Source organism: Somniosus microcephalus, unplaced genomic scaffold, assembly GCF_052327205.1.
Source record: "Somniosus microcephalus isolate GS21.2 unplaced genomic scaffold, FLI_Smic_1.0 unresolved_chr6, whole genome shotgun sequence".
Lineage (NCBI taxonomy): Eukaryota > Metazoa > Chordata > Chondrichthyes > Squaliformes > Somniosidae > Somniosus > Somniosus microcephalus.
In genome coordinates this window covers 30,009,378-30,074,747 of record NW_028225184.1, presented here as the reverse complement: position 1 = coordinate 30,074,747, position 65,370 = coordinate 30,009,378, and the positions used below count along the sequence as shown (strand labels likewise).

The 65,370-nt window shown below is 42.5% G+C and overlaps 1 protein-coding gene, 1 long non-coding RNA gene and 1 pseudogene across 2 annotated transcripts; 2 read left to right on the top strand and 1 right to left on the bottom strand.

Annotated features, from left to right (window-relative positions):
* Window positions 1-12,102: 12,102 nt before the first annotated feature.
* On the top strand, window positions 12,103-25,187 carry LOC147087153 (Fc receptor-like protein 5; annotated as a pseudogene).
* A 1,744-nt stretch (window positions 25,188-26,931) lies between these two features.
* Window positions 26,932-30,248, top strand: LOC147087152 (uncharacterized). Its single transcript, XR_015075593.1, has 3 exons — window positions 26,932-27,093; window positions 28,865-28,905; window positions 29,962-30,248. It is a non-coding gene; the product is annotated as an uncharacterized LOC147087152 (long non-coding RNA).
* Window positions 30,249-49,696: 19,448 nt separating this feature from the next.
* Window positions 49,697-51,219, bottom strand: LOC147087151 (putative G protein-coupled receptor 139). The gene is made up of 2 exons (XM_085978065.1): window positions 51,149-51,219; window positions 49,697-50,779 (listed from the first exon to the last, which is right to left on the bottom strand). Exons 1-2 carry the CDS (start codon window positions 51,217-51,219, stop codon window positions 49,846-49,848), a joined length of 1,005 nt encoding a protein of 334 aa, XP_085834191.1. The 3' UTR covers window positions 49,697-49,845.
* Between the last annotated feature and the right edge of the window lie 14,151 nt (window positions 51,220-65,370).

Below are 65,370 nucleotides of genomic sequence, written 5' to 3'. Positions count from 1 at the left end.
ACCTACACCTGCCCCCTCTTCTATGTTTCTATATTTCTATACTGTTCTAGGAAACCATCCCAGATACACGCTATGAACTCCTCCTCAAGGCTACCTTGGCGAATTTGATTTGTCCAATCAATAGACTACCGAATAAGGTCAGAGTATGCGGAGTCAGGAGATAAGTAGCAGAATAGGTTGCTAGCTGGCTTCAAGACAGAAAGCAGAGAGTGGGAGTAAATGTTAGCTATTCACAGTGGCAGAAGGTGCGTTGTGGTGTTCCACAACGATCAGTGCTGAGATCACTGCTGTTCACAATTTACATTAACGATTTAAACTATTCAATCAAAACACAATTTCTGAATTTGCAGATGATAACAAATTGGGGCAATAGTCAATAATCTGGAGGAGTGCAATCCATTATAGGGGGATGTTAATAAACTCGAAGAATGAGCAAATAATTGGCAAATTAAGTTCAACATAGATAAATACGAGGTAATACCTTTAGGTAGGAAGAATAGGGAGGTCACTTATCACTTGGTAGGTTCGAATCTAGGTGGGGTAGAGGAACAACATTTCCAATGATTTCAAATACATACATTCACTTAAATTTGCGACATAGGTTAGCAAGGCCACTTAGAAACAAATCAAGCACTAGGGTTTATTCTAGAAGGACACAACAGAAAAGTAGGGAAGTTATGCTGAGCCTGCATCGAACCTTTGTTGGACTGCATTTAGAGTACTGCTTGCAGTTCTGGTCGCCATATGTTAAAAAGGATTTAGATTCAAGGGAGAAAGGGCAGATGAGATTTACAAGAATGATACAAAAATGTGATGGTATACATATAGGAAAAGATTAAATTGCTGGGTCTCATTCCTCTTGAAAAAGGAAGGATGAGGAGTGACCTTATAGGGGTCTTTAATATTATGAAAGGTTTTAATAGATTGGATAAGGAGAGAATGTTTCCACTTGTGGGGAGGAGCATAACTGGAGGCCATCACTAGAAGAGTGACACCAAGAAATCCAATAGATAATTGAGAAGAAACTTATTTTCCCAAACAGTTGTGAGAATTTGGAACTCGCTTCCAAAGTGAGTGGTTGAACCGAATAGTATAGATGCATTTCAGGGAGGCAGGACATGAAGATGAGGGAGAAGGGAACAGAGTGTTACGCTGACAGATTTAGATTTAGACAGGAGGAGGCTCGAGTGTAGCATAAACGCCGGTATGGACTGATTGGGCCGAATGGCCTGTTCCTGTGCTGTATATCTGATGAAATCCTATGTAATCCTATCGAGTCATCATCTTCCAAAAGTCTCTCGATTGAAGAATTGAACGATTGGATTGGAAAATAGCAAGACGCAGAGCATTATTTAAGAGGGAACGAGAGATCAACTAGGAAATTATGGGCTCATTAGACTGCTCTCAGTTGTGGGGAATGTACAACAATCTATTATTAGGACAGAGTGACAGAGCATTCGGAAATAAATGAGCTGATCAGAGAGATCCAGCATGAATTTGTAAAGGTTAAGTCATCTCTGTCGAAACTAGTTCATCGTTTTGAGGAGATACCTAAAGTGGTAGGTAAGGGACTGTCTATGGATGTTATTCAAATGGAATCTCAGAAGGCATTCGACTAGCTTGTGCATGGAATTGGAGGAAACTTATAGACTTCAAGGACAGGAAATTTACTATATTGCTGGAGACAGATAGTAGGAATAATGGCTCTGTAATCACACTGGCAGGATGTGATTAGTGGTGTCCACCGGGGATCTGAACTGAATCTCAGGTTTTCAGTAAATTTAACAATGACTTGAAAGAAGGAATAGGGAGTCGTATATTTAAGTGTGCTGGTGAAATTAATTTAACTGACGCAGTAAATAATGCACTCTTGAGCAGAAAGCTTTAAAGGGACATTGATGGATTGGGTGAGTGGGAAAAATGTAGCAGATGGAATGTAAAGTGAAAAAGTGTGAGATCTTCCAATTTGGACGTAAAACAAGATTCCTGTATTTCTTATTTGGTGAAAAACTGGGGAAAATGGAGGATCGGAAAGATTTAGGAATCAAAGTACAGAAATTAGTAAAATCTAGTGGAAAGATAGGAACATCATTACAAAGACTAGTGGAATGTTAGCCTTTATCTCAAGATGTGGAGATGCCGGAGTTGGACTGGGGTGGACAAATGTAAGAAGTCACACATCAACAGGTTATAGTCCAACAGTTTTATTTGAAATCACAAGCTTTCGGAGCGCTGCTCCTTCGTCAGGTGAAGTAGAGGAATGCATAAAGACACAGCTTATATCTCAATATATAGTTTTATCTCAAGATATAGTTTTATCTCAAGATAGCTGGAATTCGAAGTGGAGGAAGAAAGTTGTAGCTGTACAGAGCACTTGATTACGGAGACATGGTTGCAGCGTGACCAAGACTGGGTGCTGAATATCCAGGGGTATTTGATATTCAGGAAGGAAAGTCAAGAAGGAAAAGGAGGTGGGGTGGCACTGTTAGTAAAGGATGACATCAGAGCAATAGTGAGCAAGGATATTTGCTCAGAAAATCAAGATGTAGAATCAGTTTGGGTGGAGCTAAGAAGCACCAAGGGGCAGACAACATTGGTGGGAGTTGTCTGTAGGCCTCCAAACAATAGTGGATCTGTAGGGGATGGCATCAAACCGAAAAATAGAGATGAGTGCAACAAGGGTTGTACAGTAATCATGGGTGGTTTTAATCTACAAATAGGCTGGCCAAACCAAATTAGCATTATTAGAGTGGAGGATGAATTACTGGAGCGTGCACAAGATTGTGATTTAGGCCAGTACGTTAAGGAGCCAACCAGGGAACATGCTATCCTAGGTTGGGTATTGTGCAATGAGAAGGGGTTAATTAATAATTTAGTTGTTATGGATACTTTTGGAAGAGTTACCATAATATGATGCAATTCTTCATTACGATGGAAAGTGAACAATTCCAATCAACCAAATTTTTAACATTACTGTGGAGTAGGAATTCCTGGAGTGTTTACAAGATGGTTTCCTGGACCAATATGTCGAGGAACCAAACAGAGATCAGGCCATCTTAGAATGGGTATTTTGTAACGAGAAAGGATTAATTAGCAATCTTGTTGTACGAGGCCCCTTGAGTCAGACGATCATAATATGATCGAATTCATCATTCAGATGGAGAATGACGTTGTCGACTCACAGGCTTGGTACCTAAATTTAAATAAAGGAAACTACGACAGTCTGAGGCGCAAGTTGGGTAGGTTTGCTTGGGGAATGTCACTCAAAGGGTTGATGGTGGATATGCAATGGCAAACATTCAAAGACCGCATGGATCAACTACAGTATTTGTTCATCCCAGTTTGGCATAAATATAAAACGAAAAATGTGACTCAACCGTGGCTACCAAGGGAAATTAGGGATAGCATAAGATCCAAGGAGAGGACATATAAATTGGCCAGAAAAAGCAGTAAACGTGAGGATTGAGAACAGTTTAGGATTCAACAAAGCAGCACAAAGGGATTAATTATGAAAGGGAATATAGAAATAAGAGTAAGCTTGTAGGGAACATAAAAACCGACTGTGAAAGCTGTTATAGATATGCGAAGAGAAAAACATAGGTGAAGTCAATCGTAGGTCCCTTGCAGTCAGAATCAGGGGAATTTATAATGGGGAACAAAGAAATGGACGACCAATTAAATACATTTTTTGGTTCTGTCTCCACAAAGGAGGACACAAATTACCTCCCAGAGATGTCGGGGAACATAGGGTCTGATGAAAGGGAGGAACTGGAAGAAATCACTATTTGTACGGAAATGGTGTTCGGGAAATTGATGGGATTGAAGGCGGATAAATCCCCAGGGCCTGATAATCTACATCCTAGTGTACTTAAGGAAGTGGCCCTAGAAAAAGTAGATGCATTGCTGATCATCTTCCAAAATTCGATGGAACCTGGAACAGTAACCATGGTTTCGAGTGTAGCTAATATTACCCCACTATTGAAAAAAGGTGGTAGAGAGAAAATGTGGAATTGCAGACGGGTAAGCCTGACATCGGTAATGGGGGAAATGCTAGAGTCCATTATAAATGATGTAATAGCAGAGCACTTGGAAAACAGTGACAGGATCGGAAAAATCAACATGGATTTACAAAATGTAAATCGTGCTTGACTAAACTACTGGAATTTTTTGAGGATGTAACTGGTAAAATAGATAAGGGAGAACCAGTGGTTTTGTTGTATTAGGAGTTTCAGAAGGCTTTCGACAAGGTCCCGCTTAAGAGACTAGCGTGTTAATTTAAGCAACATGGGATTGTGGGCAAGGTATTGAATTGGATAGAGAACTGATTGGCAGAGAGAAAGCAAAGAGTTGGAATAAGCGGGTCTTTTTCCGAGTGGCAGGCAGTGACTAGTGAGGTACCGCAGGGATCGGTCCTTGGACCCCAGCTATTCACAATATATAATAATGATCTAGACAAGGCAACTAGATGTCATATCTCCAAATTTGCAGATGACACAAAGCTGGGTGGTCGTGTGTGCTGTGAGGATAATGCTGAGAAACTCCAGGATGATTTGGACAGGTTGGCTCATTGGGCAAATGCATAGCAGATGCAATATAATGTGGATATATTTGAGGTTATCCATTTTGGTGGCAAAAACAGGAAGGCAGATTATTATCTGAATGGCAATAGATTGGGAGAAGGGGAAGTGCAACCAGACCTGGGTGCCCTTGTGCACCAGTCGCTGACGGTAAGCCTGCAGATGCAGCAGGCATTTAAGAAGGCAAATGGTATGTTGGCCTTCTAAGTGAGAGGGTTTGTGTTCAGGAAGAGTGATGTCTTGCTGCAGTTATACAGGGCCTTGCTAAGACCACATCTTTAGTAGTGTGTGCAGTTTTGGTCGCCTTATCTGAGGAAGGATGTTCTTGCAATGGAAGGAGTTCAGGGAAGATTCACCAGGCTGATACTTGGGATGGCAAGAATGACGGATGAGGAAAGATTGGGTCGATTGTGCTTGTACTCGCTGGAGTTTAGAAAAATGAAAGTGTATCTAATTGAAAGTTATAAATTTCTGACAGGTCTGGACAGACTAGATGCAGGGAGGATGTTCCCGATGGTCTGGGAGTCAATAACCAGGGGTCACAGTCTAAGGGTAAGGGGTAGGCCATTTACGACAGAAATTAGGAGGAATTTCTTCACCCAGAGAGTGGTGAACCTGTGGAATTCTCTATCACAGAAGGCAGTAGAGGACAATACATTAAATATATTCAAGAAGGAGTTGGATATATTTCTTAAGGCTAAAGGGATCAAGGAGTATGGGGAGAAAGCAGGGGCCGGGTTCTGAATTTGGATGATCAGCCATGATCGCATTGGATGGCAAAGCAGGCTCGAGGGGCCGAATGGCCTACTCCTGCTCCTATCTACTATGTTTCTATGTTTCTATGTTTCTAATCCGAAAGTAGGGTCCTTAATCTAAACAAAGCAAAGTACGAAATATGAGGAGGGAGTTGGATATAATAGATTTGGGAGCTTAATTTAAATGCATGACAGTGGATTGCAATGATTAACGTTTAAGTAATGAAAGCAAGAATTGCAAAAGTTATAAATTCCTTTCTGGTGCAAAAACCGAAAAGAAAAAGCGGCCCAACAATGGATAAGCAAATAAATTTAGGATAGAATTAGCTCCAAAGAGAATCCATATAGAGTTGCCAGAAGTAGCAAGCCTGAGGATTGGGAGCAGCTTAGATTTCAGTAGAAAAGGACCAAGAGTTTGATAAAGAGGGGAAAATAGAGTATGAGAGTAAACTTGGAAGGAACATAAAAGCGGATTGCAAAAGCTTCCACAAGTATCTAAAAAGAAAACGATTAGTGTAGAAAAATGTAGGTCCCTTACAGCCAGAAACGGGCGAGTTTATAATGGGGAACAAAGAAATGGCTGGGCAATCAAACAATACCTTTTTCTGTCTTCACGTAAGAGCACATTAATAACATCCCAGAAATTGTAGGGTACCTGAGGTCTAGGCAGAACGAGGAATTAAATAATTTAGTATTAGTAAAAAAATAATGCTGGAGAAATTAAAGGGACTGAAAGCCGATAAATCCCTAGCATCTGATAATCTGCATCCCAGAGTACCATAATAGGTAGCCATGGAAATTGTGGATGCATCGGTTGTCATCTTCCATAATTCTATAGATTATAGAACAATTTCTGCAGATTGAAGGGTGGCAAATGTAACCCCACTATTTAAAAATAGAGGGAGAGAGAAAACCGGGAACTACAGACCGGTTAGCCTAACATCAGCAGTAGGTAAAATACTGGAGTCTATTATAAAGGATGTGGTAATCGGACACTTAGAAAATATGAACGGGATTAGAAAATGTCAACATGGATTTATGAAAGGGAAATTGTGTTTGACAAACCTACTGGAGTTTTTTAAGGATGTAATTGGTAGAATAGATAAGGGAAACCTAGTGGATGTGTCGCATTTGGCTTTTCTGGTGGCCTTTGATAAAGTCTCATATAACAGTTTTGTGTGCAAAAGTAAGTATATGTGATTGGGGGTAATATACTGGCATGGATTGTTAATTGGTTATAGACAGGAAACAGAGAGTAGGAATAAATGGGTCTTTTTCGGGGTGGCAGGCAGAGACTATTGGGCTACCGCAGAGATCAGTGCTGCGGCCCCAACAATTCATAAAATATACCAATGATTTGGATGAGGGACAAAATGTATTATTGTGAAGTTTTCTGATGACACAAAGCCAGGTTGGATTGTGATTTGTCAGGAGAATGCAAAGAGGCTTCAAGGCGATTTAGAAAAGTTGAGTGAGTGGGCAAATATATGGCAGATGCAGTATAACGTGGATAAATGTGAAGTTATCCACTTAGGTATGAAAAACAGAACGGCAGAGTACTACTTTAAAGGTAATAGATTGGAAAATGTTGATGTACAAAGGGACCTGGGTGTCCTTGTACACCAGTCGCTGAAAGTAAACATGCAGGTCCAGCAACGGTTAGGAAGGAAAATGGCATGTTGGCCTTCATTGCAAGAGGTTTGAGCACAGGATCAAGGATGTCTTACTACAGTTATACAGGGCCGTGGTGCGACCTCACCTTGAGTACTGTGTGCAGTTTTTGTCTCCTTACCTAAGAAAGGATTTATTTGCCCTAGTGGGAGTGCAGCGAAGGTTCACCAGACAGGTTCCTGTGATGGTAGAACTGCCGTATGAGGAGAGATTGGGTCGACTAGGCCTGTAGTCGCTAGAGTTTAGAAGAATGAGAGGGAATCTCACTGAAACGTATAAAATTCTGACAGGGTTTGACTGGGTGCAGGGAGGATGTTTCCCCTGACTGTGGGGACTTGAACGAGGGGTCGCAGTCTGAGTATACGGGGTAGGACATTTAGAACTGAGATGAGGAAAAACTTCTTCATCAGAGGGTGTTGAACCTCTGGAAATCTCCACCAGAGAAGGCTGTGGAGGCCATAGCACAGAATATATATAAGAAGGAGAGAGATAGATTTCTAGACACAAAAGGCACCAAGGGATATGACGAGAGAGTGGGAATATGGTATTGAGATAGAGGAACAGCCATGATCATATTGAATGGTGGAGCAGGCTCGATGGAACGAATGGCCTACTCCTGCTTATATTCTCTATGATAGACCCCGTCTGGTGGAACTGCATTCAGTTCTGGGCAGTGGACCATATGAATGATATGAAGGCCCAAAAATTGCGGTCAGTCTCGATGGAGCTGCAGAGAACTGAGACTTGCTCTTCGGCACTGCTTAGTTGTGGGCAGCATATGACATCACTAAGGCCAGGAGTGCAGCCTACAGCCAATGAGTAAGTGAAGACACGCCCACAAAAGCAGTGAAAACGAAGCCACGCCCACATTAACCTCTTTCAGTCTCTTCCATTTTAATTACATTTTAAAAAACTTTCCAAACTTCTAAGAACTTCTAAAAATATTTAACTAAGTGGTGCTTGTACTTTTTTATATATCCGCCGTTTGTTTTATTTGTTTTCATCAAAACCACAATCTATTGGTCCCTCTCTATACAACCTCTTGTTTTGACACCCAGAAAAGGTCTAACAATGTTTTATATCTCCTACAGGTAATGCTGTTGAACTTCAGAAATACATTCCCAACCATATTTTCAATGTTAATTTCCAGTATCAAAATATATTTTTCAGACATCATTTAGACTGTTAATAAATAAATCTGCTCTCCACGTTATAGAGGGGTTATGTTGTTTGTTATAGAAACATAGAAGATAGGAGCAGGCCATTCGGCCCTGCTCCGCCATTCAACGACATCATGGCTGATCATCCAAACCCTCGCACCCGGTCCCTACAGCGACAGCCATCCCACACAAGCTCTATCCCCGTAACCCCGCGTATTTAATCCCCCCTAACACTAAGGGCCACTTTTTTATCATGGCCAATCAACCTCACCCGCACATCTTTGGAATGTGGGAGGAAACCAGAGCACCCGGAGTAAAACCCACGCAAACACGGGGAGAAAGTGCAAACTCCACACAGGCAGTCACCCAAGGCCGGATTTGTACCTGGGTCCCTGGCATTGATGACGCAACAGTGCTAACCACTATGCCACCGTGCTTCCTTTATGTTGAAAGTACAGAATTGTTCACTGAAATCTGCTAGAAGTTAGAAGGAGTAAGGATACCGATCAGCAATGATTGAATTGAATGGCAGAAACAGGCTCGAGGGACTGAATGGCCTAGTTCGATTCCTATGTTCCTATATGCTAATTATGGTGTGGTTTGCTGAAGTGCTCACAGTATTCCAGGTGTAATATATATCTTGCTTAGGTCGAAATTGGTTGACCAAACAGCCCCCGACACTGAACTAAATTGCCCAGAGTTTTGCCCACTCATTAAGGTAGCAGTGTCCCATTGCAACGGTCTGCTGCTATCGCCAGAATATACAGCTTAGTGCCGTCAGTGGAGTTGGATATCTGGAACTTTATTCGTTCCTGTAACTCATAGATCAATGCAGTTAAAACACGAGGCCGCATTACAGAATCCTGGGGACACCACTTGTCACTTTTTGCCAGTTAGATTACAGACACATTATCGCTACTCTATGATTCGTAACTGCTAATCAATTCAGTACCAATGTCACTAATTTGTCTTCAATTCCATGCGCTTTACCGGACAAATGCTCGACTTAATATTACGATGACTTTTTTCATCTAACTTGTGTATAATTTTGTTAACAACTCAAGTCCCTTTTTAACCAGCTTCCCTGGCATTCCACTCTCCTTAATTTGCATGAATGATTTATTGGTGAACAATTCACAGCGGCATTCTATGCCTCTCCTGGCATTCTCTGAAAGGTCCATCGAGATTTCTGTCAATTTTTTCATACGAGCAGCAACGCCCACTCCCGCTCCTGCTCTGTTGCTGATCACGACACCCATCACTCTTGCTGAAGCCTAATCACACAATCTATTTATCCATCCCAGTCAAGTAATTCACCACTATCCCCTTGGGTTGTTCAATGTGTCAACCAGCACCGCTACCAATTTCCATCCGGATTAATTGTTCACTATTATTATATATATGTACAAAGTGTGAAGTGGAAGGATATACGTGGATCAACATATGTAAGTGAAATCAGGATAACACTTACTACGTAGAAACTAATTTCCAAAATGGGGTTGAAGAGCAGAGGAATCTGGGGGAACAGGGCACAAATCACTAAAATTTGAGACACAATTTAATTAACACATAACAAAACAAAGAACGCCCTGGGATTCATTTCTTAAGGCAGACCACATTGGAGCACTCTCAAAAGTTCTGGTCTTAATATTATAAACTGGATATAGAGGCACTGGAGAAGGTGCAATGTATATTTACTACGATGATACCAGACCTGAAATAATGTAACTATCAGAAGAGATTGAAAAGGCTCGGGCACTTTTCTCTAGGTATATAAAGACGAAGGGGTGATGTGAAAAAGCTCTTTAGGATTATGAACGGGTTTGATAGGGCAGTTGTAGAGAACATTTTTCCACTTCCGTGGGAGACCAGTTCTAAGGTCCATCAACATAAGATCGTCATTGATGAATCTAATAGGGAATCCAGGAAAAACCTCTTTACCCAGAGAGTAGTTAGAATATGGAACTCGCTAGTTGAGGAGAAGGATATGTTGATGGGGTCAGAAGGAGAGGGTGGGAGGAGGATCGTGTAGAGCATAACAGCAGACATGGAATTAATGGGTCGAATGACCTGTTTCTGTGCTGCCGTATAATGTAATGCAAACAAACAAGGCAGTTGCAATCCATGTGGGTGATTGCTGAATTGCTTTGATCTATTGGCTTTGCCTGAGACTTGACTCACAATGGCAACATCTTGAACCTCGCTGAAGCCTCCCGACGTGCTTCCGCATTCTAGCACCTGTGGTAGCACTGTGGCCCTAATCACCAAATCTCAGCGCAGACTCTACTCTTGCTCATCTGTTACCTACACTTACATTCACCCCCTCAACATGATCCACGCTCCTGGTCTCTCCGCAAGACATAGTTGCCTTAAAAACTCCAGTCCCATCCGAGTCTCTTACTAAGATATGCTTTCTCCCTTTCATCCCAGGACCTGTTCATTGAGCGACTCCTTGTCCTCAGTGTTTTCAGTTCCCATGTCAGTTTCTCTCCCCACCCCGTGTGTTCGGAGCTCGGCTGTGTTCCTAAACCTCTCCCTCCTCTAACACCCAAACCCACCATCACCTCCCCTAGAAATTTTCATCTCAGTACACTCCTCTATTCCTAAAGTCATCCACTCAGATGCCACTGATCCTTCAACTCCTTCCCTTGCCCTGCAAAAGAAACCATCCCCTTATCCCGCTCACCCTGCCCTGAACTTGAATTGCATTTTATTTCCTATTATCTCCCATCTCCCCATATGCCCTATCTGAACTCGTTCTGATCACGAACACCACCTCCTGCTCCATTGACACAAGAGAGCACAAGTACCTCCCTGCTCTGCAGAAAGTGCCAGGGAATATTTACCATTCACCTGTGAGGAAGGTAAGGACCTCGGGTTAAAGTTTCATCCAAGGTTTGGTATCTCCACAGTGCATCACTCCCTCAGTACTGCAGTGGGCGTGTCGGCCCAGATTATGAGCTCCAGTGTTTGGAATGGGGCTCGAACCCACAATCATCTGACTCAGAGACGAGAGAGTGATAAACACTTACTGCACTGAACTTCGCACATCACAAAGATGGAGAATTCTAAGATGTTTCTCCACTCGCTTTGATGGGTTATCCCACCATTTGCTTGCAACTTTAGATGCCCTGAAAAGTGCATTAGCGCCTTCTGTCGGCGAACAACGCCATCACAAAAGCAGGTCACTAACATCAATCCCTTTCTATTTCGGTAGAGCTTAAATTCATAGCATGATACCGTCTCTCAGGAACAGAAGTAATCCACTGCACCCATCATGTCTGTGAAAGCTGTGTGAAAGAGCTGTACAATTGTGTCCCACACCCCAGGTTTTAAATTAAAGCTGGACATTAGCGCCCTTCAATACATGTCCAATTGAATCATGAGTGTTCCGGTGGAATCTGTATCCAGCACCTTTTCACTTATTGCTTTACCAATCTTAAAATCATCGGAGTGAAGAAATTCTCCGCCGGTCCCTTCTTGTTCCTTTCTCATTTATTTTAAGTCACTGAGCTCTATTTATGGACCCAGTTTCCAGAGGATACAGATTCTCCCTATTTGCTCAAACTTACCCCTCTTAATTTAGAATACACCAATAAGGTTCTCCCTTAACCTTCTCTGCACAATCGCAGATTCTGCAATCTCTCCACGTAACTGAAGTCCCTCACCCCCGGATCATCCTGGTAAACCTTCACTTTACCCTATACAAGTCCTTGACATCGTTCTTAAAGTTTGGTGCCCAGAACACTACACTATACTCCAGCTGCCAGCAAGTCAATGCTTTATAAATGTTTAGCATGATTTTTACCGTAGAACTTCAGCTGAAACCTGAAATTACCCTGAATGAAGAATCTGGCGTGTATTTACCCGGAGAGAACATCACAATTACCTGCAATGGCGACATAAATTCCCCGGGTAGCGATTATACCTTTTATAAAGATGGGGGCAAACTTCCATTTCCCACTACCAGCAGAGTGTCTGACATTGCGTCAACCAGCAGATATCAGCAAGGAGATTACCAGTGCAAGTATGGATACCTTGTCAACGAGCAATGGACATGGTCCTCACTTAGTCCCTCGGTGTGAGTAACAGTAACAGGTGAGTGAGACGGGCAGCGTTTTTGCAATATCACAACTGGTAGGTTTTTTATTTATCTGGAGAGACTAGGTGAGATGTTTTTGTACCTTAAAGCTGAAAAGAATAAGGGGCGGCTCAATAGAGATGTTCAAAATTATAAGGGTTATCGACAGAGTAAATAAAATAGAAACTGAACCAAAGGCACAGATTTAAGACCATTGGCAAAAGATCCAGAGAGGAACTAAAGAGCACTGTGTTACACGGCGAGATGTTGTGATCTGGAATGCCAAGCCTGGAAGGGTGCTGGAGACATATTCAATAGCAACATTCAAGAGGGAATACATTTTTGATGCATAGTAATGACCTGGACTTGGTTATACAGATCATAAGTCTCAAAGTTGGCAGACGAGAGGAAACTCGGAAATATAGTGAGCAATGAGGAGGACAGTAATAGACCTCCGGAGGACAATTACACAATTCCAAACCAGCGACCTCCACCAACCAGAAGACAAGAGCTTCAGGTGTATGGGAACACCATCACCACCAGGCACCCCTCCCACTCTCAGACCATCCTGACTTGGAAATATATTGTAATTCCTTCATTTTTCATAGCATTAAACCGTGGAACTCCCTGCGGGAGCACTGTGTGAGCACCTTCCCCACACAGATTGCGTCGGATCAAGAAGAATACCCACCCCCATCTTCTCAAGGCCAACTTGATATAGGGAACAAATGACGGCCTTACCATCAGTGGCCTCATCTGGAATGATTCAAAAATATTTTGGGACCACCGAAATAAATCCATTATTTGAAATGCGAATCCGCAGAGTTAACGTGGAGGTTCAGTAATCTTACCACATGTTCATCTTCGCTAAATTAGCAGAAATAGCGATGCCCAATTAAGCATTTTCCTTGTTCCGCCTGTATTCCAGAGTAACTTTTCTGGCCTAATATCTGACTTTGGAAAGAGAATCGAAGCTGATTTATTTTCTTTGACTCTGCCATTTGATTTCCTACATTTCAGCTGTGACTTGAGCTCCAAAGTATTACATTGTCTGTGAAGCGATTTAGGAGTTGCTGAGTTCCTGAAAGGTGCTATATAAATGCAAGTTTTCTCTTGCTTTTAATCAGGTCCCGAACTCCACTTTTGTGGAATCTCAGTCCCCAATGAAAGGACTTCCCTCCAACGTAGCACAATCACTTTTGAGTGAACAAATGACATGAACAACCGCAGATCTATTTCTAATTGTGCTTTCCGTCAATTTTACCTCAGATCCGCTAACAAAGCCAGTGATGTCTCTTGAACAACCGAGTGGGGTGTATGTAGTAGGAGAGAGGGTCACCATTACCTGCACTGTGACCGGAGATTATCGCAATAAAGCCTTCTACTTTGACAGAGATGGCCCAATGCTGTCCTCTAGCCCAATCGTAACAAAGGCAACATTGCAACATTCCTGATTACACAGCGTAACCAAAGAGGGCGGTACCAATGCCAGTATGGAATCTCCTTCAAGGGAAGGCAATTATTTTCCCCGCTGAGTGAGGCTATTACGCTGACAATAGTAGGTGAGTAACAGGGGGCAGAGTTTATTAATATGTCTATGCAACATGCTTGGGATTTTCAAAAATCCATGTGTTATTCACAATACCAAAATGAAATGTTTAACGTTAGGAGAAAGGAATAAAAGCGAATGGCCTTTGATCTCATTGCTCAAAGCTTGACAGGATCCGTGTAACAATGGCCCTGAATACACCGCTGTGCATCTACTGTTATTAACAGCAATACTGAGATATTGCACCTGAAATTTGTCTCGGGTGGAGGAGCAAAAAAGACGAAAGTGAATCGGCTGCACGTTTTTACGCTATCCGATTCCATTGTGTGTGATATTAAACCTACTCGCTCAGCAGAAAACTGGCCGGTGGTCATTTACATTGTCCTGGCTATATCCAGCTCACAGCTTACAGCTCATGGTGGGCAATTGTGAGCAAATCCACCAAGCGGGAAAGAGCTTGTTTCGGGCCGGTTTCACGATATACACTCCGCCCGATTTTACCATTAATTTACTTCAGTACAACGTAAAATCGGGTCGGCTGATTGGGTCACAACCTTTCGGAAATTACTTTCATTTGACTTCAAGGAGAGTATAATAGTCTGGGGTGAAAAGCGGATTGCAGAACCGTTCACGCCCGGCGGGATATTGATTTCTTGTTATCCTCACAGCTCATCCTCACAAACCATTAATATCACTTAACCTTCTGGATCAAACATTTGTGAGAGGGGAGATGGTCAGAGTTACCTGTAGAGCCCGATCTCCATATTCAGGGAGCATGTTCTATTTGTACAGAGGAGGGCAAAATAATCCAATCAAAATGGTCAAAGCCAATTCATGGGAATCCGCGATCATCTTTGACATCACGGACAGCATGGGGACTGGGTCAGAAGATTACTCCTGTGTGTATAAGGGAACAATGTCAGAGCGGCAGATAACCTCAGACCGAAGTGATACCGTGGAGGTAACGGTAATGGGTAAGAATCAATTTTTTCACTGTAATACAATCGGATATCACTGCTTGTCTCTCACATAATGACAATATCGGAGAATGAAACATATGGCCTGCGGTAGCATTACATGGGCGATAGCGATTTGCCGCTCATTTTATGACCCGCCTGATTATGTTTTCCATTTAATTATGTGTACAAAATCAAATTGCGGCCGCCTGATTCAAGGATCCGCCTAAGAAAATGTTTATCACTAGAGGTTCGAACAATCAACGATTAGTGCTACAATGACAGCACGGCGCCAGGGATTTAACCCCACTGAGTGTACTGTCATCTCAAGAAGCTCTGCAAGCTGACAGGAGAATCTGCGTGCTGAGATTTTCAATAAGATCTTGATATGCACGATATTTTAATCTAATTATCTCGTGGGTTTCCATCTCTCTCCCTGCATTGCATTTCGATAGTATTTCAATTCCACGGGACCTTCACCAGCCAGAACGACAAGGGCAGCAGACTCATGGGAGCAACATCCGCTCCAAATTCACCTCCACATAAACACTGTGACTACTAGAGCTGGTCGGAGGCAGGGAATTCTGTGGCGAGTGTCTCACCTCCTGACTCCACAAAGCCTTTCCACCATCTCTTTGCACAAGTCAAGAGTGGGATTGAATACTCTCCACATCTCTGGATGAGAGCAGCTGCAACTCAGGAAGCGTGACACAATCCAAGACAAAGCAGGTCACTTGATTGGCAAATTATGCAGCACTTTAAACAGTCACTCTATCCACCACCGGCACAAAGTGGCTGCAGTGTTTACCATCTACAAGTTGCACTGCAGCAAGTCACCAAGACTTCTTCGGCAGCACCTCCCAAACCTGCAACCTCTCCCACCTAGAAGGATAAGTGCAGGAGGCGCATGGGAACACCACCACCTCCATGTTCACCTCCAAGTCACAAATCAGCCTAACTTGGATATATATCGCTGTTCTTTCATCGTCGGTAGGTAAAAAATTTGAACTCTGACATTGTTTTCCACTTTGACCACACCGGCCTCGCTAAGGTTCAATTAGAAAACCACCCACACCTTCTGAAGGGGAAACTAGGATTGACAGTAGTTGTTGGCCACGCCAGTGACAACCACAACGGTAAAGATAACAATAATTGCGTGCTCACAAAAACGGCTTAATTATTTGAAATGAGTGACTATCAAAGCCTCGCTGATTTTGGTTGCTCTCTGCCTTCCGTTGGTGGAGGTATCTTACTTCTACTGCTGCCGGTCGCTGTTAAGGGAATAATGGAGACTTTTACTCTCTCTGATCTCATCTTCACTTGGGCTAAATTAGCAGCAGTGGGCTTTTCAAAGGAACCTTTTTGTTTTTTCGCTTGTACCCCAGAGTAAAATCTCCGGCCTAAAACCGAACTTTGGAGAGTGAACTGAAGCTGATGTAGGTTCTTTCGCACCGCCATTTGATTTCCTACATTACAACAGCGAAAATACTTTAAAATTACTAAATTGGCTGTAAATTGCTTTGGGACGTTCCAAGATCATGAAAGGCGCTAGAAAAATGCAAGTCTTTTTTTCTTCATAATCGAATCCCCAACTCTCCTTTTGTGGAATCTCTGTATCCGATGTGAAACTGTGCTTCAGCACCGCACAATCATCATTGAGATCCCAACCTTGCACTTTACATGAAAATCCCCAGATGCATTTCTAATTGTACTTTCTGTTTATTTCACCACAGCTCCGCTAACAACACCAGTGATAACTCTTGATCAACCGAGTGGGGTGTATGTTGTAGGAGAGACGGTCACCGTTTCCTGCACCTTGACTGAAGATTAACGAGATAAATTTTTCTACTTTTACAAAGATAATCAATATCTGCAATCCTATCAAAATATCAGAAAGGACAACATTGGAAAAATCCCAGTTACCAGTAAAGGCCAGAGAGGGCGGTACCAGTGCCACTATAAAACCTCTGTCAAGGGAAGACGGTTAGAATCTCATCGTAGCGAGTCTGTGACGGTCACTGTAGCAGGTGAGTGACAGGGATCAATGGATTTTGTATGATTTTATCAAGCTCTTGGAATTTTTATAAAATCATGCTTTAATCATTGGAACAACATGAATGTTTTAATATTAGGATAGAGGAAGAAACCGAATGGGTTTTGAACCTATTGATCAATTCTCGAAAGTATTCATGTAATTCTGGACCTGTGTTCAATTGATGTGAATCCATTACCGACAAAGGGCATTACTGGAGATAAGGCGATGAAACTCGTCACGGGCGGTAGCTCAAAACGGGCGCTAGCGATTCGGCCGCCCGTTTTCAGCCCTGCCTGATAAAGCTTTCCATTTAATTATGTGTATAAAATCGAATCATAAATACTATGTTCAAGGATCCACCTCCAAAAAAATGTCCCACTTCATGTTTAAACTTTAAATTTTATTGCCACAATGAAAGCACAGCGTGTGGGATTTAACTCCACTGAGTGTAGTGTCAGCTCAAGAAGCTTTCCAGATGGGCTGGCCATAACAGATTACAGGTTTCTCTGTCCGAGAACAGAATCTGCGTGCCAAGACTTTCAAAATGATCCTATTATGTGTGATATTTTAATCGAATTACTTTGTGGGTTTCCATATCTCTTTCTTCATTGCATTTCGTCAGCATTTCACTTACACGGGACCTCCACCAGCCAGAAGGACAAGGGCAGCAGGTGCATGGGAACAACATCCACTCCAAATTCACCTTCAAATAAACACAGTGGCTACGAGAGCAGGTCTGAGGCAGGGAAATCTGCGGCGAGTGTCTCACCTCCTGACTCCACAAAGCCTTTCCACCATCTCCTTGCACAACTCCAGAGTGTGATTGAATACTCTCCACATCTCTGGGTGAGAGCAGCTGCAAATCAGGAAGCGTGACACATTCCAAGACAACGCAGCTTACTTGATTGGCAAATCATGCAGCACATTAAACATTCACTCTGTCCACCACCGGCGCAAAGTCGCTGCAGTGTTTCCCATCTACAATATGCACTGCAGCAAGTCACCAAGGCTTCTGCGGCTGCTCCTCCCAAACCAGCGTTCTATTCCTCCTAGAAGGACAAGGGCAGCAGGTACATGGGAACATCACCGCCTCAAAGTTCCCCTCCAAGTCACACACCATCCTGACTTGGACATAGATCGCTGTTCCTTCATCGTTGGTACGTCCAACCCTTACAATTCATTACATTGTTGTGCACTTTGACCACACTGGCCTCACTAAGGTTCAATTAGAAGGCCACCCACAGCTTCTGGAGGGGAAACTAGGGATTGACAGTAGTTGCTGGACATGCCAGCGACAACCACAATGTAATTATAAAAATAATTGTGTGCTCACAAAAACGGCTAAATTATTTCAAAAGTGTAACACTCAAAGCCTCGCTTAGATTGGTTGCTCACTGCCTTCTGTTGGCGGGGGTATCATACTTGCAGTGGTACCAGTCGCTGCTATGGGAATAATGAAGACTTTCACTCTCTCTGATCTCATCTTCACCTTGCTAAAGTAACAGCACTGGGCATTTCAAAGCAACCATTTCCTTGTTCCGCTCGCATCCCCGAGTAAAATCTCTGGCCTGAAACCGGACTTTGGACCGAGAACTTGAGCGGATTTTGGTTCTTTGGCACCACCATTTGATTTCCCACATAACAACAGCGAATACACTTCAAGATTACTAAATTGGCTGTAAACTGCTTTAGGACGTCCCATGGTTATGCATGGCGCTAGAGAAATGCAAGTCAATCTTTTTTTATAATCAATTCCCGAACTCCCCTATTGTGGAATCTCTGTATCCGATGGGAAACTGTGCTTCAACACCGCACAATCATCAATGAGTTCCCAACCTTGCACTGCACGTGGAAATCTGCAGATCCATTTCTAATTGTACTTTATATTTATTTTACCACAGATCCGCTAACTACACCAATGATATCACTTGATCAACCGAGTGGGGTGTATGTAGTAGGAGAGGCGATCACCATTACCTGCAATGTGACCGTAGATTATCGAGACAAATCGTTCTACTTATACAAAGATAATCAATACCTGCAATCTGATCAAATGGTCAGAAAGGACAACATTTTAACAATCCCGGTTAACAGTACTGACCAAGGAGGGCGGTACCAGTGCAAATATGGGACCCTCGTCAATGGAAGGTGGTTAGAAACTCAGTGCAGTGAGTCTGTGATGGTCACTGTAGCAGGTGAGTGACAGGGAGCAGAGGATTTTAGTATTTTTCCAGCACTCTTGGTATGTTTATAAAATCATGCTTCTATCACTGTAACTGAATTAATGGTTTAATATTTGGAGAGAGGAATAAAACAGAATTGGTTTTAAGAACATAAGGATATAAGACACAGGAGCAGGAAAGGCCATTTGGCCCTTCAAGCTTGCTCTGCCATTCAGTAGGGTCATTCGCAATCTTCTACAGCATCTCCACTGTCCTGCACTATCCACATATCCCTTGATTCCCTTAATATTCAAAAATCTATCTACCTCTGTCTTGAATATACTCAACGACTGAGCCTTCACAGCCCCATGGGGTACTGAATTCCAAAGATTTGTCATCCAGCCAGTGTAAAAATTTCTCCTCATCTCATTCCTAAATGGCCGAAACCTTAACCTGAGACTGTGGGCCTTGGATCTAGACTCATACTTCTCCACATTCTGTTCCATTTGCCCTGTCCCTGCCAACTCACTTTGCCTGTCTATATCACCTGGAAGCCTTCTTGCATTCTCCTCACACCTTAAGTTGCACCAGCTCTGTATCATCAGCAAACTTGAATATATTACAATTGGTCCCCTAATCCAAACCATTGATGTAGATTGTGAAAAGCTGAGGCCCAAGCAAAGATCCTTACATAACCCCACTTGTTACAGCCTGCCAACCCGAAAATGAATCTTTTATTGCAACTCTCTGTTTTCTGTCCGTTAACCAATCCTCAATACATGCAAATATATTATCCCCAATCCCATGAGCCCTAATTCTGTTTAGTAACCTCGTGTTTGGCACCTTATCGAATGCCTTCTGAAAATTCAAATGCACCACCTCCACTGATTCCCCCTTATCAATTCTGCCATTTACAACTTCAAAAAACTCCACCAGATTTGTCATACATGATTTCACTTTCATAAATCCGTGTTGACTCTGTCAATGATATTTGTATTTTCTGAGTGACCTATTACCATTTCCTCAATAACAGATTCGAACTATTTCCCTACTACTGATGTCAGGCTAACTGGCCTGTAGTTCCTCGTTTCCTCTCTCCCTCCTTTCATACATAGTGGGGCTAGGTTTTAATCTGATTCCTCAACTCTTGACAGGATTCATGTAACATGCCCTGCAATCACTCGCTGTGCACCTGCTCACCGCAAAGAGCATTACTGGAGATAGTGTGACATTCCTCACGGGAATTAGCGTAAAACAGGCGAAAGCGAAACAGCCGCCCGATTCACACCCGACAGATTTCTGATTCCATTGCAGGCAATTGAAATGGAAATCCGGCGATGTGTAAAACGTGCTGATGTTGAGCTATCGCCTGCTTTAGGCTACTGTACAAGACGAATTTATACTCCATTGCGTCTGAATGTTGTGCATTCAATCCCGACGAAATACATGAGCTCACAGTCCATGGCGACACTTGGAGGGTAACTTTAACCACATCCTCCAGGTGGAAAAGAGGCGGATAGGGATCGACCTTCCATTTTACTCTCCGCCCAATTATACCCTCCATTGACTTAAATGGAATCTAATATCGTGCTAGTTTACCATTGTCCCTGTGACTGAGTACTGAGGGAATGCTGTTTGATGGAGCTGAGAGATTGGATATTTAGCGATGTGAAGACAACACATTCTGACAGGGGGCGGCCGGCTATCTCTTAAAATCACGCAAAATCTGACCCTGATTTCCAATTTTACTCACTAAATGTCTGGAACTACCACAGTGGAATGTTTAACGTCAAATGGCTTCTTCCTGCCAAAGTTTTAACTCCACTGAATGTATGGTCACCTCACGAGGCACCGCCAGTGTGGGTGGCCTTGTCAGATTACAGATTCTCAGTCAGATAACCGAAACAGTGGAATGAGATTTACAAAAACATCCTGATACGCAAAATATTTTAACTTAAGTACATTTAAGGTTTCATATCACTCAATGGATTTCGTCTGCACCTCGAAATCCCTCGAATTCCATCATAAAAAAGGACGATGGCAGTCGTAGCATCTGAACAGCATAATCTCCTAGTTCCACCTCCAAGTCACACACCATCCTGACTTGGAAATATATTTGGCGTTCCTTCATCGTCGCTCGCTCAAAATCTTGGAAGTCCATACCGAACAGCATTGTGGGAGCATAAATGGGTTAAAGAAGAAGACTGACCATCATCTTCTCAAGGGCTACTGGGTTCGGGCACTAAATGCCAGCCTTGCCAGCGAAGCCCACATCCTACAGCCGAGCAACTCTGCACTGCCTGATGTGAAATGTAAATCCACACAGTTTATGGGAGTTGTTCACTATTTTTATTCAGGTTATGGCTCGACTAATTTAGCATAAATGTGAATTTCAAAGGAAAATATCTTCTCCTGGTATCAAAGATGGTAATTTCAGCGATAAGCCCAGATTTTGGAACAAGATCCCCAACTGATTTATTTTCTTTTTGAAACCATCAGTTCCCTTTTTGTCGAATCTCAATTGCCGATACGAACATTTCAATTAAACACGTCACAATCGTTATTGAGTTACCAGCCTTTCATGGCACAAGAACATGCAGAAATCCATTTCTGTTGTTCTTTACATTCATTTACCACAGATGCAGTAACAATACGAAATATATCAACGTGGAAGAGTGTGACATGATATATTTGGTACGAAGAACGAGGAGAGACAATAAAAACTAAAAGCTACAACGCTAAAGTGTATGTGTATCCAGAGAAATCTGGAGGTATTTGTGCACACATTGTTGAAGGTGGCAGGGCAGGTTGACAAAACGGTTATACAAGCATACGGGATCCTGAACTTCTTAAATAGCAGCATAAAGTACAAAAGCAAGGATGTCATAATAAACATTTATAAAACACTTGTTCGGCCTCAACTGGAGCATTGGGTCTAATTCTGGGCACCGCACTCTAGGAAGGGTTGGAAGGCCTTAGAGAAGGGCAGAGAAGGTTTACGAGGACGATTCCAGGGAGGACGAACCTCAGTTCCGTGGATAGAGTAGAGAAGCTGGGGTAGTTCTCCTTAGAGCAGAGAAGGTGGAGAGGAAGTTTGATTTGTACAATCAGACCTGCGTCCCCTGGTTACCTACCTTGCTGTTACTGGAAAAACGTTCTCCTTATTTAATCTATCTAAACGCTTCATGATTTTGATCACCTCTATTAAATCTCTACTCAACCTTCTCTGCTCTGACGAGTCAATCACAGCTTCTCCAGTCTCTCAATATAACTGAAATCCCTCTTCCCTGGAACCATTCTGGTAAATCTCCTCTACACCATCTGTAAGGCATTGACATCCTTCCTAAAGTGTAGTGCCCTATTCTGGGACACAGTATTCCTACATGGCGTCTAACCAGTGATTCCTACAGCTTTAGCATATCTTCTTTGACTTTGTAGTCTAAGCCTCTGTTTGATACAGCTTTTCTTTAAATGTAACCTCAGCCTATCCCGCCACATTCAAAGACTTGTGCATGTGCTCCCCAGGTCCCTCTGTTCCTGCACCACGTTTGAAATTGTACAATTTCGTTTAAACATTCCCTCTTAATTATTTCTACGAAATTGTGTCACTTCACACTTATCTGCATTAGATTTCATCTGCCATGTTTCTCTCAATTTCACCAGTCTCTCTATGTAATCCTGAAATAAAAACAGAACATGCTGTAAATACTCAGCAGGCCAGGCAGCCTCTGTAGAGAGAGAAACAGTGTTAACGTTTCACATCGATGATCTTTCCTCAGAACTGGAAAACTTAGAGTTATAAAACATTTTAAGCAAATGCAGAGGCAGTGAAATGGGGAAGGGAGGAAAGATCAAATGGGAAGGTCTGTGTTAGGTTGGAAGGCAGGAAAGATTAAATTACAGTAGGTCTGATTGTACAATGCAAAAGGAGATGGTATGGGACCAGTAAAGAAACAAAAGCTGGGTCTAGAGGAAGTGTAAATGGGAATAGCAGAATCATGTCCCCTTGATGTGTGTTGATATCATCCTCACTGCTCACTATATTTTCGACTGTCTTGTCTTCTCCAAACGTTTCAGTTATCCCCTGTGTACACAAGCCCAGCTCATTCATATTTTGGTTCTCAAGAATAAGTCTATATTGCATTTTGAATCGATGGTCACTACTTGTTCCTTTCGAATTACAGGTCTACCCAAACCAAATATATCAATGGATTCCAATGTTCTTGTGAAGGGTGGAGAAGTCACCTATAACTGTACAAGCTCACGGGAGCTTCCTGGCATCACATTTTACTTATACAGACATGGAGAAACGAATCACTCGGATGTCCAGCATGCTGCTGCAGGGTGTAATTCTCTCACCTTCACCATCAGGAATATAGGTCATTCCGATGGAGGAAGTTACACCTGCCTGTACAAAGCGGATGTGAGCGGAAGGCGGCTAACATCGGCTCTGAGTGACCCTGTACATATAACTGTAGGAGGTGAGTGAGATTCACAGAGTCACTGTATTTATCGGACCCCAGCACAAGGGGTGCTTGCATCATAGTTAGTGTGCATCAGTTGTTCTGTTTAAGGATTAAAGCTGGCATGTAAATGACATCAATATGTTAAAATTCTTATTGGATGTTGACTCATAGGCTGCCCACTTTACACCCCGTCATACAGGACTGAACAGGTGGGCGATGTGACATTGCCCACTTTTATGCCAGTGCTCGAATACCCCTTGACTCTTATTCCATTAAGTGTTTGCTACTTACTGCGTGACTGATGGCAGAACTAAAGCGCTAACCATTGGATGGTTTTACTTCTCCAACTCCGATTAAAAGTTTGATTCACTCGCTTTCTTCTGTAGTTCCTCATCGATTCTATAATAGTGCAAGATTAACCCTAGGGAAGCTGAGAAAAAAAAATATTCACGTCACCGACTTTAACAAAAGGTCATTTTAACCTGGTAAGCAATAAGCAAAACAAACAATCTGCTGTTTGAAATATACAACAGTTCAGTCGGCGTCTGTGGAGAGAGCAGGATGTTGTGACAAAGGTCCGCACCTAAAAAATTAGCTCAACTCATTCTTTCCTCGCATGCGCAGTTTTGACCCAATGACCAGAATGAAACTTACAGAATGAAACTGACTAATTTACGTGCAATCTGTTATATTTTTGCCGCCAGCTGGGAACAGTCACTTTGTCCCAGAACACGGTTAATATTAAATGAAAGAATCAAAGAATGAACGAGGCAACTAATCAATCGAACAATGAGAATCAGCTTCGTGCTGCGTCATGTTCTCCCAATGCATTGTGACGTCAACTGCATGCCAAACCCCCGCCGACTTTATTACTGATTCGCTGATTTTGCAGCACTGATTTAATGCGGGTCATTTATTATAAAAAACAGAGGAGGAGAGAACGACTTTGAACATCTGAGGCACGTTTTCGAAACAGTGAAAATCCAAGGAACCGCTAACATTAAGTATCGCGAGTGTTGGAAATGCTATGCCATTTTATGTGAAGAGACAAGGGAATCTGAGGTCGTTCTCCTTAGAGCAGAGAATGTTAAGGGGAGATGTAATAGAATGGTTCAAAATTATGAGGGTTTACGATAGAGCAGATAAGGAGAAACTGATTCTACTGGCAGTAGGGTCGATAACCATAGGGCACAGATTAAAGATCACTGGCAAAACACAGAGGTGAGATAAAATTATTAAATAAACAAGCGAGTTGTTGTAATCTGGAATGCACTGCCTGAAAGTGAGGTGGAAGCAGATTAAATAGTAACATTCCAAAGGGAATCGGATATATACTTGAAAGTGAGAACAAAATGCAGGGCTGTGGGGAATGAGCAGAGGTGTGATACTATTTGTATAGCTCTTTCACAGGCACGATGGGCCAAATGGACTCATTCTTTTCTGTGCAATTCTATGATATTATATCAACCTTTTAATTTCTTATGTATTTTTTCTGCTTTGGAATTCACTCCGGATCCACTGCCTATCGGTGGCTTCTGTTAAGCTGCAGACTATCTATTTTTTGTAGGAACTGTTGTTTAACTTGGTTACGCTGTGTCCCTTTACCTCACTTAGATAAATCCTTTGCGCTGGAGGCTGGTGTTGGCTCTGCTGTGGGTCTGATTCTCATCTTTGTTCTGTTGGGTGTGTGCTTCTGGAAGAAAGGTGGGTTAATCAACATGCATTATCCGTTCATTACAGACACGCAGACCATGCTTACAGCCGCCTCTCCATGAACACAGTACTGACAACCTCCTCCAACCATCTCCCACTTCACCCATAAGCTCGGACTGTAAATATTTGGAAATCGTAGACTGACAGGCGAAATAGCGAGGGTCGAAGCAGAAAGGGTCCTGGGTAGAAATGCGTCTTTGGTGGAAGCACATAACGGGAGTATTTTAAATAGCCGCCTGTTATTTGCTCCATCCGATATTTAGTATCATTGATTTCAATAGAATGTAGATTTTAACGTAGAATGGGCGGCTCAACGCTACTGCTAATTTTGAGCAACTGCATTACTGGGGTACAAATGTGTCTTACTTGATCGTGCAAGATGGATGATATCGCATTTGCCACCTATGGTGTTCCCCATGTATGGAACTGAATGTCCTGTGGGGTGTAGAACATGCAGAGTGAGCGATACCGCCCATTTTCCTTTACCAGTCAAGTGGAATTCCAACCCACAGTGTCACATTGTAACGAATGAATCGAAAAACTCGGTATTCTTAGTCTGGAAGGAGACGGCTGAGAGGTGATGTTGTGGAGGTGGTTAGGGTAGTACATGAGTATGGAGGAGGAAAATCTGCAACACAGCATGGAATGAAATTATAGTTTAGCGGAGCAGGAGATGGGCGCTGTGTACAATGGAGATCCTGCCTGAATTCGACCGTTTCCCACCGGTGGGTTAATTTAAAAGTACCCCCTTCGGGTTCCTTCATAAAACATTGGGTGGTTGTGTCGGGGCAGTTATGGTGCTGGGGCACAGGTTTCTGTGTCCAAAAGACCTTTTCAGCTCATTGGCTCTACTCTTATTCCTATTTTCTAAACCATTATTTGGCTCAGATTTCTAACACTTACATTTTCTTCTCAGGGAAGTGGAGAAGCAGCAGAGAAATGAGATGAGATCATTGACTGTTGAATTGTCAATTACAACCACACCTGGCCAAGATAAAACTCAGATGCAGATGTTCAGGAATAATTGTACCCTGTATACTTCACTTCCTTTTCATATTAGAAAGAAACTCCCCCACTCACACTCACGCACACACTCCAACAGGCAATTAGATGTATATACATACATACACTCACAAATTCATATACATATACACAGACTGGTATACATAATCACATATATTCACACACAAGGACACATATATTTTCTCATACGTTCAGTGAAAGACACAGATACACGCTCATAATAAAGCATACACTCAAACTCAAACACACACATATTAAAACACACATGCACACACTCAAACACACAATCATAATAAAACACACACACACTCAAACACACACACAATCACACAAACTCAACCATATTCAAACACTAATCCAGGCAGTTTTCACTTACTTCAGTAATTTTGTTTGCATCTGCACTACATCCCTTTAAATGTGTTTTTGTTCATTATCTCATTAAACTATAGCCTTTCTCATCTGGGGATCCCATATTAACAACAGCTCAATGAGAGATGAAATCCCTCTTTGTGCTCACTGAATCGATATCGCGAATCGGTTTGTGATGATTTCATCAAATTCTTATTTTTAGCCCAATGGAAATTCTGCTCGCCAAAAAGATTGTCCAACGGGAGGAAATATTCACAAACTATGTAATGGTGCCGCTCCACATGGTGAGAGCAGGAGATAGGTCCTCATTAATCACCCTAGATGTCAAACTAATCATTAGTTCCAGGGTAACAAGGAATAACCTGGCCTGGGAACAGTTGGATAAACACATGTTCCAGGACGTGGGCAGAGAGATACTTTTACATATAACATGGGATCCATGTCTGAAATCCAATCAATACCTGTATCAAGAATTTAATGATCTGTGCCATCGAAAATAAAATGATTAATTGACGATATATGTTGTTTTAAGGAACACAGCGCCTCCTGGTGACCAAAGCAGTGAGACCCTAACATGTAAGTTCAGTTTTGTATTCGTACATCCAAAATTCTCCTTTGCATTTAGCTTTTCTTGCAGTTAACGAAAAGGAATGAACACAATCTTATTGTTACATTTCTAGTAACCGTTTGTAGACATTTTATTGTATTAGCAAACCAACTGTGAATCACATATACTGTCAATCATTCTGAATCATTTAGTGAATCTGACCAAGAATCAAAATAAACTCTGAATATATATTTTCATCATTCAATGAAAGTGATTTTTCAGACAGGGAGTGATGAGGGAGTGTAGTCAACAGATGCAGAGAGGATAGTCGGAAAGAGGTCGCTGGACCCGGCACATAGATGTAAAACAAACCCCTTTTTTATTCCGACCCACTGTGCTAATTTGTTTCTAATAGGAAATCTGATCGTGCATTGTTTTAAATATTTATATATTTACAGTACAGTACTGTAATAGGTAGCAATTGCTGAAGCAAGTGGAGTCGGTAATAGCATCACAGGTTTTTGCAAACATGCTGAGAAGCTGCACCACACCACCACTGGTGGATAGATGTAATTACAGTATGCCAAATTTCTGTCGCAGATTTTGATTCTACAAGTGAATCAAGCAGAGGAATTTATCATGAGCAATGTGAAGCAACTAATTACAATCGGAAGTGCGATTTATAAAGAGCACAAAAGATTTGTATGGTATTGCTCATCGAATTCGCAGTGCAATAGGCATGTGGAGTCCGGGCTAAGTAGAGTCTTCAAGTGCAGCATTGCAGGGTCATCTTCTTAGGGTGTCAGTCGGAACCGAGGATGACTTGCTTCCACACTAAAAATTAGTTCTCAGGTGACTACACGCTCTGTCAAAGTTGGGGCAGACGGTGGTTGAAGGGGTGGGTTGGTGGGCTGCATGGGTTGACGTGCGCTCCTTCCACTTTTTGCTCTTGTAGGGTAGTGGATAACTGGACCGGGGTACACAGATGTAATTAAATTCCAATGTTGGCCGTCTTTCCCTTTTGTACAATACTTCACGTTTTATTGTTATTTAATGTTAAATAGCAAAACCCTTTCAAAGATGTGAAGCTAACACATTGGGTTAGGTGTAGCATCGAACTTCTTCTCCAGTAACGTTTAATGCGTTGTAGTGCCACCCGTGGTTAGATGGTGTAACAACAGTGTGAGACATTTACATATAAAGTTTCCAGAATAAAGGATCACATAGGTTATTATAATGAGCAAAGATTGAACAAAAAGGATGACAACATTTTAACAACAGCAAGTAAGATTTTGTAGAGAGGAAGCAACATGCCTGTATGATGTAAATATTTCGGAATCAAGTGTTTCCTTATTCAAATAGCTAAAGTTATTATCATGGATAAAAATGCATTAATATTCAACAATCGAGAGTTTAGCACTCATTGAGATCACAGGACAACTCTAGATTAGGCAAGCTATCGCTGCATCAGCGATAATCCGAGAAACATCAAGTCATACAGTGAAAATCTACTGCCCATTTCGAGAGAAACCTCAGCCAACCCATCCACTTCCTGGAGAAACCGAGGAATTGAGAAGGGAAGCTCAGCATAGGAGGTGCATTCACTTCCTAGTGGATAGTCAAATACCCATTGGTAGTTGTCAATGGCCAGCTAGTTCCCACTATTGAGTGTGGAGATGGTGTCCCATCCATATGATGATAAACAAAACCTCCATAGGAATAAAACTCTTTAATAAAAGAGGAAAATGCTATAAGTATTTAAACATCAATCCATTTGTTATTGTGTTTTGTTTTGTTTAGATGCTGTTCTTAACCTGCAAACATTGCCGAGAGTAAACGCTGTAAGTTAAAAATGCACTGGGATTTTATTTTTCCATTGATGTGGACTTTTATCTCGCTCATTCCATCTCCTGGAACGATGTGTCCAAATATTTGTTGCCTTCTCCAACAGAGTTCTTCTTCTTTTGAAATATCACAATTGCCTTGTCCAGTAATTAATATACATGAGGACAAAAATGTTTTTGATCACACTTCAATATGTCTTTAAACGGCGACAGAATGATGTCCAATGCAGAATAATGAACGGATCTCTATTTTTCTAAGCGGATTGAACAAATGTATTTGCAATAGAACAATAATATTTGAGGGGTGAGGTGTAGATTTGGGCCCGCTATAGGAACTGAAGGGAAATTACAGAGTTCAATTACCACGAATGCAGCTGCAAACACACTCCTGTACAAGCGAATCTAGGCAATGTACAGCATTTACAGTTTAACAATTGGTTAATGTCTGGAATATGCAGAGCATTTTGACATAAACAAGACCATTTTCTATTTCACCCACTGAACCAACATGCGGTTTCCACGTCTTACACACAACATCCTAGTATCCCACCTGGAAAGTTAAGTTGTCCCTTCATTTTCCGATGCTGTCAGAGATAGGCGCTGGAACTTTTGGCTTAGAGTGGGCCTAAAACAGTGATCTGGATTCAGCCGCCCATTTTACACCTTACTGATGTCCCTTTCCATCGATGTCAAAGTGATCGGTGGCCGAACCCTTATCGTCCCTTCAGCACCTCTGATCAAGTAGAAAATTCCTCCCGCTCTCTGTTTCCATCATGTCCTGTTGCCCTGCTGCTGCTCGAGTGTCCCTTCTTGTTTTAAACAAACAGCATTACCTGAGGTGAAAACTTCATCTGCAAATGTAACCGTTAGCAGACAGTTAATACCCTTTAGAGCAGTGCAATATTCCCAGTTTAATACTGCTCACTCCAACAACGCTGCTTTTGACATTTTTCGGCTTCTGCCTTGGAGCATCAGCTGATAGAATTTCGCTGAACTGTTACCAGAGTGTAGTTGTTCGATTGCATTTCTGACCATTTGCACCATTCCTTTCAGAGTCAGCGAGACACCGTCCAAAACCTCGGTGAGGACTCCGTCCTCTATGCAGCAGTGAAACTCTAGAAGACCAGGCACATCCATCTCAACAGTACCGGACAATGCCATGGTCATCAGCATTTCACCCATTAAAATATTATTCAGCGAGACTTTGTGTTTGCAAGAAGCCATCTATGGAAATGTAATCTGTGAGAAATGTCTGACCCCAGTCCAGGTATTTAGTTTACTTTGTGCGTAATTTAAACAAACATTTTAGAACATGGTAACCAGGAGCCGGCCATTCAGCCCCTCGAGCCTTCTCTATAGAATGAGATCATGGTTGGTCTGAACCTCAACTCGGTTTACCCGGATTGTGCCTAATCATTTGATACGCTGACCTAACAAAACTTTTCAATCCCTCTCTCGAAATCTCCTATTGTCCCCCAGCACAGAGCCTTTCTGCGGGTAAACTTCTAAATTTCTGCAAAACTTCGCGTGAAGATGTGCTTCCTGAATTTGCTTCTGAGCGGCCTACCTCTAATTTTATAATTACCTTGTTATAGATTTCATTACCAGAAGAAATAGATTACCTATAGCCAACCTATCAGATAGTGTAAACATTTTAAGAACCTTGATTAATTTACACAATAATCTCCTGTACTCAAGGGGAAACAATCCAAGTCAATGCAACCTATCCTCAGAATGTAACTCTCTAAGCCACGGTAGCATTCTGGTGAATCTGCGCTGCACCCCTTCCAAGGCCAATAGATCCTGCCTGAAGAGCGATGCCCAGAAATGACCGCAGTATTCCAGACCGGGTCTGACCAAGGATTTGTACAACTCAAGTTTAAATTCCATCCTTTTTGCCATGTTCCTTGAGATAATTGTGACTGAATCGCTGTTTCTGTGTAGTCGGGCACAAAATGCAAACTTGGCCCCCAGTCCATGAATTTGAATAATCGATTAACCACCGGATTGGGGGCTATCAATTTCGCCAATACTCTCGGCACCACCTTGCAGCAGGAGGGTAGAAGCGGTGTTTTAGTAAAGTAAAACTTCTTACTAAGCTTGCACATTACAGAACGGACCTCACTTTGGGGAAATTAGAATAGATCAGGAAACTTCATGAACATCTTTGCCCTCTCCACTACTGCTGGAGTTTCCTCCAGGAAGTCAATTCTGCTCTAAATAATTTGGTGTAAAATATGTTTTTGCTTTTACTGCCTGGGTGCTAAGTTTCACCATAGCAGAGCGCCGAATGTTAAATCTGGTGCAGAGTATCGCGCGCACCTTGAGGAATGGGATTGACTTTCCTTTCACTGATAAAAACGGGGTTTATTATGTTAAAACTGTGCGATTCCCCTCTGCCCTGCCAGAGATTCCTCTCTGCGCTCTGCCCGGGTGATGCTTTGTTGCAGGAAATAATTATAACTGTTAATGGCATGGAAGATGATTTAATAGCTTTATAATAGCATATGCATTTGAGCGTACAGCAATGTCATGCGTTCAGTATATGAATAAATGCATTACAATTTCGCAGAAGTCTAATAACACAGTAGTGGTGTTTGTTTGTTTACTACAAGGTCCCATGAGGTTGGAAAGTCCAATAAAAACAACTTGCATTTATATCCTTTCTTTAAACGGTCCAAGGTGTTTCACAGGAAGGTAATCAGAAAAAAATTGAGATCGAGGTATCTGAGAAGATATATATTCCTTGGCTCACCTAGAGTGCAAAAATCAATCAGTCTCAGCCTTGAATATGCTCAACGAATCAGCATCCACAGCCCTCTGGGGTAGAGAATTCCAATGATTCATAACCCTCTGAATGAAGTTATTCCTCCTGATCTCAGGAATGAATCTATTGAACCTTCGTTGCACCACTCCTAAGGCATGTATATCCTTGCTCCGATAAGGAGATCAAAATGGCTGAGACGTTAAACCGAGTCCCCGCTTACTTTCTCAAGTAGACATAAAGTATCCAATGGCACTATTCGATAATGCGCAGGGGAGTTCTCCCCTGTGTTCTGGACAATGTTTGTCTCTCAACCAACATCACTAAAACAGATCATCTCCACCTCATAACAACAGAAAATGCTGGAAAAACTCAGCAGTTCAGGCAACATCCGTGGAGAGAAATTTGAGTTGACGTTTCGGGTCGGAACCATTTTTCAAAATTGGAAAGAAATTAAATCGATCGAAGGCAGGACTGCGATCGACAAAAGGAGTAAAAGAGACAATAAAAGGTATTCGAAAGCAAACGAGATGGTTATAGGCCGGTGGAGACAAAAGACAGCTGAGATTAGGTGTGAAGTGAACTAGCAGGTAAGAGACAGCTGCCAGGTGAGAGGGAGAAACAGAAGGAAATGCGGGTGGGAAGGAAGACCCAAAACAAACGGGTGGAAAAAATTAAAGTAAAAAAGTGATAGGGGACGAGGTTATGATCTGAAATTGTTGAACTCGATATTGAGTCCGGAAGGCTGCAAAGTGCCTAATCGGAAGATGAGGTACTGTTCCTCGCATTGCACTTCGTGGGACATTGCTGTGCACAAATTGGATGCCGCATTTCTGACATTGCAACAGTGATTGTTCCTCAAACGTACTTCATTTGCTCTACAGTGTTTCCTGAGTTCGTGAAATGGAAGACTTTATTTTTTCTTTCGACTTTAACAGGGTGGAAATATCTTGCCATTATTAAAGCCCCCACAAAACATACTTTCCGCCCTCTTTCACGTCCACACATCTCCACTAACGGGTGTGTAAACCTATATCGCTCATGATACACTAGCTCCCAAAGATAAAATTACAAACGTTGTGTGGACCAGCGGTCAGCGCTTTGTAAAAGTGAGAACTGAAGATTGGGCTGAAATCTGAACTGTGATTCAGAAAGTGGGAGGACCAATCATCGGCAGCCAATGAGGAACAAGAGGGGCTGCTCGCTCACCGTGGACACCATCACATATTCAGGCACTACCCATTGAACTGAGCTGTTTCTGGGAGCCTGAGATTAACTCCTGCTCCGATATAATTAAATGTTTGGAGGTGATGAGTCTGTGGGAGAGGCGCTCAAAGATGCAAACAGCAGCCCTTAGACAGCAGCGCTCCTCTCTTTCCAAGGTTTGCGTGCTTAGCTGTCAGTGTGGATGTAGCTCAGTGGTAGAGCGCATGCTTTGAATGTATCAAGGTCACGTGTTATAGTTTTTAGTCTCTCCAAGCACATTATGACTGTAATTATGAAAATATAATCTCTATTTTCTCTGACAGAGAGCCAGCTGCCCAGCGATACTGATGGCTCACAGCTTTTAAATACTTTTCTGTTCTCAAGGTTTCTGCTCCTCTTTGAACATTTCAAAAACAGGTCTGTGGCATAAATGCAATGACCAAGGTTTAGTTTCCAAGCTGACATCCGATCTTTGAATCAGCAAGTGAGATGGAAGAACCACAGGGCGTCAAACAGGAACTAGAGCTGTGGCTGCTCGCTCAGCATTGTGACGTCACACAATCTGGCCAGTCTGTGACTGTGGGTGAAGAGCAGCTCCGGCCCACTGAATGTTTCTGGAGCCTCAGCTGTTGTAACCTGCTGCCCTCATAAAGCAACATTCAGCAACTGTAGTTAAAGAAAATGCTTGGAGATGCAACTTAGGCTCGCATACCACTGAGCTACATGTCCGGGGCACCAAGCTGATGACATCAAGGATAGAAGGACTGAGTTCCTTCCTTTCTCAATACCAACATTCATTTGCTGGACTTAAAATAAGCTCCTTTTTTGCTCCAAGTATGTACTGAATATGTGCACCTAATACAACTGTGGGTGAAGAGAAGAAACCAGGGCTCAGCACAGAAGTGTGAAAGGGGCATTGAGCAGGAAGACATGGGGACTCCTTGGGCTCCTCCCTCAGGGAAAAAGGAGACTAAGAGGAGACCTCAGAGAGGCCTTTATCATTATAAAGAGATAACAACATATAATCATAGAATCTTACATCACAACAGGGGCATTTGGCTCCGTTGTGAGAGTGTCGTCTCTTTGAAAGAACAATCCAATTTAATCCCACAGCCCACTATTTGTCCCATAACTATCCTTCTAAGAACATATAAGAAATAGGAGCAGGAGTAGGCCATTTGGGCCCTCGAGCCTGCTCCTCCATTGAATAAGATCATGGTTCATCTTCTACCCCAACTCCACTTTCCTGCACTATCCCAATTCCATCAATTCCTTTAATATCCAAAATTCTATCGATCTCTGTCTTGAATTTACTCAAGGATTGAGCATCCACAGTCCCCTGGGGTGATTAATTGCAAAGATACACCACCATCTGAGTGAAGAAATTTCTCCTCTTCCCAGTCTTAAATGGCCGTCCCCTTATTCTCAAACTGTGACCGCTGGTTCTATACACTGCAGCCAAATGAAACATTCTCGCTGCATCTAGCCTGTCGAGCCCTGTAAGAATTGTATATGTTTCGAGAGAATATAGGCCTAGTCTACTCAACATATATTAATAGTACAATCCCCCTATCCGAGCAATCAGTCTGGTGAACCTGTGTTTGCACTCCCTCTAAGGCACGTGTATTTTCCCTTAGGTAAGGAGAGCAAAAGTTTTCACTGACAGTCTGAATGCTTATCCTCACATGTAGCATGTACATTGCACTTGTTGACTAGGATCAGTTTCTGAGGATCCTCGTTCTCTATCTCACATCAGTTCCCTTTAGTCAGTCCACTATCAATCAGACTAATCCCGTTGTAACCCTGTAGCTCCCTACGAGGTGTTACCGAGATCTGGAGCAAACTGTTCAGATGCTGCTGCCGACTTCCTTTCATTAAGTTTCTGGTCATCTGCCCTGTAAACATTAAAAGAAACTGCAGCATAGCAGCAATTGTGAAGGTTTTGTGACCAGACCAAAATCCGATGTCCGAAACAGAAAGTGAGGTGGAAGAACGACAGGGAGTCAAACAGGAACAAGAGCTGTGACTGCTCGCTCTGCATTGTGAATACACACGATCCCGTCAGCCAGCGGCTGCTGTGAGCTGAGATGTTGAGGAGTCCGGGTTGATGAAGAGCAGCTCCGGGCCAATTCAATGCTGGTGGAGCCTCAGATGTTGGAACAACTTGCTGCCCTCATGAAAAGTGGATGTTTAAACTCGTGGATGGGGTGCCGAGCAAGTGCACTGTAATCAAGGGGAAAATTAACGGGCACTTGGGAGCTTTAAATTAGTGAAGTAGAGCCACCACGAATTTTTAAAAGGCAGATCGTGTTTGACTAATTCAATTCAAATTTCTGCTAAAGTAACAGGGCGGATTGATGAAGGGAATGCAATGGATGTTGTCTACATGGATTTTAGGAAGGCATTTGACAAATTACCACATAGAAAGCTGGGTACCAACATTGCGCCACATGGAATAGGCAAGTTAGATATGGAATTGGCTTAAGGACAGAAAACATCGTGTTGTGGTAAATAGTTGCCTTGCAGACTGGAGAATCGTAGACAGTGGTGTTTCGCAAGTGTCTGTGTTGGGGCCACTGCTTTTTTGAAATGTTTAAATGACCTGCATATTTGTATACAGAGTAGAATTTCTAAAATTGCTGATGACACCAAACTTGGGGGTGGGTGACAAACAGTGGGGATGATACCAATAGACTGCAACATGACATAGATAGGCTAGCAAAATGGGAAGACAAGTGGCAGATGGAATTTAATACAGAGAAGTATGAGGTGATGCATTTTGGCAGAAATAACAGGGAGGGGCAATATACACTTCATGGCACAGTTTTAAAGAGTGTGCAGGGAGAGAGGGACCTGGGAATTAATGTGCATACGTCCTTGAAGGTGGCAGGACATATTAGGAGTGTGGTTAGCAAAGCATATGGGATATTGGGCTTCATAAATAAAGGTATTGAGTACAAAAGTACTGAAGTTATGATGAACGTTTATAAAGCACTGGTTATGCCATAACGGGAGTATTGCGTTCAGTTGTGGTCACCACATTTAAAAGAGGAGATTAACACAATAGCAAGGATGGATATTAGCACTAATTATGTGGTACCCGTAGGGTTAGAGCTGACACTTACCAAGGGGCAGAAAAATATAGTGGGAGTTGTATACAAACACCCAAAAAGTAATACTGAGTTTGGGGCTGACATTAAACGGGAAATTAGAGAAGCGTGCAATAAGGGCACAGCATTTATCATGGGTGACTTTAATCTACACTTAGATTGGGCTAACCAAATTAGTAACAATACTGTGGACGAGGAAATAGTAGACTGTATACGGGATGGTTTCCTGGACCAATTTGTCGAGGAAACAACTAGAGATCAGACCATCTTAGACTGGGTATTACGTAATGAGAACGGATTAATTAGCAATGGTGTTGTGTCCGGCCCCCTGGGGAGGAGCGATCATAATATGAAGGTGGAGAGTGAAATAATTGAATCAGAGACTAGAGTCCTGAATTTAAATAAAGGAAACTACGATGTTATGAGGCAGACAAAGGGATTAATTAATAGGGGGAAAATATAATATGAGAGTAAGCTTGCAGGGAACATCAAAACGTACTGGAAAAGTCTTTATAGATATGCGAAGGGCAAAAGATTGGTGAAGTCAAGCGTAGGTCCCTTGCACTCAGAATCAGTGGAATTTATACTGGGGAACAAAGAAATGGCAAAACAATTAAATACATACTTTGGTTCTGTCTTCACAAAGGAGGACACAAATAACCTTCCAGAAATGTCGGGGAACATAGGTTTGAATGAGAGGGTGGAATTCAATGAAATCAGTATTTTTAGGGAAATTGTGTTAGGGAAATTGACGGCATTTAAGGCCGATAAATCCCCAGGGCTGGATAATCTACATCCTAGGCTACTTACAGAAGTGGCCCTAGAAATAGTAGATGCATTGCTGGTCATCTTCCAAAATTCTATAGACACTGGAATAGTCCCCATAGATTGTATGGCAGCTAAATTAACCCCACTATAAGAAAGGTGGTAGCGAGAAAACGGGGAATTATAGATCGGTAAGCCTGACATCGGTATTGGGGAAAATGCTAGAGTCCATTATAAAAGATGTAATAGCAGAGCACTTGTAAAATAGTGACAGGATCGGACAAAGTCAACATGGGTTTACAAAAGGTTAATCATGCTTGAATAATCTACTGGAATTTTTTGAGGATGTATCTAGTAGAATATATAAGGGAGAACCAGTGGATGTGGTGCATTTGGACTAACAGAAGGCTTTCGATAAGGTCCCGCATAAGAGATCAGCTTGCTAATTTAAAGCACATGGCATTGGGGGGAATGTATTGAATTGAATAGAGAACCGGTTGACAGACAGGAAGCAAAGAGTTGGAATAAACGTGTCTTTTTCCCAGTGGCAGGCAGTGATTAGTCGGGTACCACAGGGATCGGTGCTAGGACCACAGCTGTTCACAATATACATTAATGATCTAGCCGAGGGAACTAGCTGTAATATCTGCACGTTTGCAGACGACACAAAGCTGCGTGGGGGAGTGTGCTTTGAGGAGGATGCAGTGAAACTCCAGTATGATATGGACAGGTTGGGTGATTGGGCAGATGCATGGCAGATGCAGTACAATGTGGGTAAATGTGAGGTTATCAACATTGGTGACAAAAACAGGAAGACAGATTATTATCTGAAAGGCAACAGATTCGGAAAAGGGGAAGTACAAGGAGACCTGGGTGTCCTTGTGCACCAGTCGCTGAAGGTAAGCATGCAGGTGCAGCAGGCGGTTAAGAAGGCAACTGGTATGTTGGCCTTCACAGCGAAAGGATTCGAGTAAAGGAGTAAGGATGTCTTGCTGCAGTTGTACAGGGCCTTGGTGAGACCATACCTTGAGTAATGTGTGCAGTTTCCGTCGCCTTATCTGAGGAAGGATGTTCTTGCCATGGAGGGAGTGCAGCAAAGATTCACCAGACTGATACCTGGGATGGCAGGAATGACGTATGAATAGAGATTGGGTCAATGAGGCTTATATTCGCTGGAGTTTCGAATAATAAGGGAGGATCCATTGAAACTTATAGAATTCTAACAGGACTAGACAGACGAGATGCAGGAAGGGTGTTCCCGTTGGTGCAGGAGTCCAGAACCAGGGTTTACAGTCTAAGGATAAGGGGTAAGCCATTTAGGACTGAGATGAGGAGGAATTTCTTCACCCAGAGAGTGGTAAACCTGTGGAATTCTCTACCAGAGAAGGCAGATGTGGCCAAATTATTAAATATATTCAAGAAGGAGCTAGATATATTTCTTAAGGCTAAAGGGATCAAGGGATATCACAGAAAGCAGGGACCAGGTTCTGAATTTGGATGATCAGCCATGATCTCATTAAATGGTGGGACAGGCTCGAGGGGCCGTATGTCCTACTCCTGTTCCTATCTTCTATGTTTCTTTGTTTGTATGTTTCTCAGAAGGATGTGAAGACACTTGAGAGGGTGCAGAGGAGATTTAACGGTGATGGGGGATCTTAGTTACAAGGACAGGTTGGAGAAGCTGGATTTTTATCATTACAGCAAAGGAGGTTGAGGTGTGACTTGATAGAGGTGATTATGACAGGTTTGCCTTGGCTACACGGGGAAAGGCTCTTCCCAACAGCTGATGTTACAATGACTAGGGGACACAGATTTAACCTTTTGGGCAAAAGATACAGGTGGGATGTGCGGAAAAACGTTTTGATTGAGCGAGTGGTGATGATCTGGAAGTCGCTGCCGTTAGAAGAGGCTGGAAGTGGAGACACTCAAATTTTTCTAAGGGAGACTGGATAGGCACTTGAGGGAATTAAAGTTGCAGGGCTACGGGGTAAGAGCGGGGGAATAGCACTGACTGGATTTCTCTATAGACAGCCGGCAAGGACGCAATGGGCCGAATGACCTCCATCTGTGCCGTTATGATTCTATGACTATGTTTGAAACGATTGCTTTAAGGATTCAATGCCGCATGCTCCCAAACGGAGATAATCGGCCACAGAAATGTCCTTATGCCTGTGTAGGTATGAGGTTAATTTAGAACAAATTGTTTATACAATTAAGTTAATTCACATCTAAAAAATGGCTGTGCAGTGCAATTTTGAACTGAGTGCGTTTTAAACAGAGTAGTGCGAGTTGAGTGAATCAGGGAGTTAGGTGAGGAGTGGGAGGAGGAGTTCCCTTGCTTCGCCTTTGCTTTTCCTAACTTTTCACCCTGTAGGAATTGGTTCTTACTTTACACCAAGTAAAGAGCTTGAGAGCAGGAGCAGTCAAACAGCAACTGCAAAACCACTAAAATGACCTCACAACCATGGAAAGAGCTGATTGCTAAGTAGGACCTGGTGACTATATGTACATTCCAGTCGTTAAAGTAAAAGTAAGGTCTATAGTTTAGAATAAGTAGTGTTTAAATAATATAAGGTCCCTAGTGTAATTAATGGCCCAGAAATTATGGTCGGGGGCTTCCCGCGGGTGCAAGCCCCCGACCTACACTTACCTAGCATGCCGACATTTCAGACCTCGGCCTGTGTGGAAGCGTCTGTGGCCCGGTCCAGATCCCGGCGCGCTTTGCTAGCGTGATCCAGCGACGTAGTTAGTTCGATGAGCCAGCTGGGATCACGTGAGTACTGGGCAACTAATCGGAGGTTGCAAAAGTTCATTCATGAGTTTGATAGTAAGAACTGTCAAACTCATGAAAACTCCGGGCGCCCAAAACAGTACTTAAACTTAAAATAAAAGTTAAAAAAATGCCACTAATTAAATGAACTATTAATAACATTAAAAAACTATTTCAAACAATTATTCAAATTTCGGAAAACATTTTTTTTCACGAAATCGTGTCCAAAAATACACTTACCTTACTGTAAATTCTACTGAAATAATAAACCTGTGGAAAAAAAATTCTAACTTTAATTATTGGACCACTTACCTTTTGAAATGCAGTCCTTATGCCCGATTTTTACATTTCTAAAATCTAAAGACTTACCCTCACGGAAAAATCTGTAAAAAAAAACGTAAGTGCAAAGCGCACGCAGAGACTCCCTTGCGCACACATTCGTTCAGAGGTCCGGAAATGCCAGTTTCCCATGCATGCGCTATGCATGAAAGAAACTGGCACTTCCATCGGGTCCACGCGTGGGTACTCCGTCCATACTCACGTGTTGGGACCCGAATTACTGGGACATTATTTTTAATTTAAAGAAAGTAAAGGGAGTAAATTAAGAGTAGGGCATGGCAGGGCAGCTCGGCAGTGTGGAGTGCTCCTCCTGTGCTATGTGGGAAGTCAGGGACACTTTCTGTGTCCAGGGCGAACATGTGTGCAGGAAGTGTCTCCAGCTGCAGCTAGTCGAAATCCGCCTTTCGGATCTGGAGCTGTGGCTGGGGTCACTGCGGAGCATCCGGAAAGCTGAGATCTTCGTGGGTAACATGTTTAACGAGGTGGTCACACCGCAGGTAAACAGTGCACAGGCAGACAGGAAATGGGTGACCGCCAGACAGAGTAAAAGAACTAGGAAGGTAGTGCAGGAGTCCCCTGGCTCCATCTCCCTCACCAACATATTTTCTGCTTTGGATGCTGATGGGGGAGATTGTTCTTCGGGAATGCAGCAAGAGCCATGTCCGTGGCACTAGCAGTGGCTCAGCTGCACAGATGGGGAGGAAAATGATTTGGTGAGCAATACTGATAGGTCATTCGAACGTATGGGGAACAGATAAACATTTCTGTGGCTGCAGACGTGACTCCGGGATGCTATTTTGACTCCCTGCTGCCAGGGCCAATGATATCACTGAACGGCTGTAGGGCATTCTTGAGGGGGAGGGTGAAAATCGGAAGCCATGGTTCACATTGGTAACAAGGACATGGGTAGAAAGAGGGATGAGGTACTGCAATAAGTATTTAGGGAGCTAGGTAGCAGATTAAAAGCAGGACCTCAAAGTTTGTAATCTCTGGATTTCTCCCGGTGCCAAGTGCTAGTGAGTATAGGAATAGGAGGATAGAGCTGATGAATGTGTGGCTAAAGAGTTGGTGCAGGAGGGAGGGCTTAAGTTTCCTTGATCACTGGGTCTGCTTCTGCGGAAGGTGGGACCTGAACAAGTCGGAAGGGATGCTCCTGAACCGGAACGGGACCAAAATCCTTGTGGGGAAGTTTGCTAGTACTGTTGGGGGGGTGGTTAAAATAACTTGACAGAAGGATGGGATACGGAGTGCAGCTATAGAAGGGGTTGCTGCACAGCCAAATATAGAGGAAAAAACAAGTCATCCTGCAAGGCAGAGCATATATGTAATGGCACAAGGGTGTATGTCAAGGCTGGGTGTCATTTGTATTAAGGCGAGGAGTCTTGTGAGTAAGGCAGCTAAATTGAAGGTGTTGGTGCAACCATGGGGGTAGGAAATTGTTGCTATCACAGAGACATGTTTGAGGGAGGGGCAGGACTGGCAGCTCAATATTCCGGGGTATAGAAATTTTTGGCGAGACAGAGGGGTGTTTAAAAGAGGAGGGCTTGTCACAATATTAATCAAGGAGTGAATTACTGCTGTATGGAGGGATGATATCTTAGCAGGTTCCTCTAATGTGGCCATATGGGTAGAACTTACAAACGAGAATGGTGCCAGCACTTTGCTGGGAGTGTACTATAGGCCCCCAAACAATCAGGGGGAGATAGAGGAACAGATATGTTGGCAAATATCAGAGAAGTGTAGAAATATTAGGGCAATAATAGTCGGGGATTTCAGCTTACCCAATATTAACTGGGATAGACCGACTGTGAAAGGCTTAGAGGGGCGGAATTCTTAATGTGCATCCAGGAGAGCTTTTTCAGCCAGCATGTAGAAAGTCCACCAAGAGAGGGGGCGGTAACTGGACCTAAATCTAGGGAATGTAGCCGGGCAAGTGGTAGAAGTGTTAGTAGGAGAGCATTTTGGTGACAGTTTCCATAATTCGGTGAGATTCAAGGTAGTCATGGAAAAGCAGAAACATGGACCGGAAATAAAGATTATAAATTGGGGGAAGGCCGATTTTTATATGAAAAGGCAGGATCTGGCCAAAGTGGACTGATATCAGCTACTTGTAGGACAATCCACATCAGAGGAATGGGAGTCTTTCAGAAAGGAAATAAGGAGAGTACAACGCCAACGTGTTCCTGTAAAGGTCAAGGGTGGGTTCAAAAAGCCAAATGAATCCTGGCTGTCAAGCGATATATAAGATTGGATTAGGAATTAAGGGGGGCTTTTGGTGGGTACAAAGGACTAATAACAGTGGAAGCTCTAGAGGAGTATAGAAAAGACAGGGGCCTACTTAAAAAAGAAATAAGGAGAGCAAAGAGGGGGCATGAAAAAACACTGGCGGGCAAAATATAGGAAAATCCCAAGGTATTTTTATAAGTATATTAAATGGAAGAGCATAACCAGGTAAAGAGTAGGGCCCATTAGGGACCAAAGTGGCAATCTGTGTAGAGAGCCGGAAGATGTAGTTGTGGTTTTAAATGAATATTTTGCATCTGTGTTCACTATGGAGAAGGGTGATGTAGGCATAGAAATTAGGCAGGGGGATTGTGATATACTTGAACAAATGAGTATTCAGAGGGAGGAGGTGCTAGCAATTTAAGCAGACATAAAAGTGGATAAATCCCCAGGCCCTGATGCGATGTATTCCAGGCTGCTGTGTGAGTAAAGGGAGGAGATTGCAGGGGGTCTGATATAAATGGTCAGAACCTCTCTGGCCACAGGGGAGGTGCCAGAGGACTGGAGAACAGCTGACGTAGAACCATTGTTCAAGAAAGTTAGTATGGATAAACCAGGGAATTACAGGCCAGTGAGCCCAACATCAGTGGTCGGGTAATTAATGGAAAAAATTCTGAGGGACAGAATTATTCTCCAATTGGAGAGGTAAGGGTTAATCAAGGATAGTCAGCATGGCTTTGTCAGGGGGAGATCATGTCTAACAATTTGATTGCATTTATCGAGGGTGTGACTAGGTGTGTGAATGAGGGTAGTGTAGTTGATGTAGTCTACATGAACTTCAGCAAGGCTGTTGAAAATGTCCCACATGGGAGAATGCTCAAGAAGATAAGAGACCATGGGATCCAGGGTGAATTGGCACATTGCATCCAAAATTGGATTAGTGGCAGGAGACAGTCGATAATGGTCTAAGGTTGTTTTTGCGACTGGAAGCCTGTATCCAGTGGTGCACTGCAGGGATCGGTGCTGGGTACTTTGCTATTTGTTGTGTACATTAATGATTAAGATATGAAGGTAGGAGTTATGATCATTAAGTTCGCAAATGAAACGAAAATTGGTGGAGTTGTAAATAGTGAGGAGAGAAGCCTCAGGCTACAGGACGATATAGGTGGGTTGGTTAGATGGGCAGAAGAGTGGCAAATGGAATTTATCGCTGAAACGTGTGAGGTGATGCATTTTGAGAGTAATAATAAGGCATGGGAATACACAATGAATGGTAGGACCCTAGGAAGAACAGAGGATGAGATGGACCTTGGTGTGCATGTACATGGTGCATCCCTGAAGGCAGCAGGACAGGTAGATAAGGTTTTTAAAATGGCATATGGGTTACTTGCCTTCATTAGCCAAGGCATAGACTATAAGAGCAGGGAGATTATGAAGGAGATTTACGCTGGTTCGGCCACAGCTGGAATACTATGTGCAGTTCTGGTCACCACACTATAGGAAGGATGTGACTGCATTGGAGAGGTTGCAGAGGAGATTCACCAGGATGTTACCTCGACTGGAGAGCTTCAGCTATGAAGAGACATTGGACAGGCTGGCGTTGTTTTCGTTAGAGCAGAGAAGGCTGAGGGGGACATGTTGATTTGTACAAAATTATGAGGGGCATAGATAGGGTAGATATAAAAGAACGTTCCCCCTTATTAGAATGGTCGTTAACCAGCATGCATAGATTTATGGTAAGTGGCAGGAGGTTTAGAGGGGATTTGAGGAAAAATATTTTCACCCACTGGTTGGTTGAAATCTGGAAATCACTGCCTGAAAGGCTGGTAGATGCAGGAACTCTAAACATTCAAGAAACGTTTAGATGAGCACGTGAAACTCCATAGCATACAAGGCTATGGACCAGGTGCTGGAAAATGGGATTATTATAGACAGGGCTTGATGACCGGCACGGACATGATGGGCTGAAGGGCCTCTTTCTGTGCTGTGTAACTCTATGTATTACTCTATTAATGCCATTACAACGACATCTGACCCTCAACCAGAAAACAGTGACATTGCAGCTGATATACATTCCTTTCTGGTGCAAAAGCACAAAAGGAAAAGAGGCACAGCCATGGCTTACAAAAGAAATGAAGGATTCTATTAAATCCAAAGTGAAGTCATATAAAGTTGCCAGAAAATCCAGCAAGCCTGAGGATTAGAAGCAGTTTAGAGTTCAGCAAAAATGTGTCAAGAGATTGATTAAGAGGGGAAAAATATAGTATGAGAGTAAACTTGCAACGAACATAAAGGTGGATTGTAAAACTTCTGCAAGTCTGTAAAAAGAGAAAGATTAGTGAAGACAAATGTACGTCACTTACATTCAGAAATGGGAGTAATTATAATGGAGAACAAGGAAATGGCAGTGCAATTAAACAAATACTTTGGTTCTGTCTTCATGGAAGAGGACACAGTTAACTTTCCAGAAATGCGAGGGAACCAAGTGTCTAGTGAGAAGGAGGAATTAAAGGAACTTAGTAATAGTAAAAATAATAGAGCTGGAGAAATTAGTGGGAATGTAAGCTGATAACTCCCCTGTGTGACAATTATTCCTGTTTAACTTTCCTCTACCTCTCTCAGTTTCTGTCTCCATTTGTACAACAATTTCTCGCAGCTTTCTCTTGCTCACAAACTCCTATCTTTCTCTTAAGTTGTGCTGAATGTGTGCTGCTTTCTTAATTTATATGCATGTGCCTTTACTGTTTATGGCTTTCGTCCATGTAATTTCCCTCATTATATTGTTTTCTTTCTATTTTCCTCCATCTTATCTTTTGCCGGTTTCTCTTTCTGCCTTCTCAGTGTGTCTGCCCAATAATTTCTCCCTCTCTCGCTCTGTCTCTCTATTCTTCTTTCTCTCTTGTTTCACTATCCATTTCAGCACCTACATCACTTACTCTTTGCATCTTTACCTATATTGATTCGTCTCTTGCAGTGTTTACTTTCTTTACCGTGTTACCTCTGCCTCTCTACGCGCTGCAATCAGTTGAACAAAGACGCAGAAATGGAAAATCGGAGGAAATCCATCGTTTTGCTCTTCAGTATATCTGGCTGTTATATATTATTATGGACGCCCATTGTTGTTTATTTTCTATCTCTCCGTATGCCAGTCCTCTCTTCTTCCTCATCCTCCTGCTTCCCATTGAAACTTTCATTCCCAAATATGTGATCAGCTTTTACATGTACGTTGACGAAACCAGTTTTAATCCTCTGTCCTCTCTGTCGCCACCCACTCCCCCCCCCTTTGATGTCGGACTACATTTCCAGTATCCTGTTTTGGATGAGCCATAATTTTCTCTAAACAAACATTGGCATGGCTAAATGCATCATCTTTAGTCGCAGCCACAAATATTGTGAGAATATATAATGGAGAATAAGGAAATGGCAGACCAATTAAACTCATACTTTGGTTCTGTATTCACAAAGGAGGACACAAATAACCTCCCAGGAATATCGGCAAACATAGGGACTAATGAGAGGGAGGAGCTGACAGAAATTAGTATCTCTAGGGATATGGTGTTGGGTAAGTTGAGGGGACTGAAGGCCGACAAATCCCTGGAGCCTGATAAACTACATCCTAGGGTACTTAAGGAGGTGGCCCTGGAGATAGCAGATGCTCTAAGGATCATCTTCCGGAACTCCATTGACTCGGGAACAGTACCCGTGGATTGGAGGGTAGCTAATGTTACCCCAATATTTAAAAAGGGGGGTAGAGAGAAAGCAGGGAATTATAGACCAGTAAGCCTTACATCGGTTGTGGGCAAAATGCTAGAGTCCATTATTAAGGTTAAAATAGCGGAGCACTTGACAAATGGGGAAAGGATCGGACAGAGTCAACATGGATTTACAAAGGGTAAATCGTGTTTGACTAATCTGCTGGAATTTTTTGAGGAAGTAACTGGTAAAATAGATGGGGGAGAGCCAGTGGATGTGGTGTACCTTGACTTCCAGAAAGCCTTCGATAAGGTTCCACACAAAAGATTATCATGCAAAATTAAGGCTCATGGGATTGGGGGCAAAGTATTAACGTGGATAGAGAACTGGCTGGCGGATAGAAAACAGAGAGTTGGAATAAACGGCTCGTTTTCGGAGTGGCAGGCAGTGACCAGCGGGGTGCCGCAAGGATCTGTCCTGGGACCCCAGCTGTTCACAATATATATAAATGATCTGGATCAGGGAATTGGATGCAATATTTCCAAATTCGCTGACGACACTAAACTAGGAGGAGGGGTGGGCTCTGATGAGGATGTCAGGAGGCTACAGTGCGATTTGGACAGGTTGGGGGAATGGGCGGATACGTGGCAGATGCACTATAATGTGGATAAATGCGAGGTTATCCACTTTGGGGGTAAAAACAGGAGGGTAGATTATTATCTAAATGGCAATAGATTGGGAGATGGGGAAGTGCAGAGGGACCTGGGTGTTCTTGTGCACCAGTCACTGAAGGAGAGCATGCAGGTGCAACAGGCGATCAAGAAGGCAAATGGTATGTTGGCCTTCATATCAAGGGGGTTCGAGTATAGGAATAGGGATACCTTACTACAGCTGTACAAGGTGCTGGTGAGACCGCATCTGCAGTATTGTGTACAGTTTTGGTCGCCCCATCTGCGGAAGGATGTTCTTGCCATGGAAAGAGTGCAACGGCGATTCACCAGGCTGATACCTGGAATGGCGGGAATGACCTACGAAGAGAGATTAAATAGTTTGGGCTTGTACTCACTGGAGTTTAGAAGATTGAGAGGGGATCTCATCGAAACATATAAAATTATGGCAGGCCTGGACAGGCTGAATTCAGAGAGAATGTTTCCAATGGCCGGGGAGCACAGAACCAGGGGCCACAGTCTAAAAATAGCGGGCAAATCATTTAAAACAGAGATGAGGAAGAATTTCTTCACTCAAAGAGTGGTGAGCCTGTGGAATTCCCTGCCACAGAGGGCTGTGAAGGCTAATTCAATAAATATTTTCAAGAGAGAATTGGATATATTTCTGAAGGCTAAGGGGATTAAGGGTTACGGAGAAAAGGCGGGGACGGGGTACTGAACTGGTAAGATCAGCTATGATCTCAGACGAAGATCAGCCATGATCTCATTGAATGGCGGAGCAGGCTCGAAGGGCCGAATGGCCTACTCCTGTTCCTATCTCTATGTTTCTATGTTTCTATGTTTCTAATCACCAATATCAATCCCTACATTGGGCGTTAGCTGCCAATGACACTCAGCACCTCTCTGATCATAGGTTCTGCGTTATACACAATAGTCACTCTATAACAAAGTTCACCTAATTCCGCGTCAGTAGCATCGCCGCATCCATCTTGCCACACAGAGTTCAGGCCCAATCTACTCAACTCTCCCCTTAGTACATTCCTCCCATCGCATGGATCAATCTATTAAACCGCCATTGCACTGCCTTGAAGGCAAGTATACCCTTTCTGTATTAAATAGACCAACCCCGTGCGCAGTACTCCAGGCGAGGTCTCACAAAAGCCCTGTAGTACAATTGTAGTAAGAATTCCTTACTCTTGTACTCGACCCCATTGCACTAAAGGCAAACATGCCATTTACCTTTCTAATTGTTTGCTGTACCTGAATGTACAACTGAATAGTCGTTCAAATTACACTTAAAAATGCTTACAACTCAAAGTTGCTGTTTTACTTGAGGGAGCCAAATGCCTCAAAATTCAGTTTTCTGTTTACAGGCTTAATCAGATCCAGTCGAACCATATGCATTTGTTCAAAACTATCACGCTTATAACCTTTTCGCTTACCATTATTGAGGATGAGATAACAGGGCACTTAGAAAATCATAATATGTTTAGGCAGAGTCAACATGGTTTTTTGAAAGGGAAATCGTGTTAAGGAAATTTATTGGAGAATATTGAGATGCAACTAGAAGGGTAGATGAAGAGGAAGCAGGTTATCTGGATGTAGATTATTTAGATTTCCAAAAAGCATTCCACAAGGTGCCACTTACAAATGGTTATGGAAGATAAAGGCTTATTAGGTTGGTGTAAAACACTGGCATGGTTAGAGGATTGGATAACGGGCAGAAAACAGAGAGAAGGGAAAAACGTGTCATTTTGCGGTTGGCAGGCTCTTATTAGTGGGGTGCCGCAAGGGTTAGTGCTTGGACCACAAATATATACAATCATAAATAATGATTTACATGAAGGAACCTATTGTAAAGTATTCAACTTGATGCCGATGCAAAGCTAGGTGGGAAAGTCAATTGTGAGGGGGATACACAGATCCTGCAAAGGGATATACACAGTTTGCGTGTTTGTACAATAAACTGTCAGATGTACTAAAATGTGAGCAAATGTGAGGTTATTCACTTTGGTATAAAGAATAGAAAAACAGAATACATTTAACTGGTGACAAAATATTAAATGTAGAATTTCAGAGAGAATTAGGTGTTATCGTACAGGAATATTAGTTGGTGGGTGAGTAGTTACAGCAGAACCCATGGGGGTTGAGGTTAATTTTTCCTTGTCTTTGCTTGTAGGCTAGTTCCCATGTTAGAATAAAGTTGCTCGAGTGAAACTGATCCAAAACCATACATGTTCCAACTGTGGTTTCATACCGCTTTCATTGATTGGGTGAAATCATATATTGGTAAGGGAATATCTGTCACAAGAGCCTTCAACTGCGTCTTAGAGTGTTCAGATCTTAGGACAATAAGAATTGCTGCTGAATGAAATGTCTAAGATATTGTGGAACGCCGTATCACAGTAAATTTCAGATATTGTTTGATGCAGTGAGAGGAAAGTGGCTCCAATTGTCAATCATGCTATTTACACGGCACTCTTACGGGCCATACTTGTGTCCAGTTTATTTGGCTGGCCTGGTAAGGTCTGTAAAATTATTCCCGCATTAACAACTTGCTGGAAATAGCAATCACTAGCAAGCTCACCCTCTGTGGAGCTGGGTCATGACATTCTTGGACCTCCTTACATTGGAGAGAAAATGGAAAATGGGCGATACGTTTCCAGATTGCCGCGAGCAACCCATGAATTTAATATTATTTAAATTTATGTTTCGATGCCCGCAGTAGCCCTAACTACAGAAATGAATTGGTTATCTTGGCTCTTTCAGCTGTCGCAGCATCAGCGATGTCACCCACAGACGAGTACTGCTGAGGGGGTGCGAATGCGTCCGGTCTCAATATTTAATGAAGGTTTTCTGAGGAGAAGCAGGCTGGTTACTGGGGGAGTGACGCTGAGTGGTGGTGAAGGATTTTCAGGTCCATTTAGGCAGTACATCAGCCGTTGAGGTAAATTTAGCTGAGAAGAGACAATCTGGGTATTTCCCGTTGATTGAAAGTTACATTTATATTGTGTTAGTTACAGATGATTCAGGTGATGATGTGCGACGGTTCCCTTCTGATGGGAACAGTTGCTCCAATGATACACGATGCTGCATCATCCTTCCAACTGGCCCTAAATCCATCCAATCTATCATCCTGTGTAACATTAATAATCACCTGGGCATGTTCAGTCAGCATTTATTTTAATTTCCACAGTTAATAACAGGAAAACATTTAATATTATAATTATACATGTGACGTTACATAACACAGTTTGTTAAGGAGAATATATTACAGTAACCTTCGATTTGCAACTTTGCTTAAAATGTTGTACCAATATCAATTGATCCATTAAACAGGTTTTGATCTTTATTGCAATGGCCGATAAACATTGTATGGATAGACATCAGCTATTTCTATTATTTAAATAATTTTGCAATTAAATGCAGTGGATAGTTTACCCCACTCTTTAGCTCCTCTCTGAATTTACCCTGGGTCAGCACATAAATAAATGTGTTTGTGCAGCAATTGAGAACCTGAAGCATGAATCCCACAGATTCAATGTCATTATCATAATCATACTGAATGATGGTTGTACGGAGAGATAGAGAATAAACAACAATGGTCGTCCATAGCAAAATAAAACTGCCCGATATACTGAACAGCAAAATGATGGATTTCCTTCGGTTCTCCATCTCTGGGTCCTTGTGATTCTCTCCATTGCTGAGGCCCCGGAGTCCCCTGCGGACTCGACTGGACAGTAAAATGTGCCTAGCGGTGAGAACATTGAGCAACAAAATCAGAACGAATGGGACACAAGGGATTAAAGTAAGAAAAAAGACTTCAAATGCTGCCCAGGCGGGTGAAGTCAAAAAGGTCGGTTTCCAGACACAACCCCGGGGCACGTTCTCCATTATATATTCAGGGTCAAATACAAAGTACCACGGAATGTTTATTAAACAGCCAAGCGCAATCACCACCCCGATAACAACAGTCGCAGTTTTCTCGGTGCAATATTTTGTTTTCAGCTTCGGACAACAAATGGCCACAAATCGATCGAAGGTGAAAACCACTGTGAACCAGACAGAGGTCGCCGTGGCTGCACAAAGCAAGACCATATTGAGACAGCACACGGGGGTAATGGTCAAGAATGAAACTGGGAAATAAATTTCAACAATGCAGCTTAATATTACATCCGTACAAACTACCAGGAGATCGGCCGTTGCCATGGCGACCAGGTAGCGAGTGATACATTTGGAGAGACCGCACTTTCCTCGGGACAGGATCACAATCGCCGCCAAGTTAACTGCAAGAGATACACAGATCAGTGAGATTTGTTTCCACTCAGACACACTTTATATCCATCGTTATTACAGTTATTTTGAGTGAAGTTTCAGGTTGCTATTGCACTGATGAATGGGATATCATGTGTGCTCTGTTGCTTCCAATCTGCTCCATCGCTGAACTCGCATCTTTCTCCAAATTCTCTCCTAGCTCCCCTCATGCCCTCTACGAGCTCAACTTGTCTATGGGACCCACCTGCTGCTCACTTGCTCCTATTCCCACCAAACTGCTGACCACCCAACTTCACTTCCTGGCCCGCATGTTAGCTGATATTGTTAATGGTTCTCTCTCCTCACATACTCTCCCCTCCCCTTCAAACATGCTGTCATGAACAACTGCTCAAAAACTATCCTTGAAGCCTGTGTCCTTGCCAAGTACCGCCCTATCTCCAACATCCCTTTCATTACCATGTCCTTGTTCGTGCTGTCTCCTCCCAAGTCCGTGCCCATCTTTCACAGAATTCCATTTTGGACCAAGTCATATCAGCTATCGCCCCCTGCCCGAGTTCTAAATCGCCCTTACCAAAGGCAGAATTTGTAATCTATGTAACTGTGTCTGTGGTAAGCTATTCCCTCTCTTCCTTTCCGACCTGTCTCATGCCTTTGTCTGGACAAACCACCTCCAACGCCTCTCCAGCGTCATCCAGCTGGGTGGGACTGCAAACGCCTGGCTCTATTCTTATCTATATAACCGTAGCCTGCAACGGCTTCTGTGCTCGCTCCAACACTGTTACCTCTGGCCCCATCTTATCATCATCTACATGCTACTCATCAGCGATATCATCTGTAAACACAACGTCTTGTTCAAAGGCACGCCGGGGACACCCAGCTCCATCTCACCACCACCTCTCCCAACACGGCACTTGTCCCCATTTTGTCACACCGCTTGTCAGATTGGATGAGGAAAAATTTCCTGCAACATATTATCGGGAAGACCGAAGTCATTGTATTCGTCCCTGCTTTAAACTGCATTCCCAGCCAACGGCTACATCCCGCCTTGGCAAATTTATGAGGCTGGACCAGACCGTGCACAACCTTGGCATTGTAATTGACCCCGAGTTGAGCTTCCGACCACATATCTTCTCCATCACAAAGACTGCCTACTTCCACCTCCGTAACATCACCCGGCTCAGCCACTGCCTCAGCTCAACTGCTGCTGAACCACTCATACATGCTGCGGTGGCCTCTAGGATTGATTACTCCAAATCCCTCCTGGCAACACTATCATCTTCCAACCTCATTAAGCTTGAGCTCATCCAAAACTCTGCTGCCTGTATCCCAACTCGCAGCAAGGCCCGTTCACCCAGCACCCCCTGAGGTCGCTGATCTACAATTGCTCCCGGTTCATCAAAGTCTAAATTTTAATATTCTCATTCTTGCTTTCAAATCTCACCCTGGCCTCGCCCCTCCCTATCTCTGTAACTTCTTCCAGCCCTACAATCATCTGAGGTTTCTGCCCTCCTCCAATTCTGGCCTCTTGGGAATCCTGGATTTCAATCGATCCACCATTGGCGACCGTGCCTTCCACTACAAAAGCAATATGGACTGGGCGGGGTGAAGGTGTAATAGGGACTGGGCAGGCTGAAGGTGCAATGGAAGTGGGCTGGGCGAATTTGCAAATTAACTGGGCGGGATGAAGGTGCCATAGGGACTGAGCAGTGTAAATATTCAGTGGAAGTGGCCATGGTGAATATCCAATGGATGATGTGCAGTGGAGCTGCAATGGAGAACAGTCTAGATGAAGGTGCAATGGAAACTGGGCGATGTGAAGTTGCAAGAGAGTCTGGGCAGGGTGAATGTTCAATGGACGTGGGCGGGTTGGAGGTGCAATGGGGAAGGGGCTAGGTGAACGTGCAGTGGGGCACGGACTAGGCAAAGGTGCAATGGGGATCGGGCTGGGTGAAGGTGCAATAGGGACTCGACAGTCTGATTTTTCTCTGGAAGTGGACAGGGTGAAGGTGCAATGCGGTACAGGCTGGGTGAACGTGCAATCGAGAACGGACTGCCTGAAGGTGCAATGGTGACTGGGCGGGCTGAAGGTGCAATAGGGATCGGGCGTGGTGAAGGTGCAGTAGGGACTGGGCAGGCTGAACGTTCAATGGAAGTCGGCGGGGTGAATGTGCAATGGGGAACAGGCTGGGTGAAGATGCAATGGGGAACTGGCTGGGTGAAGGTGCAACGTTGACTGAGCAGAGTGAAGGTGAAATTGGGACTGTGGGGTGAAGGTCAAGTGCCAATACAAAATGAGCCCGGCTGATTAAAGAGAAAATAATAACTAAAGGTATACATTGAGTACATTACAGAGACAATAAAGGAGAGGAAGGCAAATGCCAACACGATGTTAGAAAATAAGCCAATATACAATTAGGAAATCAATGTCGAATTACAAAATTAAATTATCAATCAATATAAAAATAAATATTTCAGAATTCTATAAGCATAGGAATAGGAAAATAGAGATATGGCCACTTAGGAATGGACAGGATAAACTCTAAAATAAAAGCAGTGAAATGAAATAAATTGAACAGTTCTTTTACCTCAGTTTTTACCAGGGCCACAAACATGGTGGGCGTGAAATTATCCGAGGAATTCAAAATGAATACCAAGGCTTCTAAGATAGACAGGAGCGAGGTCTTTGATTAGAAGTGCATGTAACACGGGCAATACAGTAATCATGGTTGACTTTAATGTACATCAGACTGGACAAATCAAAAACCACTAATGGTGTGAAGGACGAATTCTTGGAATGCATGCAAGATGGTTTCCTCGATCGATATTTGGAGGAACCAACCAGGGAACAGACTCTGCTGGATCTGGTACTGTTAATGAGAAAGGGCTAATCAATAATCTTGTGTTAAAGTGTCCTTTACTGACAAATGACCATAATATGATTGAATTGTAATACGTTTGAGAGTGATGTAGTCCAATCTGAAACTAAATTCTTCAGTCTCAACAAAGGAAACTACAAGGGAATGTGAGACAAGTTGAGCATGGTAGATTGGGAGACTATACGAAAAGGTACGAAGGTGGAAATACAATCGCTAACATTCAAGGTAATAATGCATATTTTGAAAAAAAACATATATTTCTCTATGGCATAAAAACCCAAAAGGAGGAGTGATCCAACCATGGCAAACAAAATAAAATGAACTAGTATTGAGTCAAAGGTGGAAGCTTAAAAAGTTGCCAGAAAAAGGGCTCAGCCTGAGAATTGGGAATTTTTAGAAATCTGCAATGGGTGACCAAAATTTGATAAAGAAAATGAAACTGTAATATGAGCAAAAACTAGCGAAAAATGTAAAACCGGATTGTAAATGCTTCTCTAGGTATGTAAGAAGGCAAAGTCTGGCGAAAGTAGATGTAGGTCTTTTACAGTCAGAGACGGGAGAATTTATAATGGGGAATGAGGAATTGGGTGAGAAATTAAATAAATACTTTGTTTCTGCCTTCACGAAGTAAGACACAACAAATCTCCCATAAATACGAGAAAACGAAAGCTGTGGCGAGAATAAGGATCTTTAAGAAATTATTTTTAGTAAAAAAAAACAGTAGTAGCAAAATTAATGGGACTAAAATTCGATAAATCTCAAGGAATGGATGACGTGCATCCCAGGGTTTTGCAAGAGGTGGCCATTGGGTTAGTGGACGCATTGCTTTTCATCTTCCAAAATTTTATAGATTCAGGAACGGTTCCTGCAGATTTGAGGATAGCAAATGTATCCCCTCTATTTAAGAAAGTGCGGAGAGTGAATACGGGGAACTACAGACCTGTTAGCCTCACATCAGTCGTTGGGAAAATGCTGGAATATATTATAAAGGATGCAATAACTGGGCACTTAGAAACGAATAGTAAGATTGGGCAAATTCAACATGGATTTATGAAAGGGAAATACTGTTTAACAAACTTATTGGAGTTCTTTTAGGATGGAACTAATGCAGCAGGCAAAGGAGAACTGGTTGATGTGTGTATTTGGATTTTCAGAAGGCTTCGATAAGGTCACACACAAGAGGTTGGTGACCAAAATTTGGACACATGGAATTGGGGGAAATATACTAGCCTTGATTAAGAATTGGTTAACAGACAGAAAACAAAGAGTAGGGAAAAACGTGTATTTTTCAGGATGGCAGGCTGTGCCTAGAGTGATACCGCAAGGACAGTGCTTAGGTCCCAGCTATTCACGTTCTATGTCAATGTTTTAGATGTCACATTTCCAGATTTTACTGATGTCACAAAGCTAGGTGGCAGTGTCTGTTGCGAAGAGGATGTGAAGAGGCTTCAAGGAGCTCTCGACAGGTTCAGTGAGACGGCGAGAACAGAGCAGATGGATTATAATGTGGATAAATTTGAAGGTAGAAAAATCAGAGAGGCAGAGTATTTCCTAAGTGGTGAAAGATTGGGGAATGTAGATGCTCAAAGGGACTTGGGTATCCTTGTACATGTGTCACTAAAATGAATGTGCAGTTGCAGCAAGCTATTAGGAAGGCAAATGGTATGCTGGCCTTCATTATAAAACGATTTGCTTACAGGAGTAAAGACGTCTTACTCCAATTATATAGGGCATTAGTGAGACCGCACCTGGAGTATTGTGTACAATTTTGTTCTGCTTACCTAAGGAAGGATATAATTGCCATAGAGGGAGTGCAAGGAAGGTTAACGAGATTGATTCCTGGATGGCAGGACGGTCGCATGAGAAGGTATTGAGTAAACTAGGCCTGTATTTGCTTGAATTTAGAAAAATGAGAGGGCATCTCATTGAAGCATACAAAATGATTTCAGGGCTTGATAGGGTGGAAGCTGGGAGAATGTATCCCTTGGCTGGGGAGTCTAGGACCTGGGGCACAGCCTCAGGGTAAAGGGAAGGCCATTCAGGACTGAGACGAGAGGACATTTCTTCACACAGAGGTTGGAGAATCTTTGGAATTGTCTGCCCTAGAGGGAAGTGGAGGCTCAGTCACTGGGCCTATTCAAAACAGGAGTCGATAGATTTCAGACTAGTAAGGCCATCAAGGGATATGGCGATAAGGCCGATGCATGGAATTGAGGAAGAAGATCAGCCATGAACTCATTGAATGTTGGAGCAGGCTCGAGCGGCCTAATGGCCTAGTCCTGCAACTTTTTCTTATGTTCTTATGATAAACTAAACATATGTATAGAGGATAAATCCCGTGTCTGGAAGGACTATTTCCACTCACAGTCAAAGCTAAGGAAGAGACAGCAGAGGCACTGTATATAAATATATGTAAACATTCTTAGAACTTTCATCCAGTGCGCTTAACAAGGGTGAGAGGAAAGGTATAGTAATCTTCGCTCAAACATAAAAAAGAAATTTCTCTTGAAACCGAAACATAATAAAGTCTAGTCAGCACGGATTTCAAACGGGAAGCTCCTACTTGACCAACCGTACTGCGTTATTTGAAAAACTAGCAGAGTAGATAATGGTAAGGTAGTGAATATAATATAAATAGACATTTATAAGAGCTTCCACCGCCATAGTAGACTCGTGACTAAGGTACGAGCCTGTAGACTCAGTGGAAAAGTGGCCGAATGGATAGAAAAACTGGCTGCTCAATAGAAAACAGAGAGTAGATGTTAAAGGTAATTGCTCAGACTGGGGAAATGTGGGAAGTGGTGTTCCACAGGGGTCACTATTGGTTACAATTTACAGTAGTGGGTTGGACTTGGGAATCAGAAATATAATATCAACATTTGTGGATGAAACCAAATTATGGGGTATAGTTAACACTGCGGATGTTTGCGACAAAATTCAGGAAGTTATTAACAAAATGGAATCATGGAGGGAAAATGATAACTGATTTTCAGTAAATATAATGTGAGGTTGTGTATTTTGGTAGGTGGAATAAGTAGGGCACATGAGACTTGGAAAATAAGAGTCCAAATGGTGGGAGAAGATAAGTAGATTAGGGCTACAAATTCACAAAGAGATGAAAGAAGCCATTAAGCGTACAGTCAAAGCAACGGAGTTCATTTCTAGAGGAATGGAAAACAATAACAGAGGAGATGTGTTAAACTTATATTGAACCTTGGAGAGACCACACTTAGAGTGCTGTGAACAGTTATGATCTGCTTAGCCCAATAAGAGGATAGAAGCACTGGAGAAAGTGCAAAAAATATTAGAAAGTGGAACTCGTTAAAATTCATTAAGGCTATGACTGATCTGATCTAGGCCTCGAATCCAATTCCCTGCCCGCTCCCCATTACCCTTGATTCCCCTATAATTCAAAATTCTGTCTATCTCCACCTTGAATATATTCAATGACCCAACATCCACAGCTGTCTGATGTAGAGAATTCCAAAGGTTCACGACCAGCTGAGAGAAGAAATGCCTCCTCATCTCCAATTAGAAACTATGCCACCCTTGTTCTAGATTCCTCCACGCGAGGAAACATTATCTGTGCATCTACCCTGTCAAGCCCACTTAGAATATTGGCCCAGAAATTCGGTTCGGGGGCTTCCCGCGGGTGCAAGCCTCTGACGTGCACTTACCTAGCATGCCGGCCGTTGAGATGTGGGCCTGCGTGGTGTTCCGATCCTGTGCCTCCTCCAACTGCCGGCGTGCAGTGCTTGTGTATCCCAGGGGCGCAGTTAGTTCGAGTCAACCCCCTGGGATCACGTGGGCCATGGAGAGCCAATGGTAGCAGGGTATGCTTCATTCATAAGTTTGACAGGAAGAGCTGTCAATCCTATAAATACTGTAAGCCCCAAAACGTAACTAAAATTTCAAATAAATTTAAAAAAAACATTGCTTTTTTAAAATAACTATAAATTACATGAAACAACTATTTTAAACAATAATTTAAATTTTTGAAAAAATTAATTACATTTTCTAACGGGGCTAAAAATAAGCTTACCTTTCTTTGAAGTATTTAAAAATAATAAACCTGTGGAAAAAATGTTATAACATTGATTAATGCACCACTTACCTTTTTAAAAGCAGGCCTGAGGACTGCACTTTACGTGTCTAATTTCTGGAGACTTACCTTCCCGGAGAAACCTGGAAAAAATAGTAAGTTAAATGTGCACGCGCTGCCTCTCCCACGCACGCGTTCCACCTCTTAACCCCATCTTTCAGGGGAATGGAAGTTCTGCTTTCCCGCGCATGTGCAGTGCACACACGAAAACGGCACTTCGATTGGGCCCACGGGTGAGTACCCCGTGCGTACTCAACCGTGGAGACCCGAATTTCTGGGTCATTATAAGTTTCAATAAGATCATTTCTCAATATTCTAAACTCCAATGAGTATCGGCCCAACCTGCTCAAATGTTCTTCATAAGACAACCCCCGATGGGAATGGGAATGACTGACTTGCTCTACAGAGAACTGGCACGCACTCGATGAGCCGACTGGCCTCCTCTGTTGCCGTTATGACTCTATGACTCTATGCCATGCAGTATTTGCAGAACTTTGCATAGATGCATGTAAGTGGCAGTTGGATAACTATAGGAGTCAAAAATGAATAGAATGATGTGTTAGTGGAGTGAGATGAGGAAATGCGGGAGATGGCTCGTGTGGAATATAAATCTGTTGGGCAGAATGGCCTGTTTCTATGCTGTAAAATTGTAAGTTATCCTATTCTATGTAAGGGGAACCTGCGGGGTGTAGGTACAATGGAAACAGGGCAGGAGGAAGGTACATGGGGTATGGGTAGGTGAAATTGCAATGGGGACTCGGCATGGTGATGGTGCAATGAGTACTGCACCTGGGGAAGGAGAATTGGGGACCCGAAGGTGTAAAGCTGCAATGGGGACGTGGCAGGAAGAAGGTACAATTGGAACACGTGTTTCCTCCAGTTTAAAATCGGGCTTGCTGTGCGGTAGATAAGTGAGAAAGAAGTAATGAGTTGTTGATAGTGCTGAATCATTGTGATATAGTTAGAGGTGGACCCAATAATAGTAAGGATGCAGCAAGAGGACATGAATAGCGACCACTGGAGGGAAGCCAGGAGCAGATATTGGGCACGGATACGAGGATAGGCGTGTTTTCATACATAGAAGCCGAGAAACCTTTTACATTCACCTGTGGGGAGGATCTGAATATGGTGCTGGGCCTAGGCTCCGCACTGCTGTCTGTCTGATATCAAATATGTTGCTGATGTTGACCACAGAGACTTATCTTAGCAACGTTTTAATAACTGCCGATAAAGCACGCGATAATTCGAAGCAGAATTCCCTACCTCCCCCCAGACTACGCCACCAGGCTGAATTAAAACGATAGCAAAATATTGCTGATGCTGGAAATCCGAAATAACAACAGAAACCTCGACATCCGAATAGGCAGTTTACAGCCTCCCGGACTCAATATCGAGTTCAACAAATTCACATCACAATCTCGGCCTCTATTAATTTTCTATATATTTTTAATCCACGCCTTTGATTGTGCCTTCCCCCTTTTTCTCTCCCACATGCTAGCTGTCTCTTATTCTGCCAGCGCATTTCACACTTCATCTAGAGCCATCTTTAGTCTCTTCACTTGTCCTATTACCACCTCGTCTCGTCTTGAATACCTCCTAATGTTTCTTCACTTCGCTTTTGTTCTTTCATCCCCTCCCCCATTTCCCATCCACCAAATGGCCTTTTAATCTATCTCATTTCCTGCCTTTCTTTCTCAGTTCTGATGAAGGGTATCGACCTGAAATGTTGAATCTATTTCTCTCTCCACGGATGTTGCCTTGCCTTTTCTTTCCATATATCTATATTACATTCACTAGATAATTGAGTGCATAATTCAGTTGGGAATTCTGTTGATAATTCAGTGCTTAATTCGGTGGATAATTTAATAAATAATTATATTGATGATTCGGTTGATAGTCGTTTGGAAAATTCTTTTCCAGCGGTTTCTGTTGTTAGACCAAAGAAAAATTGAGTTTGATTTAAAGTGGGATTAAATTAGAAAAGTGAGAAGTAATATTATGTGAACGACAAGCAGATATGTCCACAGAACTTTCATTGGTTCTGCAATTTCGAGAAATTCATTCGAATGGATTTCATATATATTTATCCCCTAAATTATAAAATAATTACCTACTGAATTATCCAGCGCATGAAACACTGAAGGAGTCAAATAATTGTCATCGAAAACATCGATTCAAATATCAACCGAATTAAGTATTGAAATAGACAAAGAATTTTCCAAACGACTATCAACCGAATCATCAAAATAATTATTTATTAAATTATCCACCGAATTAAGCACTGAATTATCAACAGAATTCCCAACTGAATTATGCACTCAATTATCTAGTGAATGTAATATAAATATATGGAAAGAAAAATCCACTCATTTATCCACCGATTTAAACAATCCAAATATTTATCCACTCAATTATTTATCGAATTAAGCACTGCAATATCCTAAAGATTAACCACTCAATATTCTATAGAATTAAACACTGAAATATCCAATAATTATCCTCTCAAGTTTCTATCGAATTAAACACTGAAATATCCAAATAATTATCCACACAATTATCCTCCGAATAAACACTGAAATATCTAAAGAATTACCAGCTCAATTATCCATCGAATTAAATACTGAAATATCCAAAGTATTATCCTCTCAATTATCCATCGACTTAAACACTGAAATATCAAAAGTATTATCCTCTCAATTATCCACCGAATTGAACTATGAAATATCCAAAAAATTATCCACACAATTATCCATCGAATTAAACACTGAAACATACAAATAATTATCTTTTAGTTATCTATAGTATTCAACTCTGAAATATTCAATGTATTAACCACACAACTATCAAGCGAATGACACATTATCTTATACAAAGAAGTAAGCACTCGATTATCCACTGAATTATCAACCAAATTAAATACTGCAATCTCCAATGAATTATGCTCTGAACTACTCACTGTTCTTTCAAAATTCAACCTATTTTTGAACTCCTGTTGATTTGTAGTGTGATAATTATATCAGGTTCAGCAGCCATACGTTTCAGTTTCCTGGGGTTCACTCTTGTAATGGGCCTACTTTGATTAACCCTATTGCTGTTAAAGAATGTATTTGTATTTCTACTTCCACATCTGTTCAGCAGGAATGTGCGATTCACAATATAAACAGAGATTAGCACTTTGACATGGCTTCTGATAAAATCCCAAAGCGCCCATGAAGGTCTGAAGCGCTGCCCCGTTTGTTGTAGCTGAAGCAGCAACCGAGCAAGATCCAATGAACACATTTTTCGGTGGCGCTGGTTTAAAGTAGGCACGCTGGCCACAAAAAGGGGAAAACTTGGAGAGCAGTCCCTCCTGCAAAGGATCCTGGTTTAAAAGGGGAAACGTGGTTCCTCACCCTTGACAATGCAGCACCAACGAAAGGAAATGTCAGTTTCTTGCAAGTTTATATAGCAGAGTGAAACTTCAACAGGCAACTTTCTGAATTAAATATTGGCAGCTGGTATCAAGGACCAGCTAAAAATATACATATTGTAAAGAATTTTACAATTTAACGTATAATTTAATAATACTTTTGTAATCAGCAATCCCACTTTCTAAAGTGGCAATTTATGTTTATCACTGAAGGACAGGTAGTTGACAAGATGTAAAATCGGACCGTATACTTCCCAAGGCAATTCAGTTATACATTAAAGAAAGTTTGAAAGTAAAACACCATATCAGGAAATATAGAGCAACACTGGACTGAACTGAATAGTGAGATCCGCAGAATTGCTCAAGGTAAATATATGAATGAATATTGCTTCAATAGATAAATAAACACAGTCACTGAAATTCCTTTAACATTTACAACTTGTTGTGCTGGAAAACATTCCTGAAGTTTTCGCTGTATAACAGTCAAAAGAAATATCACTGAAATAGAAATAATGTTATTGGGTAGTGCATCCCTTCTTTCCAATACAGAAACACCACTGAGCATCAATAAATACATTCTTTATTAGTTGAAAGTGACTTTTGGAGAAAGCGAGCATAGCAGCATGATTCAGTTCTATTTAGTTATTAAAGTGTTGCAGATTTAAGTCAGACGACTCTATTTCTCAATGTTTTAGTGTTCTTTTATCCGGAACCCAGATTGCATGCCATTCTTTTTAGAAGAAGCATGGTATCATCACTGGAGACTGCAGTGTGAAGGAAGACACCACGTTAATTAAGCAGGGAACATTCGGGTTAATCTGACAGCAAACCTCACATAACTGTGCTACCCAGAGAATAAGAAAAGCACATTTTGCCAGACACGCAGCACGAGAAGCTTTGTAGTTAAGAGATTTTTTATCAGATTCATGTCTTTCTTCGCCACTCACCAGGAACACCAACAGCTGCGAGAATAGGATAGTAAATGGCGCTTATCTGCTGAAGTATCGGGCCTTCCATTAAATGTGAGAAGCGATGATCCCTGTAGTGATGGACACAGCAGGCCCGGTGGAAAGTGTGATGTGATACATTGAAGGCAGGCTTTATTTATACAGCAGGGAAATCTCCAGTGAACAGTTCTGTCCCCGGGCAACTGATGTTAGTTACAGTCATTTGAACAAACAGGTTGCGTCAGCCGCTTTACTCCCAGGTTAATACTGTTATGGGAATAAAAATAGCAAAGTGACACGTCAAACATTGGAATAATATCTTTCCTCAAATGGATAACAAACAGGTGTAATAGTAGAATTCATCTGGTAAATGTTACAGGCGTTATACCAGGTTGGCAAATTACTGAGTGGGGTTGCTATTGATCGGTGCTGAGATAGCTTTCATTGCAAATTTACTTCAAAAATAAAACCTATGAAACTCAATGTAAATTTGTCAGTCTTGCAGATATTTTCGGGAGTTTCAGTTGGCGGAGATCACAGCTCAGAAACAACACAACATTTTGGGCAAAAGCTTCGGGAGGGATAATAACGGTCGGTGTGATTTTATGCTGAATCTCGTTACATACTACACATCGTAAGGTGAATGGGACGTCCATATACTATTTGAATAGTGTTTGTTGAGCTGAGGCTAAAGCAGAAATACCCTTTGGATTCTAATTAGATTGCATACTCAACAAGGATTACCATTGCAAAACAGCAATCAAAAAATCAATAACATATTCAACTACATATCCAACGCAATAGAGTACAAGTCAGTGAAATTAATTATTTTATTGTGTGGAGCTCGGCTCAGTCAGAAGCTTAAGAAATCTGTCCACCTTTATTCACCGAGACACAAGGGATATATTCAAATACTTGAGGCAGTGCAGGGAACAGCCACAAGGGTGATCCCCAATGTGGAAGCCCTGGTTATTGAGGAAATAATGGAGGAATCTGGAATTACCAACTTCGATAAGACGTGACTAGGCCGATTGGGAGATAATTGATGGTATGGAAAAGGAAATTAAAAATAAATATGTAATCGAAATTGGAAGAGTTGGACAAGGGAAGCATAAACCAAATTGGTAAAAATGGCTGATTTAGGAATGCAATCAATAGTTATAGTCATAGTGTCATCGAATCATAACGGTAAAGAAGGAGGACATTCGGCCGATAGTGTCCATGCAGACTCTCTGCAGGAAATCCTGTCGGTCCCATTCCCCCGCTCTATCCCCGTAGCCCTGCAAGTTTATTTCCCTCAAGTGACTATTCAGTCTCCCCTTGAAAACATTGAGTGTCTCCGCTTCCACCACTTCCATCGGCAGCGAGTTCCAGGCACTCACCACTCGCTGTGTAAAATAGCTGTTCCTCACATAACCACTGTATCTATTGCCCAACAAATTAAACCTGCGTCCCGTAGCCCTAGTTCTATCAACTGGTGGCAACAACCTTTCCCCGTCTCGCCTATCCAAACCCGACAAAAACTTGTACACTTCTGTCAAATCACCCCTCAGCCTCCTTTGCTCAAATAAAAACAAATCTAGATTCTCCAATCTGTCGTTGCAGCTAAGATCCCCCAAACCCGGAACAATTCTGGTAATTCTACTCTGCACCGTCTCTAGTGCCTTCCCAACCTTCCTGAAGTGTATTTATAAACACAGAGAGCTGACACATCAGGGGAAAGCTCACAGTGTCGGACATGGAGAGAATTACACTGAAGTGTTTATAAACACAGTGAGCTGAAACACCAGGGGAGAGCTCACAATATTGGGGAAGGAGTGAATTATACTGACGTGTTTATAAACACAGTCAGCTGACACAGCAGGGGAGAGCTCACAGTGATGGACACGGAGTGAATTATGCAGAATTGTTTATAAACACAGTCAGCTGACACACCAGGGGAGTGCTCGCAATTTTGGGCACGGAGTGAATTACATAACATCATAACAACATAAGGCGCAGGAGCAGGAGTAGGTGATTTGCCCCCTCGAGCCTGCTCCGCCATATAATAAGATAATTGCTAATCTGATCTTGGCCTGGACTCCACTTCCCTGCCCGTTCTCCATAACCATTGACTCCCTTACCTTTCAAACATCTGTCTAACTCCAACTTAAATATATTCAATGTCCCAGCCTCCACAGATCTCTGGGGAAGATAACTCCAAATATTCACGTCCCTCTGATGGAACAAATTCCTCCCCATTTCCGATTTAACGTGTGCCCCCATATTCTGAAATTATGCCCCCTAGTTTCTGATTCGCCTACTAGGGGAAACATCGTCTCTGCATCTACCGTGTCAAGACCCTTCAGAATCTTATAATTATCAATCAGATCCTCTCTCATGCTTCTAAACTCCAATGAGTATAGGCCCAACCTGTTCCAACTATCTTCATAAGACAATCCCTTCATCTCCTGAATCAACCTCGTGAACCTTCTTTGAACTGTCTCCAATGCAAATATATTCTTCCTTAAATAAGTAGACCAAAACTGTACGCAGTACTCTAGGTGTGGTCTCATCAATGCCCTGCACATTTGTAGAAGGACTTCCTTCCTTTTATACTCCAGCCCCCTTGCAATAAAGGCCAACATTCCATTTGCCTTCTGAAATGAATCAGTCATTCATGAAAGAAAGCTTTATGAAATAATGCTGAGCGGCCTGTGGGTGGCGCTGTCCAGGGAGGGTATAAATACTCGGACACGGGCCCAGCTTGCGCTGGACATCCTTATCAGTGTAAGAAGTCACACAACACCAGGTTATAGTCCAACAGCTTTATTTGAAATCACAAGCTTTCGGAGCGCTGCTCCTTCTTCAGGTGAAGTGGAGAAATGCATAAAGACACAGCTTATATAGTCAGAGAATCATGTCAGATGTTTACAGGTAACCTTTCCAACTGCCATTTATCACACCTCGGCAGAGAGATAATCACAGCAGTCAAAGGTGTGAATGGTGTCCAAACAGGTCAGTCAGGGAAACATTACATCAAAGAACAATGAGGTGGGGTCACAAGGGGTCAAATATTGCAGATGCTGGGGTCTCTATGCGGCCGGACCTGCTGTGATATCCAGCCAAAAAAATTTTTTTTCTCTGTTTTTTTGTTTTTCATACAGACCCCAGCATCTGCAATATTTGACCCCTTGTGACCCCACCTCATTGTTCTTTGATGTAATGTTTCCCTGATTGACCTATTTGGACACCATTCACACCTTTGACTGCTGTGATTATCTCTCTGCCGAGGTGTGATAAATGGCATTTGGAAAGGTTACCTGTAAACATCTG

Coding starts and splice junctions, on each gene's coding strand:
- LOC147087151 (XM_085978065.1), bottom strand. CDS start 51,219: ATGGGCACGGACTTGGGAGGAGACAGCACGAACAAGGACATGGTAATG. Junction 50,780..51,148: donor GGGATGTTGGAGATAGGGCG/GTACTTGGCAAG, acceptor ATGGATATAAAG/TGTGTCTGAGTGGAAACAAA.